Genomic DNA, 72,089 nt, shown 5'->3' with positions numbered 1-72,089 from the left:
AATAAGATCGGAGATAATATTTTTCAAAATACATTATAAAAAGTATCAAATGTCTTGTGAAGAGAAAAAAAAAGAAAAAATAGTTATTTTAGTCCCTTAAATATATTCTTAAATTCAAATTAGTTTCTTAATTTTTTTGTCACTTTAGTCCTTTAATTTTTAAATTATTTTATTTTAGTCTTTTTTTATCTAATTAGTGACGAAAAAACTTTGAAATTTATCGCTAATTAGATAAAAAAGATTAAAATGAAATATTTTAAAATTTAAGAAACCAATGTGACAAAAAAAATTAAGGTGTCAATCTAAATCCAATAATATAATTAAGAGATCAAAATAAATATTTAAAAAAAAAAAAAAAAGTAACACAAGTTAAAACTCAAGATTTCACATATAATATAATGACAATCAAACTACAAAATATAAATATCGAGAATGAAATTAGCTTATAATAACTTGACTTTATAGTCTCAAATGATAGAGTTTAAATATTATATTACACATTTGCAAAATAATAATTATCATTGCATCATATTAATAATATTTTAAATTAATGGGATAACTCAATTGATATATGTGAGTTCAATTAAATGATGTAATTTTTTTTTATAAAGCTCATATAATAAGAAAAGGAAAAGGAATGGGTTGGCTAAACCCACAAGGAAGCCAAAGAAGGAAACAAAACTAGTGCACAAATCTAAAATTGGGCATTCCCAATTTGTTCAAAATAAGCTCTTTTCTAATAGAATTAAGGAGAGAGCTCCACCAAGAAATCTCGTCAAGAGCTAGGCCTAAACTAGCTAACGTGTCGGCACATCGATTTCCTTCTCTATAAGTGTGGGAAATCCAGAATTGCATGGATTTAGATATGGCAATACAGTTATTCCATCTGTTGCTTAGTTGCCAAGGAACAAGCGAAGGCTTGATGAAAGTCGTGACCGCAGTATGGGAATCCGATTCAATCCAAATAGCATTCCAACTGTTTTGTTTGGCTCTCTCAATTGCTAAGATTATTGCCATAAGTTCAGCATAAAAAGAATTCTGAATTCCAAGATTCGTGGCAAAACATCCAACAAAATTTCCCTTACTATCTCTATATACGCCCGCACAAGCAGCAAGCCCCAGATATCCTAATGCTGATCCGTCAGTGTTACACTTCAGCCAATTTCCAAAAGGCGGGTTCCAAATGACTTCAATGATTTGAGGAGCTTTAGGGTGCTTCGTTTGAACATTAAAGGCCTTGAGGATTTATGAAATCAGAAATGGAAGGACCAGTGGCAAGCTTTGTGGAGTTTCCTGTTAAAGCCACAGATGCAATGATGGAAGAGATAATTGTGTTATTCGAAACTTGTTTACCTTCAAATCTTACTTGATTTATGCAGTACCAAATGGCTTTGTAGGTAATGTCATACCCCAATTTTTGACCTAAGATACCACCTCATATCATTTGCATGTGCATCATTTGCATCTCTAACAAACTGCATAGCTTGTGTTTGCTACTTGTGCTCAGCAGGGTTTAATCAAGAAATCACTCATCAGTACAAGCAACAACCAATTAGGGTTTTATTCTCCCTTCATCTCAAATGAACCATCTTCATCAACAATCAATATTTGGTCCTCAAAGATTCATTTCAACAAGCTCAAAAGCTCTGAATCGACCAAATTAGGGTTTTGACTGAAGACAGCATAGTCCTGACTTTTGCTCAGAATTTGACCTAATAGCTTGGGACATGACCTCAAGACCTCAAATTCATCATCTTGACCTAATCTATTGGTTCAAGACATCTCTCACACAAGGATTAATCAACAGTGAAATTTCAAGTCATCAGACTAGGGTTTTGAACTATCAGGGACCGAAATCAGGGATCACATTTGGGAAACCCTAAAAAGCTCCAGGACATCACTCAAGGGGTTCAATCATCTTCAAATAATCCCTATGTCAATATACAATGGAAATTGTATCTCAATTCAAGATCCACAGTCATCAATTTCATCAGGTCGACAATTAGGGTTTTTGACCTAATTCATCTGAACAACTGACTTTTTAATCAGGACATGGTGCCACAACTTAAACCATGGCTCAAGGTCCTCCAATACCTCAATGTGATCCATTCATATCATTCATTTGGTGAGGATAGCTTGATTCATCTGAAATCTCCAGAAACGCGGTTTACTTGAAAAAGTCAACTGTACAAGATCACCATTGACTTTTTGGAAAATTTGGTCAACCATGACTTTTGAAGTTTTAAATCATAAATATATGATATTTGAAGTCATTTGATCAAGGAAAATCAAGAAAATCAATCAAGAATCAAAAAGTCAAAAGTTTGACTTTTCATACTTAGAAAAATTTCTAAATGTTTTCAATGGTTTTTTCCAAACTTTGGAAGGGAATATCTCAAAATTTCACCTACAAACTGAAAAAAAACTTCCAACATGAAAGTTGTAGATTTTGATCCAATGAACAACTTTGTCACATATAATTTTTTTCCATAAGATCAACCATTTAAGAGATATGGAGCTTCAAAGTTGGTATCTTTTGAAAAATTCACTTAAAACCTCATTTTCTTCAAAGTTCATGGATCTTTTTCACCCACTTCCTTAAAGATCTTGAAGAAACTTTCAACTAGGGTTTTGAAGTACATAACAAGAGCTTTCCAAAATGTCCAAGAGCATGAAAAAATATGGAGCATAGATATGGTTTTGAATTTTGCCATTAGTGATCATTTCACTTGAAATTTCAAGTCATTTTTCACAAAGTTATGAACTATTTTACCTTATGATGCAAGCAATGACATAAACAAGCAATAATTGGAAGATATTTCTGGTTTGTGATCAGAATAGAAAGAGATAAGAAGCTTGGAAGATTTTAACCATGGTTAGTCATTTTAACCATTTGCATTTAATGTGAAAGATTCCATTTTATCTCTTAAGCCAAGTCACCAAAGAAAGATCAACTTGTATAGTCTTGCATTCAGAACTTTTGGCCTATAAATAGAGGTCCAAACTCCATTCAAAATCACACCAAAAACCTCTAAAAAATAGGTTTTCTCTTTCTTTCTTGAATTGCAAGTTTCATAGTTTTCAAAGAGGTAGAAAACCCAACCTCCAAACCATTGAAGTTCTGGCCAAGATGATGGTTCTAGCAACTCATATACATCATATGGGATGTGTTTGATCCACTTACACACCCCAAAAACACCTAAATCTCAAAATCACTACCTCACTTCCACATGAACCAAAATTGAACCTTATCATGCCAAAATCCACACCAGGCTAATTCTGTCCAAGCTAACACTTCCAACACCTCATATATATCACATATGAACTATCCAAACACTCATCATCAACCTGAAACCTCAGAATCATCAAGCTCAATTCACAATTGGTCCTACTGCAGATCGGGTTCCATGGAGTGATCCAGATGAATTCAATCCATTCCAAGCATCCAGACACCTTCCATAAGGTCCATTGAAGCTATCCAGATCATCAAACAGCATCTGTAACACCTCTTTTGCAGAATTCAATTTCCAGTTTTGACAACTTTAGAGGTAAGTGCTTTGAACTTCAAACTCCATCATACATGCATCATAAATGAAATATTGCTTTGCCATCATGTTTCTGCATGTGTATGGATCATTAACCCTCAATCAATTGCTATTTATCTTGCACATACACGATTTCATGATCAATCTCAGAATTAGGGTTCTTCGTGTTCATCATAAAATTGATAGCCTTAGAGTTAAAATAAATGAATTATGAGGATACCATCATGTTCCTTGTGAAAAATCGAGCAAGATAGGCTATTCACTTGATCCAAACAATTCAATTTTCAGAAAATTCAAATTCAAATTGGGGTTGTGTTCTTGGCGCGTTTTTTCGTTCATAAATTTTGAATATTGGTTGGAAAATATAATTAAATGAACGTGTGTGTATTACAAGCCACAAGCGTGGCTCAGCTGGCAAGTGTTTTGGTTGGTAACCTCCAGGTCGTGGGTTCAAACCCTTGTGAGACCAAACCCTCTTTTTTATCACTATTTTTCTTTCTTTCTTTTTACACAACTTTAATTAATTAATTAACCAATCAAATCAATTCATTTTCACTTAATTTTTTGTACACTCTTTATTTAATATGTATATTTTATGAATGTCCAAAAAAATCACAAAAAAAATATTTATTTGATGTGTTTTTATTAAGTTTAAAATGACTTGTTTTTAAGTGTTTTTTAATACTTTAAATATTGTTTTTCACTTAATTTTCAAAACCTAATCACTTGTGAATATTTTGTGATCAAACCCTAATCACTTAGGTCTTAATTAGGCATAAGCTTTGTCTTTATCTTAATTAAGTTGACTTTTTGTCAAAATTCAAATTGTTTTCAACGAACGATCAAAGTTTTTTCAAAATAATAAACCATTTCTTTTTGGTTTTCTTTTCAAAAAAACTCTTGATCAAATATTTTTGGATTGATCAATTGATTTTCAAAACAACTGGGCCTCTCGAATATTAGAGAGTGTAAGTCCCATTCCTTTTCTTTGTACAGTTTTTCTTTAAACAGAAAACTTCTTTCAAAACCAAACTTTCAAAGCTTTTCAAACGACGAAACCTCGCATTTTTTTAATAAAACAATCAACCATATTTTATAAAATAAAACATGGGCCTCCCTCAAGGTATAAGTCTCAAGCCCTTTTGTAAATATACACTTACATAGCCATGAATAAACTCAATGGGCCTCTCCCCGAGTATAAGTCCCGAGCCCCGTGTACATAAACTGATCATCCTTACAGGTATATTTCCTTCATAAACTCCATTGTACACACACACACACCTTGTCATATATAATTGTTCATACTTGTTCATATTTGTTCATGTACTTGTTCATATTTGTTCGTACTTGTTCATATTTGTGATCATGTTATATATACTTGTTCAACTTAGTACAACACTAGGTTCCCCATAGCCTCCTATTGGGCTTCGTGCAAAGAATCTCCCTTAGTTTAGGTTAGGACATAGAGTATGGTTTCCCGGTGAAATCGCTCTAAGAGCTCAAACCAACTATACCATGCCTCCTCTTGGGCTTCATACAAACGACTTGTCCCTCTCATAGCCTCCTCTTGGGCTTACAATGCAAGGACCCTCAATTGTCCCTCCCATAGCCTCCTCTTGGGCTTACAATGCAAGGACCCTCGGATAGCCTCCTCTGGGGCTTCGTACAAGGACCCACGGGCTTCTTATAAGCATCCCCATAATCCAAATCAAATACCCTAGGAGATTAGACAAATATCATCTCTATGATAGGAGTATCTCTTCTATATCATCACAAACAATTAAAACTCAACTTTTTTGCCACAAGGCTGGCTAATCAATCAAACCTTTTGCCACAAGGCTGGCTGATTAATCAAAGTTTTTGCCACAAGGCTGGCTTATCAAAACTTTTGCCACAAGGCTGGCTGATTAATCAAAACTTTTTGTCACAAGGCTGACTTATCAAAAGTTTTTACCACAAGGCTGGCTAATCAAACTTGTTTTTGCCACAAGGCTGGCTAAACAAAAATCATCTTTATCATTCTAAGCACCATAAGTGGCACAGCCCAGGTCTTATAATGAAAAGATTCAAACAAAAATCAAACAGATGTATGTGATGATATAGATTAGATACATCAAACATTTAGATGACATTTGTCTCTTATCCTTTGCTTCCACTAGCATAAGTGGGAACTACGATTGCTCTGACTTTCTCAACATCCCTTTGAGAATACGTAGGCACAAGGTCATATCCTTGGCGAGCAAAATTTCTATCTCCCTCAAACCACTCAAACCTTAGCACCCGTAGACCTCGAGCTACAGATGCTCTGATTCCCTCTAAGGGATATGTATGCAGAAGATTGCGATGACCTTTGCGAGCATAATCAAACAAACACTTTAGGTCCCACCTATCTCACAAAAGAACCTCCCCAATAGCATAGAAAGAAATAAACAGAAAAACATAACAAAGAAACCTATAGAGTACTATAGATACGTTGAGTGCTAATACCTTCCCTTCGTATAACCAACCCTCTTACCCGGAATCTCTCCCCCACTTTTGCATTGCTTTTAATTTTGTGTTATTTGCTTTGCATATCTTTTAAGGTTATTGCAACTTTTTTCCTTTTTCTACTTTGGAAATAATAAAAAGTTTGGTCGTGACAAAAAAACAAAATCATTTTCTTGAGCACTCGAGCCCAAAGAAGGCATCAGGTGTCTCATCCCGATTTTTTCACGCGACAGAAAAATGGCGACTTCACTGGGGACTATCCTTTTATTGTTTCCAAAGAAAGGGTTAATTCTAATTGTTATGTTTTCATTTCATTCTTGTTACATGTGTGGTTCTGTGGTTCTGTTACTTGTGTGGTTCTGTTACAAGTGATACATTATGGACAAATCCTAACCCGGATTAAGTACACATAAGAATTAGGTGGAGGGTATAGTCATGTATGGCATACAAGGAGTTCAGTCCTTAAAAAGCTGGCATGAGAATCCTTCCGCTCAGTGGAGGTTCCTTGTTGGTAGTATATGTTTAGCAAGTTCAATTGCGAAGACATTATTGCTTTCATTGAACTGTAGAAGCTGAGTTGGCTGTAGAACCCATAACCCATCCTGGCCTTATTAGGTTGTGGCGCAGAAACTATTCAGGTGAAGACTTGGATTAGTTGTCATGCGGAGAGCCACACTCAGACGAGTTTTTCTTGAGAATATTGCTAGCTCACAAGTTCAATTGTGCAAGTCGGTAATATCCGAAAGAAAAATGTAGACTCTGACGTATCAGTAGAACATGTTGTGCAGGTGATTAACCCTTAGTACTATCCCATGTTTGGTTCTCTAACCTCATGCTCGTGACGCTGGACCTTTAAACCTATGTGAACCATGTTTGAATTACCATGTTTGTAGTACCATGTTTGCATTACCATGTTTGCATTATCGTGTTTGCTTCACCATGTTTGAATATGTGGCATTCATGCATCCATGCATTCATACATTAATTAAAAACCCATCTTTTTCCATAAAAACATGATTTTTCCAAAAAAAAATTTAGAGAATTTTCTTTGCAAACATTATAGGATTAAGTTATGGAGTGGGTAAAAAGGCATACCAAGAAGTACGGTTTCAAAGCACCTAATGTGGAAAGACTAAGAGAGTTGGCATCTTTTGTACAAGATCCTTCCGATTTTAGGAAAAGCCATGGAAAGCTTTTGCCTATCTTGAACACTCATGTTGATGAAGGACTCCTCAAAACTCTGGTTCAGTTCTATGATCCCGTCTACCGATATTTCACCTTTCCAGACTATCAGTTGGTACCAACCTTGGAAGAATATGCCAATCTTTTGGGTATTCCTGTGTCTGACAAAATACCTTTCAATGGTTTGGAAGCCATTCCTAAGTCACAAGTCATTGCAGCAACTATCCACTTGAAGACATCCGAAGTAGAGAGTAATTGGACTACCAAAGGAAACCTTCCGGGTTTGACTTTGCAGTTTCTAATAAAGAAAGCCTTTTATTTCATCGAAACTGGTAGCATGATAGCTTTCGAAGCTATATTAGCCTTGCTCATCTATGGGTTGGTTCTGTTTCCCAACGTCAACGTCTTTGTTGATATCAACGCCATAAAAATATTTCTGACTGGAAATCCTGTTCCGACTTTGCTTGGTGACATGTATTTCTCTATCCATCATAGGAATCGCCAAGGCGGTGGAATCATTGTATGTTGTGCACCTCTGTTGTTCAAATGGATTGTTTCACACTTACCTAAGTCTCCTATTTTCACGGAAAACCGAGAAGGTTTGCGTTGGCCTCGAAGACTTATGTCCCTTACTAATAATGATATTCATTGGTATACCTTGGCTCGCTGTGGTACAGAAACCATTAATAGTTGTGGAGAGTTCGCCAACGTACCCCTCATTGGTACACAAGGAGGAATTAACTACAATCCGGTCTTAGCCCGACGACAACTCAGGTATGAAAATTCAACTAAACCTGTCGGTCTCGCAGTTGAATGCTACTTTTACCAAGAAGGGGAGGATCCTCAAGGGTTAAAAGCAAGAATGGTGAGAGCTTGGTATGACGTCTGAAGGAAAGAAAAAGGTGGGGTAAGGAATTGCATTTCCATGGACGCATACACCTATTGGGTGAAGAAAAGAGCAAAGGAGTTTCAAATGCCTTATGATTATGAAAAACCCATGTTCCCCGTGGTACCTCAACTACCCAACATTCCCATTGACACTATGGAGGAATACCAAGAGACTTTGGCTAAGATGAGGTTAGAGAAAGACGCTTGGGAAGAAAAATTTCGTAAGACTGGTGTGGAAAACAGAAAGTTGAAGAGGCGAGTGAAAGATCACGAAGAAACCCTCTACTGTCAAGATGGATGGCTCATGAGTAAAGATGAGAAGATCCGTCGGAAAGACGCTGCAATCCGGAGGTATATCAAAGAAAGCAAGACAAAGCTAGAAGGTTCAACAAGCAACGCTCCAACGCCTGACGACTGGAAGAATGTTGTTGACAAGCTAAGGACCAAAAGGGCCGAGCTGAAAGCTTACTATGGGAAAGAAATCATGAAGCTCAAGCTGCATAACACATTTGGTTCTTCATCCGGTGAGGATGCTTAGGATTGTTTAGCTTTTATTTATCATTTGCTTCTGTAGGAGCTACGCTCCAATGTTGTAACATTTTCCCATTATTTCAATAAAATAATAGTTTGTGTTCAAATGTTTGCAAGAAAATAATCTTTAAAATATTTGGAAAAATCATAAAAAAAACTTTTGCATACATCATTCTGCATATCGAGTCTGTTGTCTAGAGTCTTATCTTTTGGATTTTCCTCCATTAGATCGTCAAGCTGTCGCGCCTCAAAGTTTCTCGACCGCGCTCGCAATCAGATCACAGATACAATACTCGTTCAAGCAAAAGAAGAGTGATGGAAAGCTCTGAACAAGAGAATATTGAGCTCCGTGGTACAGTGACCACCCTTCAAGAAAAGTTGGAAAGTCTCACTACTCTGGTTGACTCCTTAATGGCCGCGCAGAATCAGCCACCACCCAACAGTCAAGCAACAGTGATATCTGAGATCACTACTCCAGTCTCTACAGTTGCATTCAGCATTCCATCTTTCTCCATGCCAGAAGGTTGGAGCACACCTTTCAGCTTCGGTACAGGTTTTCGCCATAATGTTTCTTGGGTTCAAGCAACCACAACTGAAGCGCCTGCTGCACAAAGTTCAGTGTTCACTCCAAATCAGGGGGTAACCTTTTCTCAAGTCACTATGTCGGTTTCTCAACCCATTATGACAGTTGCTACTCCTATGGTTCACACTGTTCCTTACAGAGACAACGAGATTTATCATGATCAAGGTGATAGCACAAATCAGCATAACCGCGTGGAAGATCTCCAAGAGTAATTTAACAAGATACAGCTGGAAGTCAAAGCTATCCGTGGGAAAGACTTGTTCGGGAAGAATGCCCAGGAGCTATGCTTAGTTCCCAGTGTACAAATCCCAGCTAAATTCAAGGTCCCAGACTTTGAGAAGTACAAAGGTAGTTCTTGTCCGCAAAGTCATCTTGTGATGTATGCTAGGAAGATGTCTACTTATGCAGATAATCATCAGTTGCTCATCCACTACTTTCAAGACAGTTTGACTGGTGCCGCACTGAAGTGGTACACAGGATTGGATAGCACTAACATTTGAACTTTCAATGACCTATGCGAGGCCTTTGTCCGACAATACAAATACAACTCGGATATGGCTCCAGACAGAGATTAGCTCTGATCTATGGCTCAAAAAGACCATGAAGCTTTCAAAGAATATGCCCAACGATGGAGAGAAACTACTGCTCAGATTAATCCACCGTTAAAAGAGAAAGAGATGACCAAGATTTTCTTGAATACTCTCGGCCCGTTTTATTATGAACGCATGATTGCTAGTGCTCCAAGTGATTTCACCGAAATGGTAAACATGGGGATGCATCTAGAAGAAGGAGTCCGAACCGGACGTCTAACTAAAGAAGTGGAACCAAAAAGTTCGGAAGTGGTTTCCCGAAGAAGAAAGAACAAAGTGTTTGAAGGATAGAAAAACACTTAGAAAGGGGGGGATTGAATAAGTGTGACTTTAAATCTTGGACGATAAAAATAAATCGCACAATTATTTTTATCCTGGTTCGCTGTTAACGAAGCTACTCCAGTCCACCCCCGCAGAGATGATTTACCTCAACTGAGGATTTAATCCACTAATCGCACGGATTACAATGGTTTTCCACTTAGTCCGCAACTAAGTCTTCCAGAGTCTTCTGATCACACACTGATCACTCCAGGAACAACTGCTTAGTTCACTCCTAAGACTTTTCTAGAGTCTACTGATCAACACGATCACTCTAGGCTTAGTTCACTCCTAAGACTTTCTGCTCAGCCAACTGCTAAGACTTTCTGCTCAGCCAACTGCTAAGACTTTCTGCTCAGCCAACTGCTAAGACTTCCTAGAGTATACTGATCACACGATCACTCTAGTTCCTTACAACTTAATGTAATCAATTCAAGAGTTTACAAATGCTTCTAAAAAGCGATAATCACAACTGTGATATTTCTCTTAACGTTTAAGCTTAATCTCACTAAGATATTACAACAGCAATGTAGTGAGCTTTGGTGAAAATGAAGATTCTGAGTTTTGAATTGAACAGCGTTACAGCAAGTTAATTTGAATTGTCTTGGTGTAGAATCGTTAACCTTGCTTCTCATCAGAACTTCATATTTATAGGCGTTGAGAAGATGACCGTTGAATGCATTATTGCTTTGCGTGTTCCGTACAGCATTGCATTTAATGTTATACGCTTTTGTCAACTACCTCGAGCCTTGTTCACGCTGTGTCTACTGACGTAGCCTTTAGTAGCTTTAACGTTCCTTTTGTCAGTCAGCGTAGTCTGCCACGTGTACTTCCTTCTGATCTGATGTTTGTGAATACGACGTTTGAATATCATCAGAGTCAAACAGCTTGGTGCATAGCATCTTCTGATCTTCTGACCTTGAAGTGCTTCTGAGCGTGATACCATCTTCTGATCTTCAGTGCTTCTGATCTCATGTTCTTCTGATGCTTCCATAGACCCATGTTCTGATTCTGCTTCGACCATCTTCTGATGTCTTGCCAGACCATGTTCTGATGTTGCATGCTGAACCATTTGAGACACAACTTCTGAGCGCTGAATTATGCGTACTCTTTATATATTTCCTGAAAGGGAAATTGCATTGGATTAGAGTACCATATTATCTTAAGCAAAATTCATATTATTGTTATCATCAAAACTAAGATAATTGATAAGAACAAATCTTGTTCTAACAATCTCCCCCTTTTTGATGATGACAAAAACATATATAAATGATATGAATTTGCGATCAGAAAGAGTAGACGGCAAAAGACAAATTACACAGCTATAGCATAAGCATATGAATATGTCTCCCCCTGAGATTAACAATCTCCCCCTGAGATAAATAATCTCCCCCTGAAATAAATACTCGAAGAACTTTGATAAAAGACTTCCCTGATTATTTCGGTAGAGACGGTCATATAAGCTTCTGCCTTCAGAGAATTCATAGCTTCTGACTTCTGCTTCCATTGGACAGCTTCAGAACTTGAATTTCCTTAGATCCTTAGAACACTCACAGCTTCTGATTCCTGCTTCCATCGTGGACAGCTTCAGAACTTGAATTTCTTTGATCTTCAGAACATTCACAGCTTCTGACTTCTGCTTCCATTCAGGACAGCTTCAGAACTTGAATTACTGGATCTTTTTAGAACATTCATATCTTCTGATTTCTGCTTCCCTCGGATAGCTTCAGAACTTTGAATGTCTACCAACATCACTTCATGCTAGATTTGTATCAGAACATTGTTGAATGTACCAGAGCATCATCTGAGCATCTCTACATCCTGAAATGTTACAGAACAAAAACTAAACGACAAAAGTCAGCATGAGCGAGTTAAAACATAAAATGTATGTTTGAACACATTATATGTATCAGAGCCATATAGGCTGAAATAATGTATCAGAGCAAATAATGTATCAGAGCCATAACATTATATGTATCAGAGCAAATAGAATTTTGTCAGAACAGGATAGACAATGATATTCAAATTCTATTATCAGTGCTTCTGATTCATTCTTCTTTCTTGCTTCTGATTTCTGAAGCTTGATAGCACTCAGCTTGCTTCAGTTTCCAAGAGCTTATTCCTTTTACAGAATAACGCTTCTTATGGTTTTGCTTCTAGTGTTTGCTTTGAAGATTCTCTTCACTTCTTTGTACCTGCAAAACACTTAAACCATATAGAACTTGCAGTTCTTGTTAGTGACAGCAACTGATTAAATCAAATCATTTATCATTTATCTTTCTCCCCCTTTTTGTCATAACATCAAAAAGAATATTTCAAAAGATTCAGATGCATAAAACGACAAATAAAATGAAACACACGAAGAAAGAAGTTGATTTCATTGAAGTTTCAAACAGCAGGTTCAGAAGTACATGAAGAAAGGAAAGATCAGATGCACAAAGACAGATGCAACGAGAAGAAAGAAACAACACAGACTCAATCTAAGATGGCCCTAGTCTTGACAAGATCTTGGCCAGCATCTCTTTGACATCGTTGTTGTGTCCTTCTTGCCTTTCAATGAAAGCATCATACTTGTCATTGAGTGAGCTTTGCTCATCCTGTCTCCTCTGAATTGCTTCTAGAGTCCTTGCAAGACGAGAAGGTTCATCAGAAGAAGCTTCACCGCTTTCAACCACAGGAATGACATGTTGATCTGCAGCTTCCATAGAAGTATCATTTGCTGGGATATCCTCAACAGGGTCTGATTTAGCAACATGATCTTCAGCATCTGCTTCTTGCATAGAAGCATCTCCATACTCTGCAGCAGGAATTTCAGAGTCTCCATTCTCTAGTGCCTGAAGAATGGCAGCTAAATTCCTGGGAGCAGAGGGACCTTCAACTTCTGGTGGGTCAACAACTTCTGGAATGACCAAGCTAGGGTCTTTCTTAGAAGGGTTTTCCCTCAGAAAGTCAAATAAGGTCTTGAAGTCTCCAAGCAGAACAGGATACTCAGGAATCCAGATAACCATGTCCCTGCATGGGTTTGCTTCCATTGCAGCAGCCAGTCTCAACTGTTCCATCTCATCCAAGAAGGGCTTCTCTTTCAAAAGATATCTTCCTTTGAGACGAGCAAACCAGAAGTCTTCGTAATTCCTCAGAATTCCACGAGGCCGTGGGGCAGCAGCTACACAGGCTTCCTGAAGTTCTAAAAACAGAGCATCTGATTCTCTGCGAAAGATCCTCCAGAAGTTCCGCATAGCAACATCATTCAATCCAGAACTTTCAGCAATTCTGAGAGTATCAAAGGTACTTCTCAGATTCTTCTTTATGTTTTCAAAAACTACACCAATAGGATATACAGGGCGGGATTTTATTTGGGTTTTTGAAAAGACCGAGTTGGAGGTGAAGTACGGATGAGGTTCTCTATCCAACCTATAAGAAGATTCTGCTTCAGTATCAGAATCTAACACTACCACTTCAGCTTCAGGACGAGGCTTGGGAGTGTAGTTGCAATCACGGAGCAGCTGCTCATGTGATGCAGAGGTTGGAAAAGGAGAATCACAAGGATTGTTTTGAGAGGTGGAGGGAGTATGTTCAAGAGTGGCGTTGAGAGAAGGTTGAGATGGAAAGAGAGTTTGAAGGGGTTGTATATCCAGAACAGGATCTATGGTAGGTGGAGAGGAAGGAATGGTTAAAGGAGAAGATGGAGGTGTAAGAACATGGACATAAACAGGTGATTCTGATGAGGCTTTTTCTGGTTCAGGTGTAGGGACAATCTCTATTGGTGCAGCTTCTGAACAACAAACAGGAACAGACTTTGGTTCAGAAATACATATACCTTTGGAACCCCTCAGAAAAGCTTTGGCCACATCCTCAGTCTTTTTCTGCTTCTTACTCTTCAGCTCTACAATAACCTTTGCTTTGCCGCTAGCAATTTCTTTCCTTCTGACATAAGCCAGAACTTCTGGTTGATTCTCAGCCTCTTGAGCAGCATTTTCTTCATCTGAGCTTTGAATAATCATCTTCCTTTTTCTGATTTTCTTCTTCTCAACAACTTCAACAACTTCAGCATTGTTATTTGACTTCTTCTTCTTTTTCTCAGCTTCCTTCTTTTTCTTCTCAAAATCAGCAGAGACAGCCTTAACAGCCTTAGCAATCACCTTCTTAGAAACCTCTTGTTTAGAGACAGCAGAAGGATAATCATGCTTTCTTTTAGTCCTTTCTTCCCTCTTGCGATTTACTTTGAAAGGAGCACCTTTGTCTTGATCTTTAAAACTCTTATTCTCTTCAAGAGATTTCAGATAATCAGTTTTGACTTCAGGTACCTCACTATTGAAGAAGGTTTCAAAGTCAGCCAGAACTGGTTCTCTTATGGTTCTTGTTCCAGCTAGAGGTTCAGGAACTTTGAGAAAAGTGTCAATTATTTTCATCTTCTTTAAAGAGAAGGCATTCAGACAGGCTCCAGTGGTGACAGCAAGATCTTTGATGATACCTTCAGACTCCAGACTTTCAACAATCTTGGAATGTACCAGAAGGTTTGTAATAATCCTACCAAAAGGAATGGTTGTTCCAGCATTTTCCTTTCTGAAAGCATTCCTGGAATCCTTTACTGCTTTCCACATATGGTTGAAGATAATGTAAATCGCATCAACCTTCTTCTGAGTGGCAATGCAATAAAGAATATACCTTTGATCATTACTGATGAAATCCGAGGCATGAGTTGATTTCCTATGGTAGAAGCACCCGAGAAGGATCTTTGTCCAGATTCTGTAGATATCTCTCAAATTCTTAACATATTTAGTTTTCTTGACATTTGAATAGAGAGTGGATAGAATATCTTCCCAATCTTCTCTTTGATCAGACTCAAAAGCCCCTTCAGGATTTTTCAGATCAAACATCACTCTTAGGATGTTTTCAGTAACAACAACAGACTTTCCATGGACAAAAGAGAGTATAGCTTTTGGTGCAACCACAGCATGTACCCAGAACTCCTTGACAAGATCCGGATAAACAGGGCCAACGAACTCAGCAAACAATGAGGTCCATCCTTGAAAGATGATGTCTTCTTTAAGGTGAAATTGATTTTCTTCAAGGTTGTCAAAGTCGACCATGAGTTCACACAAAACTTCCAATTCATCTTTGGGGATGGAGCATGCAACAACAGGGGTGAGTTCCTGGTGTGTTTCTTCGTGCATATGAAGAAGAGTAGATGAACCAGCAAAATGAGATGAAGAAGCAGCCATTGAACAGAATGAACGAAAACGAGCAAGAGAAGCGAACTGGGTTTTCGATTAGGGTTTGTAGAAAACGGCTAAGAACTTTTCAAACGAGAGAATGCAAGGAGAGAGAGAGAGACAAAGGAGCGAAAAAGATGTATGATATGATTTGAAAAACATATATAGAGACGAATTTAAAAAAAAATAAGAAATATAAATTGAACAGTTCCAGAATCAAAGGAAATCAATTTTATTAAATGATGAGTGACGTGAGGAGAGAGAACGTGGTAAATGACATGATTTAATACAGTTACCTAGGTCGGCGTCTTTTCAACTGCACGCTTTGTACTAACCGTACAGACACGTGTTCATCATCAGAAAGTAGATGACAGCTGTAAATATCAGAGAGATTTTACGCCTTCAAATTCTGATTACTGCTTCTGAATTGATCTAATTTCTCTTCTGGAAATACTCCTTCTGAAGTGTACTGATATAAGTCTGAATGATCTTCTGATCTATTACTTCTGATGTACACAGCTTCTGGAGGTTCACTTCTTTGTTCTGCAGCTTCTGATAAGATACAACTGTATCTGCAGAGATTCTCAAGCTCTTTGTTTCATCAGAAACAAGTTTATCATCAAAACAGATTTAAGAACCAGAACTTGGAAGACAATCTTTCTTCCCTTCAAGTGTTGAGAACATCTTGAGTCCAGGTGTCACGACATGTTGAATGTTGTCTTCTTTGTCACCAAGAGAATCTGCAAAAGAGACAATCTTTTTCTTTGGTACCCACATCTTCTTGGGTCCTTTCTTGTTAGATTTTCTCAAGTTCTGATTGAACTTGGGTTTAACATTATAAGCAATAGGAGAAACAGCATGATAATTCTTAATGTGAGTTTCATGATATTTCCTAGGTTGTGTCACATGCTTCTTAGTGTGTGTAATGTGAAAACTTTGAGCATGTGAAGTGTGCCTAATATCATGTGAGTGGCCATACTTGAACTGATCATACAATGGCTTGTATGTAATTTTCATTTCATCAACAGGTTCAAGTTTGTATGGGGTTTCACCCTCAAAACCAATGCCTACTCTTTTGTTTCCAGACACAGCATATATCATAGAAGCTAGCTGACTTCTGCCAATACTTCTAGATAAGAACTTCCTGAAACTTAAATCATATTCTTTCAGAATATGGTTTAGACTGGGAGTGGAGTTTTCTGAATCAGAAGGAGATCCAACATTATTGGATAATTTTAAAAGTTTTTCTTTTAATTCAGAATTCTCCAACTCAAGCTTCTTTGTCTCAAATTCAAATTGCTTTTTCAGCTTTTTGTATTTGAGACTAATCTGAGACTTGAGTTCCAGAAGTTCAGTTAGACCGGAAACTAACTCATCTCTAGTAAGTTCAGAAAATACCTCTTCAGAATCTGATTCTGATGTAGATTCTGATCCGTCATCTTCTGTCGCCATCAGTGCACAGTTGGCCTGCTCATCTTCTGAATCATCTTCTGACTCATCCCAGGTTGCCATAAGACCTTTCTTCTTATGAAACTTTTTCTTGGGACTTTCCTTCTGAAGATTTGGACATTCATTCTTGTAGTGTCCAGGCTCATTGCATTCATAGCACATGACCTTCTTCTTGTCAAATCTTCTTTCATCAGAAGATTCTCCACGTTCAAACTTCCTTGAACTTCTGAAGCCTCTGAACTTCCTTTGCTTGGTCTTCCAGAATTGATTTAGCCTTCTGGAAATCATGGACAGTTCATCTTCTTCTTCTTCAGATTCTGATTCTTCAGGATCTTCTTCTTTGGCCTGAAAAGCGTTAGTGCATTTCTTGATATTTGATTTTAATGCAATAGACTTACCTTTCTTTTGAGGCTCATTTGCGTCCAGCTCAATCTCATGACTTCTCAAGGCATTGATAAGCTCTTCCAGAGAAACTTCATTCAGATTCTTTGCAATCTTGAATGCAGTCACCATAGGACCCCATCTTCTGGGTAGGCTTCTGATGATCTTCTTAACATGATCCGCCTTGGTGTATCCCTTGTCAAGTACTCTCAATCCAGCAGTCAGAGTTTGAAATCTTGAGAACATCTTTTCAATGTCTTCATCATCCTCCATCTTGAAGGCTTCATACTTCTGGATTAAGGCTAGAGCTTTAGTCTCCTTGACTTGAGCATTTCCTTCATGAGTCATTTTCAAGGACTCATATATGTCATAGGCCGTTTCCCTGTTAGATATCTTCTCATACTCAGCATGAGAGATAGCATTCAGCAAAACAGTTCTACATTTATGATGATTCCTGAAAAGCTTCTTTTGATCATCATTCATTTCTTGCCTTGACAGCTTCACGCCACTGGCATTTACTGGATGTTTGTAACCATCCATCAGAAGATCCCATAGATCACCATCTAGACCCAGAAAGTAACTTTCCAGTTTATCTTTCCAGTATTCAAAGTTTTCACCATCAAATACCGGCGGTCTAGTATAACCATTGTTACCGTTGTATTGCTCAGCAGAGCCAGATGTAGATGCAGGTGTAGGTGTAGTCTTTTCACTTTCATCAACCATCTTTTAAATGAAGCGTTTTTCTCTTCCTGAATCTTTTCTAAACACGGTTAAGTGCTTGCACCTTAGAACCGGCGCTCTGATGCCAATTGAAGGATAGAAAAACACTTAGAAAGGGGGGGATTGAATAAGTGTGACTTTAAATCTTGGACGATAAAAATAAATTGCACAATTATTTTTATCCTGGTTCGCTGTTAACGAAGCTACTCCAGTCCACCCCCGCAGAGATGATTTACCTCAACTGAGGATTTAATCCACTAATCGCACGGATTACAATGGTTTTCCACTTAGTCCGCAACTAAGTCTTCCAGAGTCTTCTGATCACACACTGATCACTCCAGGAACAACTGCTTAGTTCACTCCTAAGACTTTTCTAGAGTCTACTGATCAACACGATCACTCTAGGCTTAGTTCACTCCTAAGACTTTCTGCTCAGCCAACTGCTAAGACTTTCTGCTCAGCCAACTGCTAAGACTTTCTGCTCAGCCAACTGCTAAGACTTCCTAGAGTATACTGATCACACGATCACTCTAGTTCCTTACAACTTAATGTAATCAATTCAAGAGTTTACAAATGCTTCTAAAAAGCGATAATCACAACTGTGATATTTCTCTTAACGTTTAAGCTTAATCTCACTAAGATATTACAACAGCAATGTAGTGAGCTTTGGTGAAAATGAAGATTCTGAGTTTTGAATTGAACAGCGTTACAGCAAGTTAATTTGAATTGTCTTGGTGCAGAATCGTTAACCTTGCTTCTCATCAGAACTTCATATTTATAGGCGTTGAGAAGATGACCGTTGAATGCATTTAATGCTTTGCGTGTTCCGTACAGCATTGCATTTAATGTTATACGCTTTTGTCAACTACCTCGAGCCTTGTTCACGCTGTGTCTACTGACGTAGCCTTTAGTAGCTTTAACGTTCCTTTTGTCAGTCAGCGTAGTCTGCCACGTGTACTTCCTTCTGATCTGATGTTTGTGAATACGACGTTTGAATATCATCAGAGTCAAACAGCTTGGTGCATAGCATCTTCTGATCTTCTGACCTTGAAGTGCTTCTGAGCGTGATACCATCTTCTGATCTTCAGTGCTTCTGATCTCATGTTCTTCTGATGCTTCCATAGACCCATGTTCTGATTCTGCTTCGACCATCTTCTGATGTCTTGCCAGACCATGTTCTGATGTTGCATGCTGAACCATTTGAGACACAACTTCTGAGCGCTGAATTATGCGTACTCTTTAAATATTTCCTGAAAGGGAAATTGCATTGGATTAGAGTACCATATTATCTTAAGCAAAATTCATATTATTGTTATCATCAAAACTAAGATAATTGATAAGAACAAATCTTGTTCTAACAGTGTTGACATGGTATCCCAAGGGAGGCCAAGAGGAAATATCAATCGTCAACAACAGGTAGCTGCTATCGCGCCAGCCGTTAATACAGCACCAAATCCGGGATTTACCCCGCAGTTTGAACAACAACAGCCTCGACAACAGGCTCAACAGTTTAACAATAATCAGAATCGTGTACAAAGAGCTCCACAGTTTGATCCGATTCCAATGACCTACACAGAGTTGTACCCTGCTTTGATTGAAAGAGGTCTTGTTCAAACTAAAGCACCACCATCAGTACCTGAGAAACTCCCATGGTGGTACAAAGCTGAGGTCTCATGCCCTTATCATCAAGGAGCACCTGGCCATGATCTTGAGCATTGCATAGCTTTGAAATATGAATTTCAGAGGTTGGTTAGATCTAATCTCCTCTCTTTCAGAAATTTGAATCCAAATGTGCAAGCAAATCCGCTGTCCAATCATGGAGGGCATGTTGTAAACATGGTGTATGGATGTTCTGGTCCATACCAGCTTGATGATGAAGTTTGAGAGCTTTTGAATTTGACAGCGTTTCAGTTTAATGCGCAAGTGTTGTATTTGAATTCTTCAGTTGTGCGTTAACCTTTGCTTCTCATCAGAACTTCATATTTATAGGCGTTTGAGAAGATTGCCGTTGGGAGCATTTAATGCTTTGCGTATTCCGTACAGCATTGCATTTAATGTTTCACTCTTTTGTCAACTAACTCGAGCCTTGTTTCCGCTGTGTCTACTGATGTTGCCTTTAATAGCTTCTAACGTTCCTTTTGTCAGTCAGCGTAGCCTGCCAGTCTAGTACTTGCTTCTGATCTGATGTTTGTGTAAACAACGTTTGAATGTCATCAGAGTCAAACAGCTTGGTGCAGAGCATCTTCTTGTCTTCTGACCTTGAAGTGCTTCTGAGTGTGATACCATGAGAACTTCAATGCTTCTGCTTCTGATCTCAAGTTCTTATGATGCTTCCATAGACCCATGTTCTGATTCTGCTTGACCATCTTCTGATGTCTTGCCAGACCATGTTCTGATGTTGCATGCTAAACCTTCTGAGTCAGTTGCCTCTTGCGCTGATTTTGTGCATACTCTTTATATAATTCCTGAAATGGAAATTGCATAGTATTAGAGTACCACATTATCTCATACAAAATTCATATCCTTGTTATCATCAAAACTAAGAATATTGATCAGAACAAATCTTGTTCTAACAATCTCCCCCTTTTTGATGATGACAAAAACATACATAAATGATATGAATTTGCGATCAGAATATCAGACGGCTAAAGACAATTACACAGCTATAGCACAAGTATATAGACAATGTGTGAATATGTCTCCCCCTGAGATTAACAATCTCCCCCTGAGATAAATAATCTCCCCCTGAAATAAATACTAGGAGAATTTTTATAAATAAAAGACTTCCCTGAGTATTTCAGTAGAGACTTTCACATATGCTTAGATCTTCAGAACATTCACAGCTTCTGATTCTTGCTTCCGTAGGACAGCTTCAGAACTTGAATTTCCTAGATCTTCAGAATATTCATAGCTTCTGATTCTTGCTTCCAGTGGACAGCTTCATAGCTTGAATATCTTCTTGAGTCATTGCATGCTAGATTGTATCAGAACATTGTTGAATGTACCAGAGCATCATCAGAGCATCTCTACATCCTGAAATGTTACAGAACAAACTAAACGACAAAAGTCAGCATGAATGATTCAGAACATAAAATATGTATCAGAACATATAATTATGTATCAGAGCATACAAACATAAAATGTTTCAGAGCATATTTTGTAACTAAAACATGCATCAAAACATATAAAGAATAAGAATGAAAGTATATTCTATCATCAGAATATCAGAACATTCTTCCTTCTTACTTCTGATTCTTGAAGCTTTATAGCACTCATCTTGCTTCAATTTCCAAGAGTTTGATTCTTTATAGAATTGCTTTTCCCCATCTCTTTGCTTCTCATGTTGAGCTTTTAAAGAGGGTCTTCAATTCCTGCAAGACAACACTCAAAGACATAGAACTTTGCAAGTTCTGTTAGAAATGTGGAGCCTTTCTCCCAGCAACTGATAAAATAAATCAGATCATTTATCACATTTTTCTCCCCCTTTTTGTCATAACATCAAAAACATAAAAGATTCAGATGAAAAACACGACAAACACATAGAAGAAAAGGATAAAATTTCATTAAGCACGGAGAAACAAAAAGTTCAGAAGTACAAGAGGAAGGGCAAGAGAAGATGCAAAGAAAAACAGATGCAGCAAAGCAAAAAAGAAACAATCTAAGACTCAATCTAAGATGACCCTAGCATCGACATGATCTTGGCCAGCATATCATGAATCCCATTGTTGCTCTCATTCTGCCTTTCCATGAAAGCACGAAACTCAGCGTTGATTGATCTCTGCTCATCCTGGTTCTTCTGAATAACTTCCAAAGTCCTTGCAAGACGGGAAGGTTCATCAGAAGAAGCTTCACAACTTCTTTCCAAGGGGATGGCATTTTGATTCGCAGCTTCCATGATCAGATCATTTGCAGGATTTTCCTCAACAGGAATTGTTTCAGCAACATGATCAGCATCTGCTTCTTCCATAGAAGCATCTCCATACTCTGCAGCGGGAACCTAAGAATCTCCATTCTCAAGTGCCTGAAGAATGGCAGCAAGATTCCTAGGAGCAAAAGGACCTTCAACTTCTGGTGGGTCAACAACTTCTGGAATAACCAAGCTTGGGTCTTCCTTAGAAGGGTTGTCCCTCAGAAATTCAAATAGAGTCCTGAAATCTCCGAGCAGAACAGGATATTGAGGTTTCCAGACCACAATTTCCCTGCAAGGATTAGCTTCCATTGCATCAGCAATTCTTGCTTCTTCCAGTTCATCCACAAACCTCTTCTCCTCAAAAATATATCTCCCTCCGAGACGAGCAAACCAGAAGTCTTCATAACTTCTCAGAATTCCACGAGCCCGTGGAGCAGATTCTACACAAGCTTCTTGAAGTTCTTCAAAACAAGCATCAGCTTTTCTTCGGAAGATTCTCCAGAACTTTCGCATAGCAACATCATACAGGCCAGCACTTTCAACGATTATGAGAGTATCAAAGACTCTTTTGAGATTCCTCTTTACCGATTCAAAAATTACACCAATAGGGTATTCCTGGCGGGATTTTATTTTGGTTATTGGAGAGTCAGGGTTAGGAATAGAATAGGGTTGAGGTTCTCTATCCAACCTAAAAGATGATTCTGCTTCGTTCTCAGAATCTAACACTACCATTTCAGCTTCAGGACGAGGCTTGGGAGTGTAGTTGCAATCACGGAGCAATTGCTCATGTGATGCAGAGTCTGGAAGATCAGAAACACATGGGTTGTTTTGAGAGGTGGAAGGAATGGGTTCATAGTTGGCATGGGGAGGAGGTTGAGAAATGGATATATTTGTGTGTGGTGGAAAAAGAGTTTGTAGAGGTGGTATATCCAGAACAGGATTATCAAGGACCTGGTCAGAAGCAAGGTTGGTTGAGGGTGGAGGAGAAGGAATGGGAGAATCTGGAATGGGTGAAGGAGGAGGAGTACGGATTTTGGTTACAGGAGAAGTAGGAGGTGTAAGAAGGTGAATTTTGATGGGTGATTCTGATGGGGCTTTATCTGGGTCAGGGGTTTGGGCAACAGCTGTTGGTGCAACTTCTGAATGAAAAGTAGGAACAGAATCAGGTTCAGAGAGATGTATACCTTTGGATACCTTCTGAACAGCTTCGAACACAGCCTCAAGCTTCTTCTACTTCTTACTCTTCTGCTCTTCAACAATCTTTGTGTTTCCACGAGAGATTTCTCTCCTTCTAGCAGATTCCAGAGCTTCCTTCTCATTGACAACATCATACTGACCTTCAACTGCTTGAGTTGTTGGTCTTTGCACGATTTCTTCCTGCTGATTCACAGCTTCTTGAACAGCCTCTTCTTCATCGGAGTCATTTAAAATCAGCTTCCTTTTTCTGATTTTCTTCTTCTCAACAACTCTAACATTTTCAGCATTATTATTCGACTTCTTCTTCTTTTTGTCAGCAGCCTCTTTCTTATTCTTTTCAAAATCAATTGAAACAGCCTGAACAACTTTAGCGATAACTTCTTCTGGAACAACCTCTTTAACAGTAGCAGCAGCTACGTTCTGAACTACCTTCACCTGATTATCAGAAGGATGATCAAATTTTCTTTTGGTCCTTCTTTCCTTCTTTTCAGCGGCTTGAGGAGCAGCTTCTGAAACATCTTCTGAGGCAGCAGCCCTAAAAGTTTTCTTGCGGCCTACTTTAGCAGGAGCACCTTTTTCTTGATCTTTTACTCCTTCATCTTCTTCTAGTGACTTCAAATACCTAGTTCTGACTCCTGGTACCTCACTTCTGAAGAAGGTTTCAAAGTCAGCAAGGACAGGATCTCTTCTGCTTCTTGTTCCAGGAAGAGGTTGAGGGGTCTTGATGATAGTATCAATAATCTTCATCTTTCTCAGAGTGAGAGCATTCAAGCAACTTCCGGTGGTAACAACAAGATCTTTGATAGTACCTTCAGCTTCCAGGTTCTCAACAATCTTGGAGTGAACCAGAAGGTTTGTAATGATTCTTCCAAAAGGAATGATAGTACAATTTTTCACTCTGAAAGCATTTCTGGAATCCCTCACAGCATTCCACATGTGATTGAAGATTATGTAGATAACATCAACCTTCTTCTTAGTGGCAATGCAATACAGAATGTATTTTTGCTCATTGTTGACGAAATCTGCAGCATGTGTTCCTTTCCTGTGATAGAAGCACCCCAGAAGAATCTTGGTCTAGATTTTGTAGAGGTCTTTCATGTCCTTAACATGCTTTATCTTCTTGACGTCTGTGTAAAGGGTAGACAGCACATCATCCCAATCAGCCCTTTGATCAATTTCAAAAGCACCCTCAGGGTTTTTAAGATCAAACATCATTCTTAGGATGTTCTCAGTAACTACCACAAACTTCCCATGGACGAAAGACAGTATGGATTTAGGAGCAACAACTGCATGCACCCAAAACTCCTTAACAAGATCTGGGTAGACCGGTCCACAGAACTCAGCAAACAATGAAGTCCATCCTTGAAAAATGATATCTTCTTTGAGATGATATTCATGTTCTTCGATGCTATCAAAATCTACCATTAGTTCACAGATAACTTCCAGATCCTTCTTAGGAATAGAGCAGGCAACAACCAGAGTGATTTGCTGATTTTCTTCTTCTTGAAGATGAAGAGGGACAGATGAGCCAACATTGTGAGATGATGAAGCGGCCATTGAAGCAGAACAGAAATTAGAAGAACAAGATCTGAGTTTGCGCTTAGGGTTTGAGAAGAGACTGAAAAGGTTGCAAAAATGCATGCAAGAAGAAAGAGAGAATGGGAGCGAAAAAGATAAACGTTATGATTTGAAATGTATTTATAGAGACGGATTTGAAAATGAATGCAATGAAGTTATGAGAATGAACAGTTACAGAATCAAATGAAATCAATTGCATTAAATGATGAGTGACATTAGATGAGAGATCGTGGTAAATGAAATGATTTAACACAGTTACCTAGGGCGGCGTCCCATCAGATTAACTCACGCTTTTATCAACCGTACATACACGTGTTCACTATCAGAATTCTCTTGATGACAGTTGTGTTGCACTGAATAGACTTTACACCTTCTGATTCTGATCACTGCTTCTGATTGTCATTCCTTAGAAATGATCTAGTTCTGATAGGATCATCTTTCTTTCCAAGAATCACATCTTCTGAGTGAGCAGAGGTGAGTCTAGAAGATTTTCTGACTGTTGGCTCTTCAGAAATCCTGAGATTCTCTAAAGATGCAGCAACTTGATCTTCTGATTCATTGCTTCTGAGACTTTCAGCTTCTGGAGCTTTACTTCTTGGTTCTACAGCTTCTGATATGTCAATATCTATATCTGCAAAATTCTCAAACTGCTTTGGTTTTTCAAGACCAAGCTTATCATCAAACCTGATATTGATTGATTCTTCTACAACCAATGTTTCAGTATTGTATACTCTGTAGCCTTTAGAGCGTTCAGAATATCCAAGAAGAAAACATTTTTGTGCCTTAGAATCAAACTTACCAAGATGATCTTTAGTATTCAGAATAAAACACACACATCCAAAAGGATGAAAATATGAAATGTTGGGCTTTCTGTTCTTCCACAATTCATAAGGAGTCTTATTTAGAATAAGTCTTATAGAGATTCTATTCTGAATATAACATGCAGTGTTTATTGCTTCTGCCCAGAAGTGCTTAGCCATATTGGTCTCATTGATCATGGTTCTGGCCATTTCTTGCAGAGTCCTATTCTTTCGCTCTACAACTCCATTTTGCTGTGGAGTTCTAGGGCAAGAGAAATCATGGGCAATACCATTTTCTTTGAAGAACTCCTCAAAGAATCTGTTCTCAAATTCGCCACCATGATCACTTCTGACCTTTATAATTTTGCATTCCTTCTCAGATTGGATCTGAGTGCAGAATTCAAAGAACACTGAATGAGACTCATCCTTGTGTTTTAATAACTTTACCCATGTCCAGCTGCTATAATCATCTACGATGACTAATCCATATTTCTTCCCTCTGACAGATGCTGTTTTGACTGGTCCAAACAGATCAATGTGCAGAAGTTCCAATGGCCTTGAGGAAGAGACAACATTCTTAGATTTGAATGCAGGTTTGGAGAACTTGCCCTTCTGACATGCTTCACAAAGAGCATCTAATTTATATTTCAGATTTGGGAGACCTCTGACCAGATTTAGTTTGTTAATCTGAGAAATCTTTCTCAAACTAGCATGTCCTAATCTTCTGTGCCAGACCCATTGCTCTTCAGAAACAGACATAAGGCAAGTCACCTTCTGCTTCTCAAGATCTGAAAGATCAATCTTATAGATGTTGTTCTTTCTCTTGCCTGTAAATAGGATTGAGCCATCCTTCTGACTTACAGCCTTGCAAGACTTTTGATTGAAGATTATATCATAACCATTGTCACTTAATTGACTTATGGACAATAAGTTATGCGTTAATCCTTCTACAAGAAGAACATTAGTTATGGAAGGAGAGATACCAATACTTATGGTTCCAGAGCCAATAATTTTGCCCTTCTGATCTCCTCCAAACTTGACTTCTCCACCAGACTTAAGCACCAGGTCTTGGAACATAGACCTTCTTCCCGTCATGTGTCGCGAGCACCCAGAGTCCAGGTACCATGACATTTTGTGCTTTGTCCTCTTTGCAGCTAAGGATATCTGCAACAGAAATTATCTTCTCCTTAGGTACCCACAATTTCTTGGGTCCTTTCTTGTTAGTTTTCCTCAAGTTCTGATTGAACTTGGGTTTAGCATGATAATTAACAGGAGGAACAGCATGATATTCTTTAGGTTTGACATCATGATATTTCTTAGGTTGTGTCACATGCTTCTTGGTGTGTACAGTGTTAAAACTCTGTGCATGTGAAGTGAGCCTAATATCATGTGCATGGCCATATTTGAACTGATCATACAATGGCTTGTATGTGATTTTCAAATCATCAACAGGTTCAAATTTATGTGAGGTATCACCCTCATAGCCAAAGCCAAACCTTCTGTTTCCAGAAACACCATATATCATAGAAGCAAGATGACTTCTACCAATACTTCTAGATAGGAACTTTCTGAAGCTCGAGTCATATTCTTTCAGAATATGATTGAGACTAGGAATGGATTTTTCTGATTTAGAAGGAGATCCACTATCATTGGATAATTTTAAAACTTTTTCCTTCAGTTCATAATTTTCCACTTCCAGCTTCTTAGTTTCAAATTCAAATTGCTTTTTCAGCTTTTTGTATTTGATACTAAGGTGAGCCTTGAGTTCCAGAAGTTCAGTCAAGCCGGAAACTAATTCATCTCTAGATAGTTCAGAAAATACCTCTTCAGAATCTGATTCTGATGTAGATTCTGATCCATCATCCACTGTGGCCATCAGTGCAAAGTTGGCTTGCTCTCCTTCAGAGTCTGATTCTGATTCTGATTCAGAATCATCCCATATTGCCATAAGCCCTTTCTTCTTATGAAACTTCTTCTTGGGATTCTCCTTCTGAAGTTTTGGACATTCATTCTTGAAGTGTCCAGGCTCATTGCACTCATAGCAGACGACCTTCTTCTTGTCAGATCTTCTGCCACCAGAAGATTCTCCTCGTTCAAACTTCTTTGAACTTCTGAAGCTTTTGAACTTCCTTTGTTTGCTCTTCCAGAGTTGGTTTACCCTTCTGGAGATCATGGACAGTTCATCTTCTTCTTCTGATTCTTCAGAATCTACTTCTTCAGCCTGAAAAGCGTTAGTGCATTTTTTAATATTAGATTTTAATGCAATAGACTTACCTTTCTTCTGAGGCTCATTTGCATCCAGCTCTATCTCATGGCTTCTCAAGGCACTGATTAGCTCTTCCAAAGAAACCTCATTCAGATTCTTTGCAATCTTGAATGCAGTCACCATTGGACCCCATCTTCTGGGCAAGCTTCTGATGATCTTCTTTACATGATCAGCCTTGGTGTAGCCTTTGTCCAGAACTCTCAATCCAGCAGTTAGCGTTTGAAATCTTGAGAACATCTTCTCAATATCTTCATCATCCTCCATCTTGAAGGCTTCATATTTCTGGATTAGAGCAAGAGCTTTAGTCTCCTTGACTTGAGCATTTCCCTCATGGGTCATTTTCAATGACTCATAAATATCATGGGCAGTTTCCCTGTTAGATATCTTCTCATACTCAGCATGAGAGATAGCATTCAGCAAAACAGTCCTACATTTATGATGATTTTTGAAAAGCTTCTTTTGATCATCATTCATTTCTTGTCTTGTAAGCCTTACGCCAGTAGCATTCACTAGATGTTTGTAACCATCCACCAGAAGATCCCATAAGTCACAATCTAGACCAAGGAAGTAACTTTCCAGTTTATCTTTCTAGTATTCAAAGTTTTCACCATCAAATACTGGTGGTCTAGTATAACCATTGTTACCATTTCCATTGTATTGCTCAGCAGAGCCAGATGTAGATGTAGGTGTGTTTGTTGGAATTTCACCAGCCATCTTTTACTGAAGCGTTTTTCTCTTCCTGAATCTTTTCTAAACACGGTTAAGTGCTTGCACCTTAGAACCGGCGCTCTGATACCAATTGAAGGATAGAAAAACACTTAGAAAGGGGGGGGTTTGAATAAGTGTAGCTTTAAAACTTGTAAGATAAAAACAATTTGCACAATGATTTTTATCCTGGTTCGTTGTTAACTAAACTACTCCAGTCCACCCCCTTGGAGTGATTTACCTCACCTGAGGATTTAATCCACTAATCACACTTGATTACAATGGTTTTCCACTTAGCCAACTGCTAAGTCTTCTAGAGTATCCTGATCACAACCTGATCACTCTAGGAACAAACTGCTTAGACAACCTCTAAGACTTTTCTAGAGTATTCTGATCTACCTGATCACTCTAGTTCTTACAACTTAATGTAAACAAATTCTAAGATTATTACAATGCTTCTGAAAAGCTATAATCACAACTGTGATATTTCTCTTAAAGTTTAAGCTTAAATCTCACTAAGATATTACAACAGCAATGTAGTGAGCTTGATGATGAAGTTTGAGAGCTTTTGAATTTGACAGCGTTTCAGTTTAATGCGCAAGTGTTGTATTTGAATTCGTCAGTTGTGCGTTAACCTTTGCTTCTCATCAGAACTTCATATTTATAGGCGTTTGAGCAGATGACCCTTGGGAGCATTTAATGCTTTGCGTATTCCGTACAGCATTGCATTTAATGTTTCACTCTTTTGTCAACTACCTCGAGCCTTGTTTCCGCTGTGTCTACTGACGTTGCCTTTAATAGCTTCTAACGTTCCTTTTGTCAGTCAGCGTAGCCTGCCAGTCTAGTACTTGCTTCTGATCTGATGTTTGTGTAAACAACGTTTGAATGTCATCAGAGTGAAACAGCTTGGTGCAGAGCATCTTCTTGTCTTTTGACCTTGAAGTGCTTCTGAGCGTGATACCATGAGAACTTCAGTGCTTCTGCTTCTGATCTCAAGTTCTTCTGATGCTTCCATAGACCCATGTTTTGATTCTGCTTGACCATCTTCTGATGTCTTGCCAGACCATGTTCTGATGTTGCATGCTGAACCTTCTGAGTCAGTTGCCTCTTGCGCTGATTTTGTGCATACTCTTTGTATAATTCCTGAAATGGAAATTGCATAGTATTAGAGTACCACATTATCTCATACAAAATTCATATCCTTGTTATCATCAAAACTAAGAATATTGATCAGAACAAATCTTGTTCTAACAGGTAGATCAGAAGTTGTACAGAGGTATGATTGGATCTCTTCTATATTTAACTGCTTCTAGACCTGATATTTTATTCAGTGTGTGTTTGTGCGCTAGATTCCAATCAGATCCTAGATAATCTCACTTAACTGCTGTTAAGAGAATTCTGAGGTATCTGAAAGGTACTACTAATGTTGGTTTAGTCTACAGAAGATCTAAAGAATACAACTTAGTAGGATTCTGTGATGCTGACTATGCTGGAGATAGAATTGAAAGGAAGAGTACTTCTAGAAGTTGTCAATTTCTAGGAAGTCATCTGATCTCCTGGTACAGCAAGAAGCAAGCTACCATTGCCCTCTCAACAACAGAAGCAGAATATGTTGTTGCTGCTGGTTGTAGCACACAAATGCTCTGGATGAAGAGTCAGCTAGAAGATTATCAAATATATGAGAGTAACATTCCTATCTTCTGTGATAATACTTCTGCCATATGTTTATCTAAGAATCCTATCTTACATTCCAAAGCTAAACATATTGATATTAAACATCATTTCATTAGGGACTATGTTCAGAAGGGTGTTCTCTCTTTAAACTTTGTGGATACAGACCATCAATGGGCTGATATCTTTACAAAACCCCTTGCTGAAGATAGGTTTAAGTTCATTCTGAAGAATATCAGTATGGATTTATGCCCAGAATGAGAAGATGAGAAGATCTTATGTATGGTTATACTCTGAAATGTGTTGGGATTATGTTTTTATAAGAAGTTCTGATTATGATCAATTAGAAGTTCTGATTCTGTTATTACTAACGTTTCATTATCTAAGTTGATTCAGAATCTCTTTTATAGCAAAATAGCAGTCACCAGTCTTTCCAGAAAATGAACACGTGTTCACTATTTTTGGAAAAGCATGCGTGCAGTTGAGGAGACGCCGCCATAGGTAATTGTGCAAATCATTTCAATTTGTCACTTTATCTCTCCTAACGTCATATCTCATTAAATGCAAATTGATGTCATGTTTTTCTGTAATCATTTCATTTAAACCATATTGCATTTATTTTTTTAATCTTTTAAATACCTCTCTTCATCTTCATTTCATCTTTTTCACTCTCTCTCTTCATTCGTCCCTCTCTTTTTGCATTCATCGCATAAACCCTAGCTTGTGTCTGCAACTTAGCATCTCATCATGAATCCTTCGTCAAGTTCCTCAAGCCAAGCAGAAGTTTCTTCCACTCATCTGGTGTTTAGCAAGCATGGGTATGCTCCGTTGAAGACCTGCTCCATTCCTACTGTAGAGATGGAAGTTCTTTGTGAGTCTTCAGTGGACTTTGAAAATCTGAGAGCACATGGTTTCAAACCTGAAGCAAAGACAATGGCACAAGGATGGTCAAACTACCTTGATAGATTGGTTGGACCAATTTATCCGGCTCTTGTAAAATATTTCTGGGCTCATGCAACGGTTACTCCAACTGCAATCATCTCCTTCGTGTTAGGGCATGAAGTTGTGATTACTGAGAAGTTGATAAGGAAGCTGTACAACCTGGATGATGAAGAAGGATGTACTGGTTCACTTCCTGCCAGAGTTAGTTGGCCACAGGTTGAAGGACAAATATCTTACGCTACTGGTCTTCAATCTCACCAAACTGGTACATTGAGGGCGTTCTATCAATTCTGGGCTGAAATTATTCTGGGATCTCTTCATCATAGAAGAAGATGCTTATATGGAAGAAGCTGCTGCTGAAGATCATCTTGCTGAGACTATTCTTGTTGAGGAAAATCATGATGATGATCTGACAATGGAAGCTGCTGCTGAGATTGCTGTCCCTCTGAACAAAAGTTGTGAAGCTTCTTCTGGTGAACCCTCTCTTCTGGTGAAGACTCTAGAGGTTATTCAGAAGAACCAAGCTGAGCTAGCTTCTCGTATGGACAAGCAAGAAGACACCAATCCTGAGTTCCGCTCTTTCATGGAGAGGCAAACTGAGAGCAATGCTGGGATTTATGACATGCTAGCCAAGATTATGTCTAAGCTAGGGTCGTCTTAGTCTTTGTGTCTTAGTTGTTTCTTTGTTTCTTGCATCTGTCTTCTATGCATCTTCCTTGTACCTTCTGATAATTCTCTTTTGCAATCAATGAAAATTATCCTTCTTTTCTCTCATATTGTTTTGTTTTTCATCTGAATCTTTTGTGTTTTTGATGTTATGACAAAAAGGGGGAGAAAATGTGATAAATGATCTGATTTATATTATCAGTTGCTGGGAGAAAGTCTCCATATTTCTAACAAGAATTTGCAAGTTCTATGTCTTTGAGTGTTTTGCAGGAAGTGAAGATATTCTTAAAAGCTCAACATGAGAAGCAAAGACATGAGGAAAAGCAATTCTGTATGGAAACAAGCCCATGGAAATTGAAGCAAGCTGAGTGCTATGAAGCTTCAAGATCAGAAGCAAGAAGGAAGAATGTTATGATATTCTGATGATAGAATATGCTCTGAAACATTGTTATTTTTGCTCTGATACGTATTATATGTTCTGATACATATATTATGTTCTGATTCATTCATGCTCTGACTTTTGTCGTTTAGTTTGTTCTGTAACATTTCAGGATGTAGAGATGCTCTGATGATGCTCTGGTACATTCAACAATGTTCTGATACAATCTAGCATGCAATGATTCAAGAAGAAATTCAAGCTCTGAAGCTGTCCTATGGAAGCAAGAATCAGAAGCTATGAATGTTCTGAAGATCTAAGCATATGTGATCGTCTCAACTGAAATGGAAAATACTCAGGGAAGTCCTTTATTTATAAATTTCTTCCAGTATTTATTTCAGGGGGAGATTATTTATCTCAGGGGGAGATTGTTAATCTCAGGGGGAGACATATTCACACACTATGTTTATATGCTATGCTATAACTGTGTAATTGTCTTTAGCCGTCTGATATTCTGATTGCAAATTCATATCATTTATATATGTTTTTGTCATCATCAAAAAGGGGGAGATTGTTAGAACAAGATTTGTTCTGATCAATATTCTTAGTTTTGATGATAACAATGTATATGAATTTTGTATGAGATAATGTGGTACTCTAATACTATGCAATTTCCATTTCAGGTATTATATAAAGAGTATGCACAAAATCAGCGCAAGAAGCACTGACTCAGAAGGTTCAGCATGCAACATCAGAACATGGTCTGGCAAGACATCAGAAGATGGTCAAGCAGAATCAGAGCATGGTCTATGGAAGCATCAGAAGGACCTGAGATCAGAAGCAGAAGCACTGAAGTTCTCATGGTATCACGCTCAGAAGCACTTCAAGGTCAGAAGACAAGAAGATGCTCTGCACCAAGCTGTTTGACTCTAATGATATTCAAACGTTGTTTACACAAACATCAGATCAGAAGCAAGTACAAGATGGCAGGCTACGCTGACTGACAAAAGGAACGTTAGTAGCTATTAAAGGCAACGTCAGTAGACACAGCGAAAGCAAGGCTCGAGGTAGTTGACAAAAGAGTGAAACATTAAATGCAATGCTGTACGGATCACGCAAAGCATTAAATGCTCCCAACGGTCATCTTCTCAAACGCCTATAAATTGAAGTTCTGATGAGAAGCAAGGTTACGAACTTTGAACACAACACTTGCGCAAATATACAGAAACGCTGTCAAATTCAAAAAGTTCTCAAACTTCATCTTCAACCTCACTACATCGCTGTTGTAATATATTAGTGAGATTAAGCTTAAACTTAAGAGAAAATCACAGTTGTGATAATAGCTTTATAAGAAGCATTGTAACTCTTAAACGAATTTGTTTACATTAAGTTGTAAGAACTAGAGTGATCAGGTTGTTGATCAGAATACTCTAGAAAGTCTTAGAGGGTATCTAAGCAGTTTGTTCCTAGAGTGATCAGGTTGTGATCAGTATACTCTAGAAGACTTAGAAGTTGTCTAAATGGAAAACCATTGTAATCTTGTGTGATTAGTGGATTAAATCCTCAGGTGAGGTAAATCACTCCAAGGGGGTGGACTGGAGTAGTTTAGTTAACAACGAACCAGGATAAAAATCATTGTGCAAATTGTTTTTATCTTACAAGTTTTAAAAGCTACACTTATTCAAACCCCCCCTTTCTAAGTGTTTTTCTATCCTTCACGATATACCAAAGGATGATGAAGAAAATCTTCAAGGAAGAAATAAGGGGAAAATTGGAGATTTACATGGACGACATGACCGTCAAGTTCAAAAGGAATAGCGGCACGACGGAACCTGGCTCACGTGTTCCAACGAGTTCAACAATGCAATATGAAGCTCAATCTAGAGAAATCCACTTTCAGAGTTAGAGTAAACTTTTTTTAGGACTTCTACCTAATGGAGATATGCATAAAAGTAAGCCCGGAAAAATATGAAGCGATCGCAAGATAGCAGCACCAACGAAGAAAAAAGCGGTAATTAAGTTAAACAATATACTCATAACTTTAAACATGTTCATCTCACAGTTAGCTCAACATGTGTTACCATTTTTACAAGTTGCTAAAAAAGAAGCACAATTTGAATGGATCCCGAACTTGATTACAAACTCTGTGTATGCACTTTACTTTAATTGCTTTTTAAGTATGTCGATTTTAATTTTGTCATCAACATTGTCTAACACATTGTGTTTGACATCTTTCCGAAAGGAAAACATAATTTCAGTTTCATACTAATATCACCAAATTATATTTAGTATATTATGATATGATTATTCTTATTTATAATCAATGTTTTGTATTTATTTCATTTTTATATCAAATCATATTAACAAATATTAATTTTAACTAATTTTTTAAAAAGAAATAAAAAGTTTAACTAATTTTCTAAAGACAAAAAATTTGTCTCTTTTATGAATTACATTACATGTTTCTTTTCTTTTTTTTCTTTATAGCACCGGCTTAGTCCGATTCGGGGGCGAGTTCTGGCATCAAGTGGTTCAATTCCCCTCCCGATCGCATTTAGTGACTTATTTACAAATTAATTTAAAACCTTAAAACCCTAGTAATCCATGTTGTTGCCACGTAAGCAAAAAAAAGAACGAAACGATTATACATACAAAAAACATCCAACGGGTAACCCACATTTACTTCCCGTGATCCGCACCGCACTAGATCAAATCCCTTAACCCAAGGATTTTTCAGTTTTAGCACAGTCACTGAAGTGAGACTATGGTGTTTACTTGAGGCCAAAGTTTCAAAACCCATAAGAATCACAAAAAAAATGCCATAATAAACACAAAACACCATAGAATCAAATCAAAATAGAAAATTAAGATACTCCATTATCTTCGTTTTCTTTACATTTATTATTTTAATTTTCTCTCGTATCAACTACTACATTGCTTTCTCAATTCCAAAACTTAGTTTCGTTATCAATGGAGGGTTTAGAAGAATCCAGAAGAAGCTTTAAGCGTAGAATTCATTGGAGTAATGAGGGTAACTGAAGAAGCATCAAATAGGAAATGAAACTTCTTGTGGGTGGAGACCGATTCTTTGCTAGTCGCACAAGCCTATAACAACTTAGACACTGTTCCTTCTTCCTTAAGGAATAGATGGCTCAATTGTAGATATAGAACGAATAACATGTCTTTTATTATTTCTCATATTTACAAAGAAGGGAACCACTGCGCAGACAAACTAGCTTCTTTAGGCCTATCCATTCAAGGCTTTGTTTGGTGGAATGAAGCTCATGTGTCTGTTTTTTACGACTTAGTTCGTAATAGGCTTGGTTTACCTTATTTTCGTTTTGCTTAATCCTTGAGGGTTCCGGTCTCATGTCCCCCTTCCTTTTGTTTTTTCCTTTAAAATAATTTTGCCTTCTTTAAAATTAATGTTCAATGATTAATGGATGATTTAGATAAAATAGTCGTTTATGAATTGTATAATTCAAAAAAAATTTAGTGATTGATAAAATTAATGTGAAAGACATAGTATATTATATGAATATGACAAATATGGGTTAGCACGAGTATTTGTCATATCATTGTTATATGAATAATTGTAAAATATAAAATGGATACTATATTTTGTCTCACAATTATTTTATATTAATAGATAAAAAATTGTTATGTTTATTTTTTATACATAATATTCAATAATAAAAAATTATCACATATTTTCTATGCATTAATGATAAATATTAAATGTGTCATGACAAATATGAATCATATATTTTTCATATTAATTCGTGAAAAAACATTTCCCATGTTTTTTTTATATTTATCATAGACAAATATGTCTTCCATGATTTTTGCTTCTATAAATTATTGATAAGTAATTTCTTTATATTTTTATTTTGATGAATCGAACATAGTTGAGACACTTGCTTGTGAAAAGTGTACTTGAATTAGCATAAGGTATGCAGACCTATTAGTGAGGGTGGTTTTGGCATTAGGGCAATTTCAAAAATAAATGAAGCAGCCAACATCAAGCTTTGTTGAGATTTCTTTAATTCACCTAAACAATGGTCTAAGTTGCTGAGGGACAGGGTGTTCAGATTCAATAAACCTATCAGTTATCATATTTCTTCCTCCATCTAGTCTGGTATCAAAGGTAGTTTCTTTGAGTGGATTGAAAATTCCAACTGGAACTTGGAGATGGAATGTCCATCAACTTCTGGACTGATGCTTGGTGTGGAGCTCCTTTAGTGGACCAAATGAATATTCCTTGTGCTATTCATTCTATCCAAAAATCTAATGTAGATTACTTCATACACAACCTTAATTGGTCGGTATCAGCAGCTTTAGCCAAGTGGTGTCCTAACCTTCTTGGAATTATCAACCTGTCCCATATCCCCCTTGATCCTAGGCCTGATGAGCTAAGATGGAATCATTCTACATCAGGTACTTTAACTCTCAAAGAATCCTTCAAATTTAAGTCTCCCTATAGCACAAACCTTACATGAACAAAGTTGATTTGTAATCCTATGCTGCTGCCATGAAGAAACTATTGTGCACTTATTTTTGTTTTGCAGGTTTGCTCAAAAATTTTGGTAGTGGCTTTCCAGCATTACGCAACATGCATTTATTTTCAACTTTTTGGACATTTGGGATGTTTGCAAGAAAAATTGGTCTAAGCAAGGAGAGATAGTTATTACATCTTCCATTGTCAACAAATTTAACTTAATTTGGTTTTGTAGAAATCGGAGAATGTTTCAAAACATGGACGACACGACCGTCAAGTTCAAAAGGAATAGCGGCACGACGGAACCTGGCTCACGTGTTCCAACGAGTTCAACAATGCAATATGAAGCTCAATCTAGAGAAATCCACTTTCAGAGTTAGAGTAAACTTTTTTTTAGGACTTTTACCTAATGGAGATATGCATAAAAGTAAGCCCGGAAAAATATGAAGCGATCGCAAGATAGCAGCACCAACGAAGAAAAAAGCGGTAATTAAGTTAAACAATATACTCATAACTTTAAACATGTTCATCTCACAGTTAGCTCAACATGTGTTACCATTTTTACAAGTTGCTAAAAAAGAAGCACAATTTGAATGGATCCCGAACTTGATTACAAACTCTGTGTATGCACTTTACTTTAATTGCTTTTTAAGTATGTCGATTTTAATTTTGTCATCAACATTGTCTAACACATTGTGTTTGACATCTTTTCGAAAGGAAAACATAATTTCAATTTCATACTAATATCACCAAATTATATTTAGTATATTATGATATGATTATTCTTATTTATAATCAATGTTTTGTATTTATTTCATTTTTATATCAAATCATATTAACAAATATTAATTTTAACTAATTTTTTAAAAAGAAATAAAAAATTGAACTAATTTTCTAAAGACAAAAAATTTGTCTCTTTTACGAATTATTACATGTTTCAACTTTCAACAACACTATTTACTGACTTATATTTACAAATTAATTTAAAACTTTAAAACCCTAGTAACCCAATGTTGTTGCCACGTAAGCAAAAAAAAAAGAACGAAACGATTATACATAAAAAAAAATCCAACGGGTAACCCACATTTACTTCCCGTGATCCGCGCCGCACGAGATCAAATCCCTTAACCCAAGGATTTTTCAGTTTTAGCACAGTCACTGAAGTGTGACTAAGGTGTTTACTTGAGGCCAAAGTTTCAAAACCCATAAGAATCACTAAAAAAATGCCATAATAAACACAAAACACAATAGAATCAAATCAAAATAGAAAATTAAGATACTCCATTATCTTCGTTTTCTACATTTATTATTTTAATTTTCTCTCGTATCAACTACTACATTGCTTTCTCAATTCCAAAACTTAGTTTCGTTATCAATGGAGGGTTTAGAAGATTCCAGAAGAAGCTTTAAGCGTCAATGTGAATTCCCAAAACGAAAACTTCAAATCAATGAAAGGGTTGAGGTAATGTACTGAACCCTAGTTTTGATAAGGCTGTTTTTGTATAAACCCTATTAGTTAACTACATTTGTTTTGTTTCTACTTTTTACGGTGTTCATGCATTATGCATTGTGAATAGAGAGGTGTAAATGGAAAAAGTTTTAATTTTTTTCCTTTTTGATGACTTTTTTTTTTATTGAAAATTTTGTTGAATTTTTGAAATTTTTTAGGTGAAGAGTTATGAGGAGGGTTTTCTGGGATCATGGCATCCTGGGACTGTTATTGAATGTGGGAAGCTGACGCGGCATGTTCGATATGAGAATATTTTGGATGATGATGAGTTGGATTATTCAGTGGAGGTGGTGAAGGTTTCGGATGCTTTGGAGTGTGAATTTGGTTCTCCGAGTAAATTTGCGAGGATTAGGCCGCTGCCTCCTTGGGTTGAGTTTCAAACGTGTGATGTTAAGTTTGGTGTTTGTGTTGATGTGAGTTACCGGGATGCTTGGTGGGAGGGAGTTGTGTTTGATCACTGTGAAGGAATGGAGGAGAGGAGTGTGTTTTTTCCGGATTTGGGGGATGAGATGAAGGTTGAGATTGATCAAATGCGGATTACTCAGGATTGGGATGAAGTTACGGGGGAATGGCAGCGACGAGGGGAGTGGGTGTTTCTTGAGTTGATTGAGGAGTGTCAGCGGGAGTCGTATCTTGCAGTTTCGGTGAAGCAGATTTGGTATGAAGTGCAACAAAAAAAGGAATTCGCGGCTGTTGGCGATTGGACGTTGAATGTTAAGAAGGATTTGTGGAGAGATATGATAATGAAGGTGGTTGTTGACTACAAGGGTGTTACAGTAAAAGAAGTTTTCTCTACCTTGAAGCCTCAACAGCTGGACTCGGTTGGACTAATGTCTAAAGTTGATTCAAACAAGACGGTATCTGAGAAGGAAAAGTTTGAGCAGAAACAGCTTGTTGTTTTTCCGGTTGAAGAGGACTTTCCTAAGTTTCAAAATGAAGTTTCAGTTGCTATTTGTTCCAAGAAAAAAAAACATAGATCTTATTCCGAAAATTGGGAACCTGTAATAGTGTCTGAAACGGAATACTGCCCCGACGCTGTTAGGCAATATGTACTTGCTTATCAGGATAGGAAGTCTGTGTTTTGGAAGGAAAAAGTGAGGAAGCATCTTGCATATCTTGGATGGAAAATTTACCGATATCGTCGTTATCTAAGGTACAGGCCACCTGATGGAATCTGTGAGAATAAATTTTACTACTCACTTATTGAAATTTGTAAAGTTATGGAATCCAGAGTGAACTCTTCCGCATCCAAAAATGATCTCGGTAACAATGGTCCTACTCCTTCCTCTATTAATGGTTATAATTTATCTATATCTTCTTCCACTCCACAATCTGAACCACCCCAAACTATTAATATAAGTGCATATCTTCCTACTCAACCTACACCATCTAAACCACCAAAACTGCCTCGACCAAGTCATGCTCCACATGTGCCTCTTAATCCATTGGAAAAGAGTCAGAATCCAGATGTATCTTCTCTAGCTGTGGTGCCTTCTTCTGTTGCGGTGGCAGATGAACTAGCTACTCCTTCAGCGGCGTATTGTCCTCAAGTCATTGTTGAATACCACAAACGTGCACTCGAGCGGAATTGGGATGATAAAAAAGAATGTATTTCGAAAATAAAAGAGCATCTCCGGAAAGAAGGATGGGTTTTAACTGGCCCGCCCCCAAAAAACAAAAGAAGGGGTATATTATATACTTCCCCGCAAAAGCGGAACTTTATCTCACTGAACAAGGTATGCGAATTCCTAATTAAGGAAAGTATTAAAAGATCATCTATTTCTGGAATTGAACCTTTAAATGCCTCAATTGTTAACGAAGAAAGTATTGATAAGGAAAGTATTCAAGGATCAACTATGTGCATTCAACCTTTTGTTAGTGATGAAATTATTGACCAAGTACCAAGTGATGATGTATCAAGTAAAACATCACATTTTCTTCCTCATGAGACTGAGTTATACACTATAGACAGGGTTGCTACAAATAGATCAAAGCGAAAACGCGATGAATCAAGTCTAAGGGTGAGGTCAAATAAAAGAGTGCGGAAATTTTCTGTCCCTTCTCTATCACATCAGAAAGCTCTGAATGTTGTGTCTTGGTTGATAGACAGCAACGTGGTGTTACCAAGATCTAATGTTTCTTATATAGCAAAAAGAAAGCGTGTCATGGCTTCTGGTCGAATAACTCATGATGGAATCAAATGTAAATGCTGTCATAAAATATTTAGTCTTGTTTCCTTCGAATTTCATGCTATTGGTAGTAATACCACCAGACCAAGTGCTAGTATCTTTCTGGATGATGGTAGGTCGCTCTTACAGTGTCAGATACAAATAATGCAAGATCATGTGTCAAGGGAGGCTATGGTAAAATCACAGACTCATTTGTGTCAGAGTGAAAACGACTACATTTGTTCCGTTTGCCGCAACGGGGGTGAACTTCTATTGTGTGATCGATGTCCGTCTTCATATCATAAGACGTGTCTTGGTCTGGAGGTTGGTTAGCCATTTTCATTCTAGTTCATGGTATATTTAGTATTCTCATATTTATTTCAGTTTAATTCTTCCAAACCAATAATTGAACTTTGTTTTTCCTATATAGGACATCCCTGATGGTGAATGGTTTTGTCCATCATGTCTTTGCGGGATTTGCGGCCAAAGAAAATTCAATGGGGGCGGTGAGGATGAAAATTTCCTTAAATGCATTCAGTGTGAACATAATTGTAAGTATGTGTTAGAGCTGATATTGAAATGAATACAATATACTGATACATATAATACATTTGCTGACACATTTCATCCATATCTAGATATCTTTTGATTTTTATGTGTATTTATGTGCATCTGTTAATCAACCCTACTATACTTACCATGTCATTTTTATGAACCTAATGCAGATCATGTTGCATGCCTGATAAGTAGAGACACATGTAAGTCCAGAAGTTATGCGGAAAGCCAGTTCTGCGGAAAAGACTGTGAAAAGGTATGTATTCAATGCATCCCCTAATTTATTGGAAAGTTTTAGCAATGTTTTTGTAGAAATTTGGTAATTTATCTGCTTGTTTGAAATAAAATTATATTTGTCGTTGATACTTCAGTGTATGTGATTTTGGTGAAAGCTTGCACTTGAAATCTAATGGAATTAATGAGGACTGATTTTGGCGAAATTACATGTTATGACTTGGCAATAGCAAGTCCAATTAAGTTTAATGCCATACGAAATTTTTGTTGTGTCGATTTTTTCGCAGTTATATGAAGGCCTTCAAAGAATGTTGGAAGAGCCAGTTTCAGTGGGTGTGGACGATCTAACGTGGACATTGGTGAAGTGTATCGACTCTGAGAGTTGTGATATTGATAGTAGTAAAAGTGGATTATTGGCAGAAAGTTACAGCAAACTCAATGTTGCTCTTTCTGTGATGCATGAATGTTTTGAGCCCCTAAAGGAACCCTCCTCTGGCAGAGATCTGGTTGAAGATGTTATATTCAGCCGATGGTCAGTGATTCTTATCCATGAAAATATGTTCACGGTGTTTTATTAGAATACATTTTTATATTTGTGTTATTGATATTGGTAGAGACCTACTATTCATAGTAATATATTTATTAATTGCAGTCTTCCAATACTACATCTGCTATTCTCACCTTTGCTAAGATGTTCAATTGGAAAAGTTTCATAGTTCTGATAGGAGAGTGTCATTTAAAATATCACAGTTCGTATAGGAAGCTTGCATTTAAAAATAATCAACCGATGTGGAGGTTTTTGGTCTTCATAAATTTATACCATTTACTGACGGATTTCTGTTGTCCTTGGCCATGGTATCTGTCTCTAAATTGTGTTAATTATTGTTTTACCTCTTGTCATGTATCTGATGATGTCTGTACATGTGAAATTTTCAGGTCAGAACTTAATCGAATGAATTTCCGGGGTTTCTATACTGTACTTCTAGAGAAAGATGGAGAGCTGGTCAGTGTGGCAACTATTAGGTGAGTATAGGATTTGCTTCCATAAAAAACTAGGCTCTGGTTGACTGAATGGTTATATTTTGAGCTGCTGTTTTTTTAATGGGTTGTGTTATGGTAATCTTGATTTACTGCTTTAACTTTTTAGGGTCCTTGGAGATAAGGTAGCTGAAGTACCTCTTGTTGGTACCAGATTTCAATATCGTCGACATGGAATGTGCCGCATCTTAATGGATGTACTGGAAAAGGTAATGAACAAGGAACTCATTTCCCTTTTTCCTTCTCTATCATTTGACGCCCTCTTTTCATTTTTAACATCATAATATGTGTGTTTTGTATTTTGGCTGTAACACCTAGGACTGTTCAAAAGAATCCACTAAGCCAAACTGAACTGCCAAACCCAACCAAATTAAACCATATAGAACCTATGAAACACAAACACCTCTAGGATTAGGTGTGTTGCACTGTTAACGCGACACACATAGGTGTCTGACACTTGGTGTGTTGCACTATTAACGCGACACACATAGGTGTCCGGCACTTGTATGATACATGTAAGACACCTCTAGGATTAGGTACTATCATATATGTAGTAGAGTTATCGATAGCGACTAATAGCGGCGCTCTCCCGGGATAGCGTCCCGGAGCGGTGACCCTCCGCTACGGAGGAGCGGTTCGCGTCTCAGTTTGAGACCGTGGCCAGGATTTGTGGTTTAGCGGTTTGCGGGAGTGGCACGCTTTCCTGTCCGAGTGGGTTTCATCAGTTTTGAAAGCAAAAACCCAGATTTACCCTTAAAAAAATTAAATGTTAGAGGAGGTTTTGAGGAAATTTTCCAATTTTTCCTAACTCAGAACATTCAATCTTCTTCTCACACACCTATCGCAAGTTTTCAGAGTTTTCTTCTCACAATCTTCTCCCAGCGCCGCCTTCGTCTGGGTCTTTTCTCAGCGCCGCCGCCCTCGTCTGCTTCGTTTCTCAGCGCCGCTACTTCCGTCAGCTGTGTTTTAGTGCCTCCGTCTGCTGCATTTCTTAGTCTGCTGCGCTTCTCAGGTTGGTTTTTAGTTCTTTGTTCTTTTTTTCTTTCTTTTTTTTCTTCTTTCTTTTCTTTTCTCTTATTTCAGAGTATTTCTTTTCTTCGTTAATTACTCTGTTTTTTAAGTCTTCTTCCTCTTTTTTTAAAGTCTTGTTCCTCTTTTACTTACTCTGGTTCTTCTCTGTTTTTTTTCTTTTAAGTGATAGCAATTTAATAAATTTATTCCTCTGCTTCCTCTTTTATTTATAGACAATCATCATCTTCTACACCATCTCTGAATTCTGCATCTGTTGCCTCCTGTTGCCTAACCTTTAATGACAGCTTAACCATTGGAAGGATCTAAATAACAAGAAAAATGTGACATGTGATTTCTGTAATCTCACAACTAGTGGAGGAATCAGTAGAGCAAGGAGACATCAACTGGGAATAAAGGGTGATGTAGTTGAATAAGTAGAGCAAGAAGACATCAATTGGGAATAAAGGGTGATGTAGTTGCTTGCTTTAAAAAACCATCAGATGTTAAAGCACTATTACAGGCTGATTTGGATGAAAAAGAAAGAATTAAAAAAGGAGTAGTAGAGATGCCTAGTGCAAATAGATGAAGATGCTAACGATGACATTGAGGAATTAGAGAGAATTCAAATTAAGAAGAGGTTTGCTGAGACTTATTCACATGCTGACAAAAAGACTAAAGATCCATTGGATTTAATGTTTAATAAGACTAAGGACACAAAGCAAACAAGCATCAATGATGCATGTGATAAAGAAGTTAGGGCAAGAACTATACAATATATTGCTCGTTTTTTTTAATACAAATGGAATTGCCTTTAATGTAGCCAGAGCAAAAAGCTTTAAGTTGATGTTGGAAGCCGTTGGAACATATGGTCCTCATTTGAAACCGCCAAACATTCATGAAAATGATGGTTCCACTCCTTCAAAAAGAGTTGGAATATACAAAAGATTTGTTGAACAATCATGAAGTGCAAAGGATTAAATATGGATGTTCGATTATGTCAGATGGTTGGACAGATAAAAGAGGTAGAACTTTAATAAATTTCTTGGTCAATTCTCCAGCGGGAACCATGTTTGTGAAAAGTGGTGATGCTTCTGAATACACCAAGACGAGAAATAGGCTACATGAGTTATTGGACACTTTTGTTGAGGCAATGGGTGAAAAAATGTTGTCCAATTGATTAATGATAATGAGAGTAATTATGTGATGGCTGATAAAAATTCAACTTTAAATAGGCCACAGATGTTTTAGACTCCATGTGCTGCCCACTGTATAGTCCTTACATAAGGAAAAATTTCCAAGGGTTCATAAGGTTATACAAAATGGAATTAAGGCTGTGGGCTAAATTTATTGTTGTAATATCAGTATTATTATTATTATTAGAATATTTTGAATATCATACAGCTCATTATGAGCTGTCCTGTACAGGTCATTATGACTTAATTAGCATTTATAGGGAGAATAATTACCCTTCCCTTATTTAGATAGATTTATAGTCTATAAATACCTCTTATGTATTCTTTACAAAATATAAAAAATATTCCATATTTCTACATGGTATCAGAGCACCCGATTCTAGGGGCTCTGCTTCCGCGCTCAAAACACTAGCCGTTCTTATTACGGTCCTTTTTTTTTTGAGGTTCCCTTTCTCTTGGAACCCTAGTGATCTCGGTGACTTTGTAGCCGTCCTGCACCACTCAACCGCCGGTGCAGATCCGAACTGTTTCACCTTCATTGCTGTTTTTCAGGACAGCTTTCATTGCTGCACCTCTGTTTTTCAGGACAGCCTTCATTGCTGTACCTCTGTTTCTTGCTGTTCGCAGCCTTTGATTGTTTGGTTGTCAGCTTTGTTGGTGTTTCTCGTTGGCAGCCCTTCAATCCTCTCCAAACAGTAGATCTCAATCCTCTCCGGGCTCGAGACGGTTTGTTTCTCTTTATGGACTCCTTAAGTAAGTTCTCTAACACTAGTTCTCTGACCATGACTGGTAAGAACTCTAGCTTCTTAGCTTTAAATGCCTCTTGTTCTAAAGATATCTGGATTATTGACTCTGGTGCAACCGATCACATGACTCCATATATGTCATATCTCTCTTCTTATTCACCTTTACCTAATAAACGCCATATTACCGTTGCAAATGGGTCCCAAACCCCGATTGTCGGATCTGGTAACATTCGCCTAAGCCCATCTCTCCATCTAAATCATGTGCTTCATGTCCCTAAGCTTTCTAACAATCTTTTGTCCATCCATAAACTCACTAAAGACTTGAACTGTGCTGTGACCTTTTTTCATTCTCATTGTGTTTTTCAGGACCTTGCCACAGGGAAGACGATTGGAATTGCTGAGGAACAGAACGGGTTATATTGTTTACCTCATAAGGAAAGCAAGTGTCATCAGGTTGGTTCAGAGTCATGGGCAAATACTCAAATATGGCTCCAACACAGGCGTCTTGGACATCCTCCTTTCCGCATGCTCAGGTCTTTATTCCCTCACTTATTTACCAAAGTGTCGGCTGATTCCTTTCATTGTGATGTGTGTCAGTTTGCCAAATCCCATCGAGCAACCTATTCCCCTAGTGATACTAGGAGTATCGAACCCTTTGATCTTGTCCATTCTGATGTATGGGGGCCTTCATCCATTTCCAATATTTCCGGTGCAAAATGGTATGTTACTTTTATTGATGACTGTACTCGGGTTACATGGGTTTTTCTTATGAAAGATAAGTCTGAAGTATGTCAATTGTTTGTTAATTTTTTTCAAATGGTTAAAACACAGTTTGGGAAACCTATTAAAAGGTTACGGTCAGATAATGGTAAGGAGTATGTAAACCAAAATCTTCACAATTTTCTCAAAACTAATGGTGTTGTTCATGAGTTGACTTGTGTTGACACTCCACAACAAAATGGGGTTGCTGAAAGGAAAAATCGTCATCTTCTTGAAATCACCCGAGCATTACGCTTTCAAATGAATGTTCCTAAATTTTATTGGGGGGAAGCTGTCTTGACCTCTGCTTATTTAATCAATAGGTTACCTTCTAGGGTGTTATCTGGTGTTAGTCCTGTGCAGGTCCTGACTCGATTTTATCCGTCCGTGCCCATTATGTCAAGTCTTCAGAATCGTGTATTTGGTTGTTCTGCCTTTGTCCATGTTCATGGTTCTCATCGGGGTAAGTTAGATCCTCGAGCTATTAAATGTATCTTCATGGGATATGCTTCAGATAAGAAAGGGTACAAGTGCTATCATCCTCCTAGTCGTCGTGTCTATATATCCATGGATGTTACTTTTCAGGAATCTGAGTCTTTTTATCCTAGTCCTCAGCTTCAGGGGGAGAATAATCCAGAAGCCGAGTCTTCAGAGTTGTCTGTCCTTCCAGTTATTCCTCTAATGCAGGACCCAGAGCCGTTTCCTGAGTTGTCTGCCCTTCCAATTATTCCTCTAATGCAGGACCCAGAGCCGTCTCCTGAGTTGTCTGTCCTTCCAGTTATTCCTCAAATGCAGGACCCAGAGCCGTCTCCTGAGTTGTCTGTTCTTCCTGTAATACATGAGCCCTTGATGCCTAATGAGGAAGGTGGTGATGTACCAATATCGGTGCAAAATAATGTTGACAAATACAAGTTACAGTTCCAGCGAAAAAGGTGGAAAGGTAAACCCGTTCTGCCCCAACAAGTCCAATCGTCTGAACCTGAGGTAAGTGTTCCTAACTCTGAGCCTAGTAATTTTTGTGAGCCAAACCTTGATGACCTACCTATTGCTTTGAGAAAAGAAAAAAGGTCTTGTACCAAATACCCTATATCTCATTTTGTGTCTACTGAAAAGCTTTCTGTGCAGCATCAGAGTTTTATTTCAGCTATTGACTCTATTAGAGTTCCTGCATCAGTACAAGAAGCATTGAAGGATAAGAACTGGATTCGAGCCATGAATGAAGAGATGCATGCACTAGAGAAAAATGAGACTTGGGAGATTGTTGAGAAGCCAAATGACAAGAGGCCAGTAGGCTGTAGGTGGATATATACGGTAAAATACCGATCCGACGGCACACTCGACAGATATAAGGCGAGGCTAGTTGCAAAGGGATACACCCAGACCTATGGAATTGATTATGAAGAGACCTTTGCTCCCGTAGCAAAAATGAACACTGTAAGAATCATTCTTTCCTTGGCAGCTCACTTTGATTGGGAGTTGCAACAGTTTGATGTGAAAAATGCTTTCTTGCATGGAGATTTGGAGGAAGAGGTGTATATGGAGATCCCACCCGGATATGACCCCACTTCAGGAAGTAATAAGGTTTGCAGGTTAAAGAAGGCCATATATGGGCTCAAGCAATCACCTCGGGCTTGGTTTGGAAGGCTCACTCATGTAATGGTGTCATTGGGTTATAAACAAAGCTAAGGTGATCATACTCTCTTTATAAAGCATGCTCAAAATGGTAAACTCACTCTTTTGTTAGTCTACGTAGACGATATGATCATAGCAGGTAATGATGAATTTGAGAAGAAGAACTTGAGGAAGGAGTTGGCAGCTCAGTTCGAAATGAAAGACCTTGGAAAGTTGAAATATTTCCTAGGTATGGAGGTAGCATACTCAAAACAAGGCATTTTCATTTGTCAGAGAAAATATGTCCTTGACCTTCTCAAAGAGACTGGCAAGTTGGGTTGTAAACCCACCAGAGTGCCTATAGAGCAAAACCACAAGATTGGGAGTGATGAGAAAAGCCCAAGGGTTGATAAAGCTCAATACCAGAGACTTGTGGGAAAACTCATTTATCTATCTCACACCAGGCCTGACATAGCTTATCCAGTTAGTGTTGTCAGTCAATTCATGCATGACCCTCAGGAGAGACACTTACAGGCAGTGGATAGAATCTTGCAGTATCTAAAGATGAGCCCAGGAAGAGGACTATTGTTCAAGAAAAGTGAGCAGTTGTCTATGGAGGTTTATACTGATGCAGATTATGCAGGGTCGGTTGTTGACAGGAGATCCACCACTGGATATTGTATGTTTCTAGGTGGAAATTTAGTGACATGGAGAAGCAAGAAACAAAATGTAGTTGCCAGATCAAGTGCAGAGGCAGAGTTTAGAGCCATGGCTCAAGGAGTATGTGAATTGTTGTGGATGAAGATCATTCTAGATGACTTGAAAATAAAGTATGAAGCTCCTATGAGACTTTTCTGCGATAATAAGTCTGCCATTAGTATTGCTCACAATCCAGTCCAACACGACAGAACAAAGCATATAGAGATAGACCGACACTTCATAAAAGAGAAATTGGATAGTGGTCTTATTTCTACACAGTATGTCCCATCAGGACTTCAGTTAGCTGATGTGCTCACCAAAGGACTTCCCTTGGAGCGGTTTCGAGATCTTACTTGCAAGTTGGGGATGATAGATATTCATTCCCCAACTTGAGGGGGAGTGTTGTAATATCAGTATTATTATTATTATTAGAATATTTTGAATATCATACAGCTCATTATGAGCTGTCCTGTACAGGTCATTATGACTTAATTAGCATTTATAGGGAGAATAATTACCCTTCCCTTATTTAGATAGATTTATAGTCTATAAATACCTCTTATGTATTCTTTACAAAATATAAAAAATATTCCATATTTCTACAATAACCATGTATGAAGTACGGGTATTCCGTTTTAGGTAAAGTACCAGTACACGTACGCTTCACGTATGGTACGTACTAAGTCCCTATCCTTTATTTTTTTTCATGTTTGGTACGTACTAAGATATGTGCAGCTGAGTCGTGGAAGTTTTAAGGAACAGAAACTCCAAATTTGCAAATATTGGTAGTTAAAGTATTGAGTTTGACTTGCCGTGCTTCTGGATATCAGTGCAACTGGAGCATGTTTTAGCATGTACTTATTATTTTTTTACTAGGATATTAAAGTATCTTACATTCAAGTATTATTAAACTAATACTTCAAATTATTGTATTATAGATTCATTCTAAGAGATATAAGCTTGAGCATCAAAAGTTGCAGGTCTTGATTTTCATCAAGTATAACCAAGCTTTGACTAAAATATATGAATGTCGTGACAAGATTGATCCTATGGTTTTGAGTGACATTGATTATCACTCTGAATGGTTAATGGGAGAGATAGGATAGATAGGAGAAGATGGTAAATGTGTAGAAGAGATGGTTCATGAAAATGATGATTTAACTTGGTCTTAAGTTGCCAATGCAAAGTGGGGTTAATGAGCATATAATCTACCCTAGGAGGACAAAGTAACTTGCTGCTGCAAGTACATCTATCTAGGGCAACAATAACACAACAAGTGGTGCTAGAAGATGTTGAAGAAGATGAAGAATTGAAAAATGATGAAGAAGATGAAGAATTGGAGGAATATGTTGAAGGAGACTTGTTTGGGGATGATTTATGATTTCTATGTTTGTTTGAATTTTCATATAATAGTACTCTAAGTTTGAATTTTAAGATATTTAGATGTGATGTTTTGAATTTGATTAAGATTTGTTGGATTTAATTAAGAGTTTTTGATTAAGCAATTGTGCTTTGATACTAATTTTATGAATCTTTTATGGGTATCGTGTTATTTGTTTAGTTTTACGTTAAATATATGTTTTATAGATTATTCATATAATTAGTCCATAAAATAGTCAAATAGCGATTATCCTGCTATCTCATTTTTGAGGCTGGCCGCTCCGTTATTTGGAATTGATAACTCTGATATGTAGAGTATCCTATATTTTTTATATTAGTGACGTGTTCGTGTCGAGTCCGTGTTTCATAGTATATAACTGAGAACTAAGAAAACTCTAAAAATTCGGTGTCGGTGGTGCCCAGTCATACCTATATGGAAATTCAATATAGTTTACCTTACAAAAAAGGTAAACCACTGTGCACCAAACAGATAGAGCAGTTTGGGATCAATCATACTCAGTTCAATTCAGTTTTATGAACCCCATCAGCAATTCAGTTTAGTTTGGTGTGGTTTTCTGTAGAAACCGAACTTTGAAAAGGCCTTATAACACCCCTATTGCTACTTTATATCTTAATTTAATTCCAATGATGATTGCAACTTTGACACTATTGTAAAACTAATTACAGATTGTATTCTACAATTTTGTGTTCACTTTCAAAGATACCCAGATTCGCATGATTTTTTAACTTGTATTTCTTTCATCAGAAACTCATGCAATTAGGAGTGAAGCAGCTTGTTTTGCCTGCTGTTCCTTGTGTGGTAGATACATGGATCGGTCCTTTTGGCTTTTCAAAGATGACAGAACTTGAGAGGTCAAAATTTCTGGACTATACTTTCCTAGATTTTCAGGGTACCATCATGTGCCAGAAGTTGTTGACAAACACGCCGTCTCCTGATTCAGTTTTGCAAATAGGTATGTAATATGTAATCTATAGGATACAAGTAAATAAGTTTGTGTCTTGCTAAGGAAAATACATTTACAGCTCCAATGTTTCTCTATTTCAGAGTTCCAACAAAAACTCGGTGCTATCTCCGAAAGCAGTAGTGCTAATAAGTCTCCAGTATCTGAAGTGTGCCAAGCAGGAGAGATAGTTATGAAAGAAATGTCGGATACACCAATGTTAGAGTATGTCTCCCCTCTGTCTATTTAATCCTTACCATACAAGCATGGCAAGATTATTAAATGCTTAGGTATAATAGTAATAAAGTGACGGAAAAGGAATCTTATATTGTAGCCTAAAGAGGGAAAGTCGCGCCGAGTATTTTTAAGGCATAAAAATGGACCCCCTTGTACTGTGTTATAGCAAAGAAAGTTCATTCATATAAGAAGGTAGTTTTTGTCTGTTACCATATATCTATTGGTGTCATCAATATTGTCCCGATTGAGATCTTGCCTAGGATAGTGAGTGGTAGCAAAATCTTGTTAAATAGCCGTTGTAGTGGCGTTACAACGCTAATGCGTAGTGGGATTTTAACAATCTGTTATCTACAATTGACAACACTAGGATAATAAAGTTACTTTGAATCGGGATAGGGTATCGGCATGATTACATCTAACGAAATATTTTTTTTTGCAGTGCGTTTGAAGGAGAAAGCGATAATGATAATGTATCTAAGGAAGCTGTTATTGACTGTGTCACCATGGTACTTTCCATCTTGGTCCCCACTCCCCACCATGTTATACTACACTATTATTCTACGAAATGCTATTTTGTATTTTAAGAGTTAAAATTTGAATAAACGGCTATTTCCTTGTATATTCTTCTCATGTAATTTCTTGATAATTTAATTGGTTTGTAGGCGGAGCAACCTGTTCTTGAGGATGAACAACATTGCCAGAATGGAACCTCCACTGTACAAGGCTCTTTTGAAAAATGGAAGCAACCTGTTCTTGAGGATGAACAACATTGCCAGAATGGAACCTCCACTGTACAAGGCTCTTTTGAAAAATGGAAGCAACCTGTTCTTGAGGATGAACAACATTGCCAGAATGGAACCTCCACTGTACAAGGCTCTTTTGAAAAATGGAAGCAACCTGTTCTTGAGGATGAACAACATTGCCAGAATGGAACCTCCACTGTACAAGGCTCTTTTGAAAAATGGAAGCAACCTGTTCTTGAGGATGAACAACATTGCCAGAATGGAACCTCCACTGTACAAGGCTCTTTTGAAAAATGGAAGAATGTTTTGTATTATTATAGACGAAGGAAAGTGAAAAGGGTAGCATGAGGAGGATTATGATGCTTGTGAGTTAAAGGAGTAAAAGGGAAACACTATTTTGTTGAAGGGGAATAATTGAAGTGTTGATGACATTATCTTCAGTTATAACCTCTTTCTGTGTTTCTTTGGTACAAAGTATACATGTGTATAAGTAGGAGATTTTGCATGCCTCTTTAATTTGAGGTAGTTTTGAGTTGGATGGATGGAGCCATTTGTCCATAGTTTTGGAAATAATTAACACTGAATTGTAACATAAACTCTACTAATGCTTTTTTTTTAAAAAAAAAAATTTTGAGTCAATAATAATTTAACAAAATTGAAACCAAAAAGTTCACATTTTATCATAAGGTTGGATTTGAAATCCATTAAGTTACAATTTTCAAATCTGTTTAGAATAACCAAGACCAACAAAGATTTAGATAAGTTTGTTACTTTGATTAATAATCCATTTGATTAGCAAAATATTTCATCCCTTCTAAAATAAATGTTGCATTTTAGTATTTTATACCGATGTTAGTGAGAAAATAGTAAATTGAGAGTCACATAGATAGGATTAAATTGAAGTGTACAATTGGAAGGGGAAAATGAAAAATGCATCGAAAATTAAAAGTAATATTTATTATGGGATAAATATCTATAATATAAAAAATCAAAAATTAAAAGTAATACTTATTATGGGATAAATATCTATAATATAAAAAATTAGATGTTCTGAAAAAATCAAATATGTTCTTGTCTCTTTTTCTGCCACTCCATTAAAAAGGAGCAAATTCTGTCTAAATATTTCAAAATATAACTTGATGAGTCACTAAGTTACACTTTTGGCTTTTGGTTTCTTAATTTACAAATTTTACTCTTCTTTATTTTCTGATCGACATTCAACCAAAAGTCAACTCTTTTTACTTTCTGTCTATTATGTCTCTTTCTCCCCTTTCTCCTGTCTCTTTTGTTTCTCCTCAATCTCTTTCTGCTCTCCCTTTCTTCTATATCTTCTCACTTTTTTATTTTTCTGCTATTCCATTTATTCCGTCTCTTCTCTTTCTCCTCTTTCCTCTCTCCTATTTATTCTCTTTCTTTTTGCAATCTCTTTCACTCTGTAATATTGTTCTCTTTTCCATTTTTATTAGGGTTCATGTTTAGGGTTCATTTTATGATTGTGTGTTATTTCCATATGTATATTCAAAATCAATATGAGTTGAAGAGATTGGATACGCACAAATACACGTTGGAAGCAAGAGACAACATGTTCAGACTAGTGTTGTTCTGAAGATTTACGGGAATATCAATGAACAAAACTAGGATAAAGTTTGGAAGGATTTTTATGAGTTTTGAGGGAGTAAGTAGAAAGATCAATGAAGAGAGAGAAGAAAGGACGAAAAATGAGTATGTGGGTTCAACCATGAAAAGGAATTAGGGTTTTGAGGCTGCTGATAATAGGAAATTAGGGTTTCAGATTTGGAAAAGATGAAATTTATGGGTTTTGATCTAAAGGGATTCTTGGAAAGGAGTTGATTTTCTGGGTTTGTTGTGAATGGATTCTTCAGATGACTTAAGCTAGGCTTGACACCACACCAACATTTTTCTGGTGTGATTCCTTCTAGCTTCTTCATCGGACATCTGTTCAAAATGTATGTTGCATTCGACACAACTTCTCCCCCATAATTCTTTGGGTAGATGCTTGCCTTTCAAAATATTTCTCACCATATTCTTGATGGTATTCTTCTTTTCAGCAGTTCCATTTTGTTGTGAAGTGTAGGGTGGCACCACCTCATGCACAATCCCTTCTTTCTAACATAATGTGTCGAAGTTTTTTGACACATATTCTCCACCACCATCAGTCCTCATAATCTTGAGCTTTCGACCACTTTGTCTTTCAACCATAGATTTAAACTTGGAAAATACCTCAATCACTTCACTTTTCTTTTTGATTAGGTAAGTCCATAATTTTCGACTAAAATCATCTATGAATGTGACAAAGTATTTGTTTCTTCTAATCGAATCCACCTGGATAGGACCACACACATCAGAGTATATGATTTCAAGAATTGCCTTCGACCTACTTCCTGCATCCTTGCATAAGTTATTCTTGTGTTGCTTTGTCTGCCCACATTCCTCACACACTTCATTTGGAATATCGATGTCTGGTAACCCTGAAACCATATTTTTTTCTTTTCAAATATTTGATGTCTTTGAAGTTGAGATGACCAAGTATATAGTTCTATATCCATTCATCTCTGCTAGCTGCATTTGCAAGACTCTTGTGCTCCATAATATTAAGTTCAATCCTGAAGGTTCTATTCTGAGACATAGGAGCCTTCAAGATTAACCTTCCACCTGAGTCGACAACTCTCATCGTCTTATCTTCAATTGACACTTTTTAATTCTTTTCAACCAACTGCCATATGATGATCAAATTACTCTTCATGCCTGGTATATACATTACATTGGAAATTACTGACTTTTTGCCATCTTTCCTCATAATCGGAACATCACCAATACCTTCAACTGCTAGAGTATTGTCATTTGCAAATTTCACCATGTTCTTCATCGAGGGTTTTATGTTGACAAACCAATCTTTCCTACCAGTCATGTGTGATGAGCATCCTGAATTCAAGTACCATTGGTCCTTGAACTTTTCTTCATCTCTTGTTGTGACCATCAGCAACATCTCTTTTTCTTCACGCTTTGCATCGTTTTCTTTTTTCCGGACAATCACTAGAGTATTTACCATACTTTTGACAATTGAAACACTAAATGTGACTCTTGTCAGATTTTTGTCCACAACCTTTTCCTCTACCTGCAACACCACCTTTGTGGTTATTTTGATATGATGGCCTTCTTTGATTCGACGAATTTCCTTCTTGCTGGTTCCTCTATCAGTCAAATTGTTGTAGACTCCTTTACCTGTGATGTCGAACCATTTTCCTTTGCCTTTCTTTTCTCTAGCCGATTATGCCTGCAGAGCCACCTCACTCTTCGACTTGCTTGCAGCTCTCTCAGTCATTCTTTGTTCATGAGATTCAAGCGTCCCTTGAAGCTTTTCCTTTGTCAATGTTGACAAATATTTCGATGCTTCTATGGCTACTACCACGTGATCGAATTTTAGAGCCAATGACCTCAAGATCTTTGCGACAACTGATCTTGATGTCAGCGATTTTCTACATACCTTGATTTGATTCACTAGTTTCGTAACCTTAGTAAAAAAAATCAGTTATGCTTTCACTTTCTTCCATCTGAAGCAATTCATAGGATCTTTTGTGAGTTTGTAATCTCCCCTCGCTCACCTTCTCAGCGCGTCCAAACGATTTCTCCAGAATATCCCATGCTTCTTTCGCCGTTTCTACAATACTCAGCTTTTCAAAGTTATCTGGATTGACACATTGATGAATTATAAAGATAGCTTTATAATCTTTCTTCTTCAATTCTTTATGTGCAGTATTTTGTTCATTCGTAACATCTTCTCCAATTGTCGTTACCCTTTCCTTCATAAGATCCCAAAGATCTTGATAACAGAAAACGATCTTCATCTGCTTACACCAATTCTCATAGTTATTATCTTTCAATTGGAAGACTCGCTGGAAAATACCCGTTCGAATGATTCATCACGTTATGCTTCCCACGAATCACAGAGTTAGTGCTCTAGATACCAGATGTTGGGATTATACCAAAAATTTGAAGAATTCTGAATCAATATTGATGACCAAGAATCAATCTTTCTGATTTATTTATTCTCTTATTCTTTACTCTTCACTTGAGTGAATCAACCACACCTTGGTTGTAAGATGATTCCGTTGCACAATATTATATGAGAAGAAAAGAAAATAAGAATTTGGGAAGAAAAGAGGAATTAGAGTTTTAGAGAAAAGGGGAAGAAGAAGAAAAATATTTCTGCAGATTTTCTCTCTGCCTTCAAACTGAAGTTTATTCAATCTTTTCTTTATGTAACTGCATTATTACAATGAGGATACCTCCCTATTTATTGGTTGAGACTACTTGCACACTAATCAACCTCCAACTAACTAACTTAAAGCAAACAAAACAATACTAAGTCGAAATTATGTCGAGACACTTCTTTGACATTTTGACTTCTTACAATTTTGGCAAACAACATAATTTCGACACACAAAATTACTTCCTCAACATATATGTGTTATTTTTTTAAACAAACAATCAATCATATATATTGACATGTTTTAAACAAAATTCTTACAAATTTAAACTTATTTTTAAAATTAACTAATATATAAACTAACATACAAAGAACAAAAAAATAACACCTTAAAAAAAGAACAAAAAACATAGTTTATTCATTAATCAGAAATTAATCATAAAAACAAACTAAAAAAGTCCTCAAATAAAAAATGTTTAGAGAGAGAAACTCTCCCCTCTCTCTAAACTTAGGGTTTTCCATGTTCCCCTCTTTTGGTGGGTGTCACCTCCCTTCTTGTAGGGGTTTCTCCTCCTTCATCGGAGCTATTCACCACCATTATGGTGGTCATCTTCTCTTCAATGGAGGTTCCTCCCCCATTGTAAGTTTTTCCTCCTCTCTTTTCTTTCCTTTGAAACCCTCACTCATGTTAGATCCATACATGCTTCTTCCTCCAACCTTCATCAAGATCCTCCTCCTCTCCACCATCAACCACCAACCGTTTGCAACCCCAAAATCACCTCCACCAATCGATGATTTAGAGTTGTATCGACATGGAAAACGACCCCCACCGGAGCCGCCACCACCGGAAGATAAGGAAGCCCGGATTTTATGTGTGTGTGTTCATGTAATAGTTTATTTTATTGTACTTGTTTTGTTGTTGGTTCTATTTTTTCTTGTTTGGTTTGTTTTGTTGGGTGTGTTGTTATTATGCTTAGGTTGTTTTAAGTTTGTGCTCAAGGTATTTGATGAAATGCCTCAAAGAAGCTTGGAAGAAGGAAGTAGTAAGAATATTACTAGGGATGTGGCAAATCAAATTTCTCTTTTCAGTCAACAATTGGTTCATTCACAAGTTGTGAGATTAATCAATATTGGGAACTTGCATAATCGATTTGAGCGTGATAAAGTTAGTGTCAAAGCTAAAGATATGATCCGTAATTGGATAGATTTAAAGATTGGAGTTCCAAAACTCACATGTCTCTTGAGGAAGAACTTTGCATGGTTGATTGGATTAAAGTTTTGGTTTGGTACCTTCCTTTTGGTTTCTATACTCTCAAAACTTTTTAATGTCCATGGCTTGTTTGTCTTAATTATTAGTGATGTTGTCAATATGTGGATGGGAAATGCCCTAACACATTTTCTTTCTCTATGTTTGTACTCTCTCTTTTTCATCTAATGAATGAGATTCTTTCTATAAAAAAAAAAAAAAATCATAAAAACAAACTAAAAACAAACTCAGTATTCTGGTTCTTATATTAATCATTAAACAAAAAAGAAAAGGACCGTTTCTTAAAGATATCCCTTTGAAGTCCAATTGACTCATGAAACTTCGTCGTGTGTTTTACTGTAAGTGACAAAATACAAATATAAATTCAATAGCATTTTGTGCATTTTTTACAATTTAATAAGATTTGATTTTGCGCAATTATGTGTGATTTTGTGCAACTTAATACAAATTTTGTGATTTTGTGCAATTTATTAAGATTTTATGAGACTAAATTTGAATCAATAATTACTTGGTGTTTTGATTTGAAGTTTTGAATTTTTTTCAGGTTAAGGGTTTTGTGTGATGATGGCATTCAGAAAATGTTCTTCAAACTCGTGTAATTGGGTACCTGTAATTTTGTCTGAAACGGAATACTGCCCAGAAGCTGTTCGACAATATGCACTTACTTCTCACAACAGGAAGACTTTGAAGGAGAGAGTATGGAAGCATCTTGTATATCTTGGATGGCAAATTCACCAAGATGGTGATCATTTCAGGTACAAGCCACCCCATGGAATCTTGTGTCACAAGAAATTTTACTACTCGCTTATTGAGATTTGTAAAGCTATCCAAATGGAATCTGTGGTGAACTCTTCTTCTGTTGCAATGGCACATTGTCCTCAAGCCATTGTTGAATACCACAAACATGCACTTGACCCGAATTCGCGTGATAAAGGGAAACTTATTTCGAAAATAAGAAATTATCTCGTGAACGAAGGATGGGTTTTGACTTACCCGCCACCAGGAAACAAAAGAAGCGGTGTGTTATATACTTCTCCGCAAAAACGGAAATTTAGCTCACTCAACATGGTATGCAAATTCCTAATTGAGGAAAGTGTTAGAAGTTCTTCTATTTCTGGTAATCAACCTTTAAATGCCTCCTCGGTTGTTAACGAAGAAAGTGTTGATCAGGAAAGTATTCGAAAGTCACCTATGTATGGCATTCAACCTTTTGTTAGTGATGAAAGTGTTGATTGGGTACCAAGTGATGATGACTTATCAAGTAAAGCTCCAAACTTGCTTCCTCGTGAGAGCGAGTTATACACTGTAGACAGGGTTGCTACAAATAGATCAAGGCGAAAACGCGATGAATCAAGATCTCTAGCTGCGGTGCCTTCTCCTGTTGCAGTGGCGGGTGAACAAGCTACTTCTTCTGTGGCGTATTGTCGTCAAGCCGTTGTTGAATATCATAAACATGCACTCGACCCGAATTGGGGTGATAAAAGTGAACTTATTTCGAAAATAAGAGAGCATCTCGTGAAAGAAGGATGGGTTTTAACTGACCCGCCGCTAGAAAAAAGAAGAAAGGGTGTGTTATATACTTCTCCGCAAAAACGGAAATTTTTCTCACTCAACACGGTATGCAAATTCCTAATTGAGGAAAGTGATAGAAGAACGTCTATATTTGGCATTCAACCTTTAAATGCCTCCTCAGTTGTTAACGAAGAAGGTTTTGATCAGGAAAGTATTCGAAAATCACCTATGTATGGCATTCAAGCTTTTAGTAGTGATGAAAGTGTTGATCGGGTACCAAGTGATGATGACTTATCAAGTAAAGACAGGGTTGCTACAAATAGATCAAAGCGAAAACGCACTGAATCAAGTCTAAGAGTGAGATCAAATAAAAGAGTGCAGAATGTTTCTGTCCCTTCTCTATCACATCGTAAAGCTCTGAATGTTGTGTCTTGGTTGATAGACAGCAACGTGGTGTTACCAAGGTCTAATGTTTGTTATGTAGCAACAATACAGGGTGTCATGGCTTCTGGTCAAATAACTCACGATGGAATCAAGTGTAAATGTTGTCATAAAATATACAGTCTTGTTTCTTTCGAATTTCATGCTATTGGCAGTAATACCACCAGACCAAGTGCTAGTATCTTTCTGGATGATGGTAGGTCACTCTTACAGTGCCAGGTACAAATAATGCGAGATCATGTGTCAAGGGAGGCTATGGTTAAATCACAGAGTGATTTGTGTCAGAGTGAAAACGACTACATTTGTTCCATTTGCCGCAACGAGGGTGAACTTCTTTTGTGTGATCGGTGTCCGTCTTCTTATCATAAGACGTGTCTTGGTCTGGAGGTAGGTTAACCATTTTCATTCTAGTTCATGATATATTTAGTATTCTCGTATTTATTTTAGTTTAATTCTTCCACACCAATAATTGAACTTTGTTTTTCCTGTATAGGACGTCCCTGACGGTGATTGGTTTTGTCCATCATGTCTTTGCGGGATTTGTGGCCAAAGAAAATTCAATGGGGGCAGTGAGGATGGACATTTCCTTAAATGCATTCAGTGTGAACATAAATGTAAGTATGTGTTAGAGCTTGTATCTAAATGAATCGAATACACTGATAGATATAATACATTTGCTTACACGTTTCATCCATACCTAGATATCTTTTGATTTTTATGTGCGTCTGTTAATCAACACTTCTATACTTATTACCATGTCATCTTTGTGAACCTAATGTAGATCATGTTGCATGCCTGATAAGTAGAGATACAAGTCAGTCCAGAAGTTATGTGGAAAGCCAGTTCTGCGGAAAAGACTGTGAAACGGTATATATTAAATGTATCCCCCTTGTTTATTGGAAAGTTTTAGCCATGTTTTTATAGAAATTTGGTAATTTATCTACTTGTTTTAAATAAAATTATATTTATCGTTGATACTTCTGTAATGTGATTGTGTCTATTTTTCGCAGTTATATGAAGGCCTTCAAAGAATGCTGAGAGAGCCAGTTTCAGTGGGTGTGGACGATCTAACATGGACATTGGTGAAGTATATCGACTCCGAGAGTTGTGATACTGATAGTGGTAAAAGTGGATTATTGGCAGAAAGTTACAGCAAACTCAATGTTGCTCTTTCTGTGATGCATGAATGTTTTGAGCCCCAAAAGGAACCCTCCTCTGGCAGAGATCTGGTGGAAGATGTTATATTCAGCCGATGGTCAGTGATTCTTATCCATGAAAATATGTTCACGGTGTTTTATTATAATACATTTTATATTTTGTTGCGTTATTGATATTCGTAGAGATCTACTATTCATAATAATATATATTGATTAATTGCAGTCCGATGATACTGCATCTGCTAATCTCACCTTTGCTGAGCAGTTCAATTCGAAAAGTTTCATAGTTCTGATAGGAGAATGTCATTAAATACATCACAGTTCTTATAGGAAACTTTCTTTTAAAATTAATTACCGATGTGGAAGTTTTTCGGTTTTTTTATACATTTACTCACGGATTTTCGCTGTCCATGGCCATGGTATCTATCTCTAAATTGTGTGCATTATAATTTTACCTCTTGTCATATATCTGATATCTTTACATGTGAATTTTTCAGGTCAGAACTTAATCGAATGAATTTCCAGGGTTTCTATACTGTACTTCTAGAGAAAGATGAAGAGCTGGTCAGTGTGGCAATTATTAGGTGAGTATAGGATTTGTTTCCATAAAAAAGTAGGCTCTGTTTGACTGAATGATTATATTTCCTTTCGAGATGCTGTTTTTTAATGGCTTGTGTTATGGTCATCTTGTTTACTATTCTAACTTTTTAGGGTCTTTGGAGATAAGGTGGCTGAAGTACCTCTCGTTGGTACCAGATTTCAATATCGTCGACAGGGAATGTGCCACATCTTAATGGATGAACTGGAAAAGGTAACGAACAAGGAACTCATTTCCCTTTTTCCTTTGTCTATAATTTGATGCCCCTTTTCATTGTTATCATCATAATATGTGTGTTTTGTATTTTGGTTGTAACACCTAGGACTGTTCAAAAGAAACCACTGAGCCAAACTGAACTGCCGAACCCAACCAAAATAAACCATATAGAACCTATGAAGCACAGACAGCTCTAGGATTAGGTGTGTTACGTTGCATTGTGTCGCAGGCAACGTGATACGCTTCGGTGTCTGACACTTGTATGTCACATGTAAGACGCCCCTAGGATTAGGTAACATATATGTAGAGTGTCTTATATTTTTTACATTAGTGACGTGTCCGTGTCGTGTCGGAGTCTGTGCTTCATAGTATAGAACAGAGAACTAAGAAAACACTAGGAATCTGATGTCAGGTGGTGCACAGTCATACTTATATGGAAGTTCAACACAGTTTATGTTAAAAAAAGGTAAACCACTATTGCTACTTTGACACTATTGTAAAACAAATTACTGATTGTATTATTCAATTTTGTATTTACCATCAAAGATACCCTAGCTCACATAAATTTTTAACTTGTATTTCGTTCTCCAGAAACTCATGCAATTAGGAGTGAAGCAGCTTGTTTTGCCTGCTCTTCCCAGTGTGGTCGATACATGGACCGGTCCTTTTGGCTTTTCAAAGATGACAGAACTTGAGAGATCAAAATTTCTGGACTATACTTTCCTAGATTTTCCGGGTACCATCATGTGCCAGAAGTTGTTGACTAAGACGCCGTCTCCAGATTCTGTTTTGCCAATAGGTAAGAAATTTGTAATCATCTATAGGATACAAGTAAATAAGTTTGTGTCTTGCTTAGGAAAATACATTTACAATTTCAATGTTTCTCTATGCAGAGTTCCAACAAAAAGTCGGTGCTATCTCCGAAAGCAGTAGTGCTAATAAATCTGCAGTATCTGAAGTTTACCAAGCAGGAGAGATAGTTATAAAAGAAACGTCGGATACACCAATGTTGGAGTATGTCTCACCTCTTTCTATTTGATAACACTAGGATCATAAGATTCTACCAAAATAATTACTGAGAATCGGGATGAGGTAGCAACATGATTGTATAAAACGAACCTGATATTTTTCTTGCAGTGCTTTTGAAGGAGAAAGCGATAACGACAATGTATCTAACGAACCTGTTATTGACTGTGTCACCATGGTACTTCCATCTTGTTCCCCGTTGTTATTCTATGATATATGCTATTGTATAAAGAGTTAGAATTTTAAGAAACTGTTATTTTTTACAATTTGCTCCATTACTCATTTCTTGATAATTTAATTGGTTTATAGGCGGAGCAACGAGTTCTTGAGGATCAACAACACTACCAGAATGGAACCTCCACTGTCCAAGGCTCTTTTGAAAACGGGAAGAATGTCTTGAAAAATTGTAGACGAAGGAAAGTGGAAGAGTAGCTTGAGTAGGATTAAGATACTTGTGAGTAAAAGGGAAACACAATATTTTGTTGAAGGGGAATAATTGAAGTGTTGATGACATTATCTTCAGTTATAACCTCTTTCTTTGTGTTTCCTTGGTACAAAGTGTACATGTGTATAAGTAGGAGATTTTGCATGCCTAGGTAGTTTTGAGTTGGATGGATGGAGCCATTTGTCTATAGTTTTGGAAATAACTGACAATGGATTGTAACATAAACTGTGCTAATGGTTAGTTTGAAGTATATTTTTGTGTCAATAATGATTTGACAAAATAGAAACCGAACAGTTCAGATTTTATCATAAGGTTGGATTTGAAATCCACTTAGTTATAATTTTCACATCTGTTCAAAAAAGATTTGGATAAGCTTGATTAGCAAAATAGTGAGTAGATTGAACCATTTTTTGAGGAGTCTATAAAATCAATATTGTAACCAGGGAAATTATAACTATTAGACAAAAAAACGAGGTTCTTTCTTATAATAAAATAAAACATACACTTGAAAAGGACCATAATTAAATTTGCAAATAAAAAACCAACAAAGGAGCTACCACTGATCTTTGTAGCCTCTATGCAAGAATATATAATAGCTTAAAATTATCATAAGCGTGTAGGTTAAAGGAAAATAAATATATCAATCTTAATACTATTATAAGACTGTTTTGAAGAAAAAAAATTATCTTAAATTATAAGTCATTTTACAAGCATCACTCTTTTTGATGAATATCAAAGGATGTGAAACTGAACTCAAAAAATAATACTTGCACCTATTACAGATAATAAACTTTACGCAAAAATATTAGATACCCTAATGTATCGTTAGTCTCCCTCAAGCACTCAATCTTTAGAGATGAAGGACCATAAAGATGAAGATGATGAACAGTGCCCGAAAATCTCACTAGTCAATCTACAATACAATGTGTTAATCAAGGTATAATAAAAGTGAAAGAAGAACACAACAAGGTTCTAACAGATTTTTAGATGAATGAGTCTTGACAAAAATGATATTCTTGAAATTGATTAATCATGAAAAACATAACAAGATTAATCAACTCACTTCTAATTCACTCAACACAACAACACAATTGCACAGAATAAAGATGCAATAAAAAGGATAATGAATTTGACAATAATTCACAATCAAGAGGTTGTTTGTAGAAAGAAGAAGAAAAATATCCATGGTGTAAGGATGAACGCACTAAGAAGAGAAGACAAAGAATACAATGCTTGTCTCTATGGTTCTCACCATAGGTTTCATACTCTTGTTACTTTTATCAAATAAAAAGTTATTTAAATGAAATATGAAAAATGTGTCTTCAAGCATTGATTCATATCAAGTGTAAACTGTGGTTCAAAATAATTTTTGGACTCTTGAACATTTGATTCAAATCAAGGAAAAACTGTGATCCAAATCAATTTAGACATAAGCAAAATATAGCTTCAGGAGGACTTTTGATTTGAATCAATATTTGTACTTGATTCGGATCACACGAGGTTGTGATTCGAATCATGCCTATTTTCCAATTCAAATCAATTTGACTAGAGCCAAATCCCATTTTTCACATAGCTAATGATTTGAACCATATATTGTACTTGATTCGAATTAAATCAATGATATTTCAAATTTAGTAACTTTAACTTGTGATTCAAGCTACGCATGTGGAAATGACAAGAGAGTAATCCCATAAGCTCAAAAAGAAATACTAATAAGGATTAAAGAAGTTTATTTCATGAAATGTAGAGGGTTCTTAGTGGTAAAATTTCTAATAGCCGAAGCGATTACATATAAATTGTAATGATAAAAGCGTACAAGCACAACGTACAAATAGTATTCAAATTGTGTCCAAGTTACAAATACGCAATCCAACTTATATCAAACAATAATCTAATTGACAAAAACATCAAAATACAAACGATACTTAAAGCACGTAAAATATACCACAAGATACTTTGTGCTTTCAAATTGAAACCATAAGGCTAGTTGTTGGTATTGCGAATAACAACATTGGTCCATCTATCAAATGGACGTCAAATATGCATTTTGAACGATCCGCTTAAAGAGGAAGTTTATGTAGAGCAATCCTTTGGTTTTATTGTGAAAACCCAAGAAGGAAGGTTCTACAAGTTGAGAAAAGCATTATATGGTTTGAAACAATCTCCAAAAATTTGGAACAAAGGGATCGTCGACTTCCTAAAGAATATTGGTTTCAAGAAATGTGTATCCGAACACACCGTATATGTGAAAATGGATACAAGTGAAGAAGTGATCATCCTTTGTCTATATGTAGATGATTTATTAATCACATGCACCGACTAAATGTGTATTTCTAAGTTCAACAGTAAACTTACGAAAGAATTTGAAATGACATACTTCTTGGCACAGAGTTCCACAAGTCCAAAAAGGGACTGCTCCTGCACCACAAAAGTTATGCTCTTGAGATATTGAAAAAGTTTGACATAGAGCATTGTAATATTGTCATTACTCAAGCTGAATCAATGTTACAATTTTCTAAGAATGAGGATGAGCAAAAGGTAAATCCAACTCAGTATAGGAGGCTAATTGAATCATTATGTTACTTGTGCAATATGTGACCGGTGTTGGTGTTCAGTGTTGGTATTATGAGTAGATTCATGGATAGATTGAGGGTGTCTCACTCTACAGCATTCAAAAGGATTCTGAGATATGTCAGAGGATCTCTTGGCGGCGAAATTCTCTTTTCTGCAGCAAATACAGGCAGAAAATGTAATTTACTCAGTTTTACCGATTCCAATTGGTGCGGAGATAAATATGGTCAAAAGTCTACAGTTGGATACATATTTATGTTTGATGAAACACCAATCTCACGGTGTTCGAAGAAGTAACCGGTAGTTGCACCCACGTCTTGTAAGGTCGAATGTATTGTTGTTTCATTGTGTGTGTCAAGTCGTGTGGCTAATGAATCTATTGAAGAAGCTGGACAACAATGAGGGTGAGGTTGTTACGCTCTTGGTTGACAATGTTTCCGTTATTAATCTTGTTAAGAACCCAATTGCACATGGGAGGGGCAAGCATTTTGAGATGAGGTTTCACTATTTTAGGGAACTTGTTAGTGAAAGAAAGTTGAGATTGAGATATTGTAGAAGTGAAGATCAAGTAGTTGATTTGCTGAACAAGGGAGTCACAATTGAAGTGTTCCAAAGGTTGAAGATAAGCATGGGTATGGAAGAGTTGGAGCACTTGAATTAAGGTGGTGTGTTAAGAGATTTTAAGTAATTCAAGTGTTGTAGCCGGTTAACACGAAGGTGTAACTGGTTACAGGCGTCAAAATAAGTCAATAAGTTGAAGAAAAAGCTCATTTGGAGTCAGTGTAACCGGTTACGCATTCGGAGTAGTCGGTTACAACTGGTTACAGGTTCGACATTTTGCTTTTTCTCTTATTTGCCTTGATATTTTGTATCTCAATCAATTGTATATATACCCTAGAGGTATCCTTATTATGATTAATAAAAAAATAAATAAAAATTCACCCTCAATTATCTTTCCTTTTCACTCTCTTCTCTTCTCTCACACTCTCTCTTTCTCCACATACCAAAACTTTCATTGTTTACCAATATTGTGATTACATGTTCTAATATATATTTTATTTTTAAATATTAGTATTAGTGCAGTATTAGAAAAATAAATAAATAAAAAAATTTCAACACATTTTTTTTTTGTTATAAGAAAGGCCTAAGCCCGAAGACAAACGAAACTACACGGTAACGAGTCTAGTAGACGTTGTATCCTTGGCATCCTCTTGAATCAATCTCACGATGCAATCTGGCGCTATATCAAAAAGAATCATGTCATGACCAATTCCAACACATTCTGTATAGAATTAGAAACTGCTAAAAATTATATTAAGAATTCATTAATTAATTAAATGGGTGGAAACCAAACATTCTATTTTAATAGATAAATAGAAACAAACATTAATTGCAATAAAAGAAAAATAGTACTTGTATGCTACATAATATAATAATATCCGTTTTTCATATGAGAAAAAAAAAACAAATTTCAATTTTTTTTCATATAAACTAGTAAGAAACCTGTGTGTTTATATTATATGTCTACGAAATTATTATTTATAAAGTTTGAATTTATTCTTCAATTGGCTAACATTGACATAGTTACAAATATATGCTAATAATATGCAACAACTTTTAAGCATTGATTTGTACTTACAATAAATTGTACAGCCGATTATCTAACTTCAATTATATAAAACAACAGCAAGAAAAATATTTAAAAGATGAACATTAAAATGAACCGTTTACGGCTGATATCTCTTAGATAGGTTTACATCTACCCGTGAATTTAGATGAGTTGAAAAAATTCACTTGAATCCAGATGAGTTAATTTTAAAACTACATATTAGAATAAAATCTTTTTCCAAATCAAATAACATTACTTTTTAAATATTAATCAATTTTTTCAAACCTAAAATTTATAACAGCTTCCCATCAAATATCAGTTTTAAATCCTTCTTATTATATCATATTTACTATTTTTACAATATATAACAACTCCCGTCAAATTTCAATTCTAAATGAATATCTAGACTCCAACATATCTTGAACTTTCAGTTCTAAATGAATATATTCTCTATTTTTTTGTCTAGGAGAATTTCAAAATATAAGTTTAAATCTACAAAATTTATAAAATTTTAAATGATTTGATATTTCATTGAATAATTTTAAATAAAAACTAGTAACAAACCCGTGCGTCCGCACGGGTTCTGGTACGGGACGCGCATTTATTTCAAAAGTATATTTTTTAATAGAAAAATGTCTGATATCCGTTAATAAATAATAATTGAACGTATAGAAATATGTCTGATACCCGTGAAAAAATAATAATTGAATGTATAGAAAAGTGTCTGGTACCCGTGAAAAATTAATAATTGAATGTATAGAAAAATGTCTGGTACCCGTAAAAAAAATTAATTAAATGTATAGAAAAATGTCTGGTACCCGTAAAAACATTTAGATCAATAACAAATTTTAATATAAAATATGTGAATAATAGAAGATAAAAAATTGTGTAATTGATCATATAACTGTAATGTCTATCGTATTTGACGTGCATTTTTTTTTACCTTTAATTAAAAATAATTTTAAAATAAAAATATTAGTAACATAAATAATTAAAATACAACACATGTTTATCGTATTTGAATTCATACATTATTTTAAATATATTTTATTTTAATTTTTTAATTGTACAAAAAATACAATAACACGTGAGTTCCTATGAATGCTGGTCTGAATACTCGTGCGTTCCAACGGGTAAGGGTGTGTTGCGACAGATGTTCATAAAATATAATAAAAATGGATAGAAACCCGTGCGTTTGCACGGGTTCTGGTACAAGAGGCGCATGTTTCAAATAACTTCATGTCCCGTTAATAATCAATATTTTGTTCAATAACTTTCCCGTGTATAATAGAATAAATATTAAAAATTTAAGAATTAAAAGATAAAATCTGAGTTTGATTTGTATAAGTTTTATTTTTTTAATCTTTTTATGTGTATTGCATCCTATTCTAAATAACTAAATGCTTAATTTCTTTTAATAATATTCTATAATATTTATTTATTTATTTAAATTACAAATATTTTATATTTATAAATAATTTATTATATTTTAAATATATAACTAAATAATTACATATACATTCAATTTAGTTGTAAATTATTTTTAAAATGTTATAACAAAGTGACGTGATGATGAGAAATAATTTAGTAATCATAAAATTATTTTTACATTAGAAACAAATACTCTTAAAAGACCATGAGAGTTTACTACAATTAAATCTAGCTCACTTATAAAATAGCAGTACAAAATGTTATTTGTAAGTTCTCAAGACCTACAACATAAGTTTTCCAACATCCTCACCAGCTTTCATAATCTTAAACTAAACTTATAGAAGTTCTGAAACTCAACTTAAATTGCTTTATCAAACCATCTTTCTCAACAATTTGTACTAATGCTTAATGTCTAATTACCAAAAGCAGTATATTAAAACAGAATAGCACAAAAAATACAAAGTTACATCAGTGTTATATACACCAGGCCAAAAGCAAAAACAAACCAAATAAATAACAGTTACACCAAAGTTGCCTTTTCATAACACAATATAACCACATCCTTAAAAAATAAAAACATAACTACACCCAATGACAACTGCTATACTTGAAACACATACTTAGAAATAACACCTATATGCATCACATGACATTCCTCATACCACCAGCTGCTCCAAACAACGAAGTTTACACGTTGAGATCATCAATACAACAACCAGAAACAACACCGCACAACAGAAAATCGACGATACACTGCAGCACCACAAAATAAAATAAAAAACAGGACAAAAGTGATTGATTGCTTGAGTCTGCACAGAGGCTAGAGCGGACCACAGCGGACAACCAAAAAATGCAGAAAAAAACACCTACAGAAACATATATAGCTTTTCATATTATCGATGATGCAACTACTGCCACCGCCCTCCTAAGAACAGAAACCACTATCTTCATTCCTGCAGCAACATACATACATATATCTTATAAAGGGAGTAGTGGAATGCTGGTGTTGCAAGTGCTGCAAATGATCATAATTAGTGTAAGCAAATTATCAATTGGTCCCTGCAAATGACCCTTCCATAGTACTGAATCAATTATACTAAGCAACAACAAAAATGTTTCATTCCATACCTGAGCAGAGAAATAGTTATATAATTAACTATGCATTCATGGCAGATCCACATATAGCATCATATGAGCTTTTACAAAGAGATGATCACAAACTGCAACTATATACATTAACATATATACATCATATATACCGATCCATGTCGGAAGGAAGGAAGCCAACTAATAGACACTTGATCAAATGCTTTGTCACTTGTCAGAAAGCACAATTCTCCGTGTACTCGGGACGTATCACGTGTCATTAAAATATTTGTGCATCATATGGAGTATAAGGATCTCAATCAGTAACAGAGTTCACTCATATAGGACTTTCTCTTGAAATCTGCAATGAAATAAAGGTCGTGTTATGTCATGAGCATGACTGCATGTAGTCTGCAAGAGTTTACAACACTCACACAATTTGTGCTTGCACCAACCACAGAAGTTGTACCCTGAATTGAATAAAAGTAGAACACAATCAATAACAGAAACTATGCACAAGTCAAATTTTGACTATGCTACCTTACCTGTATATCATCATTGAAAAGAAGATGCGACGAGCTACCTTATTGGATTCAAAGCTCATTAAGAAATATTATACTCAAGATCATTCAATTTGTTGCTCAACCAATTATGATAGTTTGAAGTTAACAATTTTGTCTTGTCAATAACCACGGAAAATGATATATGCTTAATGAAAAGGAAAGTGTGAACTGTGAAATATAAAGATAAGATAAATACATAAAAGATACAGATTGAATATAAAAATGGTGAAAGCATAAAACTTATTATTTTGAACTAATGACAATCAGACATCATGGCAATCTTTAAGCAAAGTGTGGTTCCTAAGGAAACCTTGTAACAAAACCAGGGACTCCTAATTCATTCAAACACTAGACTTAAAGCTCTTAAAGAACAACTTCAAAAGTATACATCATTTCAGTTAAAACATATATGCGTTATTTTAAAAATTAAAGAAAAAAGAGTACATGATGATAAATAGAAAAATAAATCATACCACAAGATCATTGGATGTTTCCTGTTTCATAACATACAATTGTTAGTTAAAAATGTAAACATCATGTTATCTTGAAAATTATAAAAGTCATGTCATAAGTTTGGTAAATAGAAAATAAAGTATACCTCAATAAGGATCATTAAGTATAAATAGGAAGAAGCTATGCTTTCAAGAGTTAGTTTCTACCCTCCGTCAAACTTGTAGATCTTATCAATTTCCCAACCAATGCTTATCTCATCAGGCTTTCCCTTGCGTCACAGTGTCTTTTTTTCTTATTGTCTCTAAGTACATCCACCACCTGTGTTAGCAATTCAACCCCCAAGAAAATAAATATAAATGAGCAATAAAAATATAACAAATCTCAATACAAAAAAAGAGGATCTCATAAAACAATTAACACAAATCGAAGATCTCAAAAAAGCAGCAAGCAAATAGATCGCAAACCGTACAATGTTAACCAAACAATATACCCAAACAGAGGTGACTAGCAGTGGCTGCACTAAGTAAATGGAGTATTATATTAAAATAACTTCATATAATTACAAGTTAGAGAAGTAAGGAGCAAACTACTTCATATAAAAACAAACCGGCGAAGTAAGTCTCAAAAAAGCAGCAAACAAATAGATCGCAAACCGTACAATGTTAACCAAACAATATAACCAAACATAGGTGGCTAGCAGTGGCCGCACTAAGTAAATGGAGTATTATATTAAAATAACTTCATATAATTACAAATTAGCGAAGTAAGGAGCAAATTACTTCATATAAAAATAAACCGGCGAAGTAAGGAGAAAAAAGTTTTATCAATAAGCGTACACGATGTCTCTCGATATGACGGATAGATTAAGAGACTGATGTCACGTGACCCTAAATTAAAATTTTATAACTATCAAACCTACCATTGTATCAGCAGTTGTAGATTAATCAGAACCCAAACGGTGGATGTCGGTCCATAAATGCGACGAGTAAAGTATTTGTTTCCCTCTTCTACAACTTTTATCGCCTGCTTGAACTCCGTCCCCATTAGCAACCGACCCGTCTAGACCTCATAAAGTTGGAAGAAACAAAATATGAAACACAAATTTAACTGATATGTCACAGCAAAAAATTAGTGAGTTCTATTCATGTATCTTAAAAATTCTTAATAACAATACATATCCAATAATATATTCATCTACAAAAATCAAATATAAGTTAAAATTAAAAATTACAAAGTCACTCTAGACTAACCATTACCTGCTGTTTGAGTTATCAATCAAAAGGACATACTACTCCAAATTTGAAATCTGCACATATAAACAACATTAGAAGAAAACAAAGAGAAAGTTGAAATCGAATCTGTTTCAGAATAGTATTCGTCACCCACCGCGAACCAACACCGACATAGTGCAAAACCTACTCTTTCAAACCATCCATTTTTTCCTCGGACAGCCTCTTTGCAAAAACCTACAAATAACCCTTGATTCAAATACCAAAAAGAAAGAAAATCCTAAAGTTAAAATTTCATAACATTCAAACCTATCATTATATCACTGACAAAAAGTAATGTAAAAAATCAAACTTGTTAATCCAAAAAGAAGAACATACCTAAAAAGCAGAAAGAGGAGAAGCAGATCCACCGAGCAACGATTTTCACTTCGCCGAAATCATATTTCTTTCGGAAACGCAAAAATTATTTAGATTAGGGATTATAATTTTATCTCAATGTTAGAGAAAGAGAAGGAAGAGAAAGAGAAGAAGAAAGAGAGAGAAGAGAGATAGAAAGAGGAAGAAATTTGAGGAAGAAGAATAGTCGAAAGAGAGAGAGATATTAGGGTTGGTAGTAGAAGCAAAATAAAAGGAAGATGGGCAAGGCATCAACGTGGCTAAATTTGGTAATAGAAGGACAATATGGTATTTTCCAGAGCATATGATTTTCTTATATTATAGATATAATTTTTTTTAAAAAAAATGATACTAATAATAATAATTTTAAATTTATATAAAATTTAGTATGCTTGATAATAATATATAATGATAATAATTAAAAATTAAATTAATTGTTTATAATAACTTCTTAGAGATATTTTTGAAAATCAACGTATTCTCACTCTTAAAATTATGTTTAAATATTTGTTTTTCATT

At 36.4% G+C, this 72,089-nt stretch overlaps 2 protein-coding genes and 2 long non-coding RNA genes across 7 annotated transcripts; 2 read left to right on the top strand and 2 right to left on the bottom strand.

Moving 5' to 3' along the window:
* The first annotated feature begins 37,739 nt into the window (after window positions 1-37,739).
* Window positions 37,740-51,997, top strand: LOC131629109 (uncharacterized). Its single transcript, XM_058899912.1, has 11 exons — window positions 37,740-37,958; window positions 38,165-40,498; window positions 40,605-40,725; window positions 40,900-40,985; window positions 41,251-41,495; window positions 41,900-41,986; window positions 42,111-42,210; window positions 50,167-50,374; window positions 50,467-50,587; window positions 51,039-51,105; window positions 51,262-51,997. Exons 1-11 carry the CDS (start codon window positions 37,872-37,874, stop codon window positions 51,688-51,690), a joined length of 3,885 nt encoding a protein of 1,294 aa, XP_058755895.1. The 5' UTR covers window positions 37,740-37,871; the 3' UTR covers window positions 51,691-51,997.
* A 5,033-nt stretch (window positions 51,998-57,030) lies between these two features.
* LOC131629107 (uncharacterized) lies at window positions 57,031-62,482 on the top strand. 4 transcript variants are annotated; one of them, XM_058899910.1, is made up of 11 exons: window positions 57,032-57,175; window positions 57,382-59,177; window positions 59,284-59,404; window positions 59,572-59,657; window positions 59,801-60,045; window positions 60,445-60,531; window positions 60,659-60,758; window positions 61,353-61,560; window positions 61,655-61,775; window positions 61,899-61,965; window positions 62,097-62,482. In XM_058899910.1, exons 2-11 carry the CDS (start codon window positions 57,399-57,401, stop codon window positions 62,217-62,219), a joined length of 2,937 nt encoding a protein of 978 aa, XP_058755893.1. In that variant the 5' UTR covers window positions 57,032-57,175; window positions 57,382-57,398; the 3' UTR covers window positions 62,220-62,482. The 4 variants fall into 4 exon arrangements, 2 of the variants coding, with proteins under 2 accessions (XP_058755894.1, XP_058755893.1); XR_009291957.1 differs by lacking the exons at window positions 61,655-61,775; window positions 61,899-61,965; window positions 62,097-62,482 and adding an exon at window positions 60,868-61,227 and having other exon boundaries at window positions 57,031-57,175; window positions 61,353-61,447; XM_058899911.1 differs by lacking the exons at window positions 61,655-61,775; window positions 61,899-61,965; window positions 62,097-62,482 and adding an exon at window positions 61,174-61,227 and having other exon boundaries at window positions 57,031-57,175; window positions 61,353-61,487.
* Window positions 62,483-68,801: 6,319 nt separating this feature from the next.
* LOC131629126 (uncharacterized) lies at window positions 68,802-70,996 on the bottom strand. Its single transcript, XR_009291965.1, has 4 exons — window positions 70,865-70,996; window positions 70,091-70,263; window positions 69,966-69,986; window positions 68,802-69,290 (listed from the first exon to the last, which is right to left on the bottom strand). It is a non-coding gene; the product is annotated as an uncharacterized LOC131629126 (long non-coding RNA).
* Window positions 70,997-71,183: 187 nt separating this feature from the next.
* On the bottom strand, window positions 71,184-71,714 carry LOC131629098 (uncharacterized). Its single transcript, XR_009291955.1, has 3 exons — window positions 71,553-71,714; window positions 71,332-71,411; window positions 71,184-71,251 (listed from the first exon to the last, which is right to left on the bottom strand). It is a non-coding gene; the product is annotated as an uncharacterized LOC131629098 (long non-coding RNA).
* Between the last annotated feature and the right edge of the window lie 375 nt (window positions 71,715-72,089).

Source organism: Vicia villosa, unplaced genomic scaffold (genome assembly GCF_029867415.1).
Source record: "Vicia villosa cultivar HV-30 ecotype Madison, WI unplaced genomic scaffold, Vvil1.0 ctg.000509F_1_1, whole genome shotgun sequence".
In the NCBI taxonomy this organism is placed as follows: domain Eukaryota; kingdom Viridiplantae; phylum Streptophyta; class Magnoliopsida; order Fabales; family Fabaceae; genus Vicia; species Vicia villosa.
Note: the sequence above shows the minus strand (reverse complement) of the source record. Positions and strands in the feature narration are given on the sequence as shown.

Bases quoted from the DNA above. Each gene is read 5' to 3' on its own strand.
- LOC131629109 (XM_058899912.1), top strand. From the start codon at position 37,872: ATGGAGGGTTTAGAAGATTCCAGAAGAAGCTTTAAGCGTCAATGTGAA. The intron at 40,986-41,250 runs GTATGTATTCAA...ATTTTTTCGCAG, and splicing joins GCGGAAAAGACTGTGAAAAG to TTATATGAAGGCCTTCAAAG. The intron at 50,588-51,038 runs GTATGTCTCCCC...TTTTTTTTGCAG, and splicing joins TCGGATACACCAATGTTAGA to TGCGTTTGAAGGAGAAAGCG.
- LOC131629107 (XM_058899910.1), top strand. From the start codon at position 57,399: ATGATGGCATTCAGAAAATGTTCTTCAAACTCGTGTAATTGGGTACCT. The intron at 60,532-60,658 runs GTGAGTATAGGA...CTAACTTTTTAG, and splicing joins GTCAGTGTGGCAATTATTAG to GGTCTTTGGAGATAAGGTGG. The intron at 60,759-61,352 runs GTAACGAACAAG...TTCGTTCTCCAG, and splicing joins TAATGGATGAACTGGAAAAG to AAACTCATGCAATTAGGAGT.